Source organism: Lutra lutra, chromosome 4 (genome assembly GCF_902655055.1).
Source record: "Lutra lutra chromosome 4, mLutLut1.2, whole genome shotgun sequence".
NCBI classification, from domain to species: domain Eukaryota; kingdom Metazoa; phylum Chordata; class Mammalia; order Carnivora; family Mustelidae; genus Lutra; species Lutra lutra.
Genome location: NC_062281.1, coordinates 102125122 through 102197210, shown reverse-complemented (window position 1 = coordinate 102197210; position 72089 = coordinate 102125122). Strand labels below are relative to the sequence as shown.

The window sequence follows — 72089 nt, the reverse complement described above, 5'->3', positions numbered from 1 at the left end:
TGAGATATCAGTCACACATAAGATAATATTTATGACCCAGGAATCCCCCAAATCCACTGGATGAGGATTTTAAGAGATGTGAGAACATACACAAACCATCAATGACACCTCCACGCATTGCTCATACAAATGAACATACATGCAAACATCCACTGAGAGAAACAGACCACAGCAGAGGTTTACATTGAGCACTACTGTGCAGGTGTCTGGGAACAAAACAAACAGACCATTTGATAGACATAGAACACAGAATTATCAAATAATCAAAGAAGAGAAAATAGAGAGTATAACCACCGATATCCAGGAAGAAACCAAGGAAAATATCAACAAGGAAGCAAAGGGAATAGAAATCAATAAAGGAACAGGAAACAAAGAAATGAGAAAGTTAAGAGAAATGCATACAGAAATTAAGACATAAGAGGAGAGAAAATAAATATCTCATTTAAACCACCAAGAGAGGGCGCCTGGGTGGCCGAGTGGGTTAAACGTCTGTCTTTGGCTCAGGTCATGACTCCAGGGTCCTGGGATGGAGTCCTCTGCTTCTCCTCTACCCCTCCTCCCTGCTTGTGATCTCTCTCTCTCTCTTCCTCTCTCTCTCTCAAATAAATAAGATCTTAAAAATAAAATAAAATAAACCACCAAGAGAAGAACAGAATTACTGACAAAAGGAACAAAGGGGTCTTTACCAAAGCTTTTTTTTACCAAAATACTAGAGAACCCCAGGGTGGAACAGTACATCACCAGAATCAGGGATAATGTCATATCTACAATTAGCATTGAGAATAAGAAAAGATAATAATAGATACATTTTTAGTAGATACAGGATCTCAAATATCACTATTAAATAGAGAAAGACCCAGTAAAGAAAAAACTATAAACACTGGAGGATTGGGAGGAAAAATAAGGAATAGCCATAGAAACAGAAGCGCTAATATATGATGGAGAAGCCATAAAATACACCTTTGTGAATGTGCTGCCACTGGAAAACATTATAGGAATGAATCTGATTCCAAAGTTATATGAAGAAGGGATACCATTAAAAAGAGATGAAAAATAAGAAGCCATGCTTGGCACAAGTGAAAATAGATCCCATAGAGCTCTCAAGACCTCAAGAGGGGATCATTTACTGAACAACGCCCATTAAAAGGGAACATAAGGAAATAACAGATAAGATAATGGAATTATTAAAAGGCGGCATAATCATTCCAGGGATGTCATCCAGTTTTAATAGTCCCATAAGGCTAGTATTAAAACCTAATGGGGGGCACCTGGGTGGCTCAGATGGTTAAGGGTCTGCCTTTGCTCAGGTCATGGTCCTGGGGTCCTGGGATCGAGTCCTGCATCAGGTTCCCTGTTCAATGGGGAGCCTGCTTCTCCGTCTACCTCTCTCTCTCTCTCTCTCTCATGAATAAATAAATAAAATCTTAAAAAAAAACCCTAATGGACATTCTTCTATGAACATTGGAGTGCATGTGCCCCTTCTTTTCACTACATCTGTATCTTTGGGGTAAATACCTAGTAATGCAATAGCTAGGTCATAGGGTATCTCTATTTATAGCATCTTGAGGACCCTCCATACTGTTTTTCCAGAGTGGCTGTAAAAAATTGCATTCCCACCAACAATGTAAGAGGGTTCCCCTTTCTCCACATCCTCTCCAACATTTGTTGTCTCCTGCCTTGTTAATTTTTGCCATTCTAACTGGTATAAGGTGGTATCACAATGTGGTTTTGATTTGAAAATGATATTGAACATTTTTTCATGTGTCTGTTAGCCATTTTATGTCTTCATTGAAGTGTCTGTTCATGTCTTCTGCCCATTTTTTGACTTGATTATTTGTTTTTTGGGTGTTGAGTTGAGATACCCTTCAACAGATGAATGGATAAAGAAGATGTAGTCCAGGGGCGCCTGGGTGGCTCAGTGGGTTAAGCCGCTGCCTTCGGCTCAGGTCATGATCCCAGGTCCTGGGTTCGAGCCCCACATCGGGCTTTCTGCTCAGCAGGGAGCCTGCTTCCTCCTCTCTTTCTGCCTGCCTCTCTGCTTGCTTGTGATTTCTCTCTGTCAAATAAATAAATAAAATCTTTAAAAAAAAAAAAGAAGATGTAGTCCATATATACAATGGAATATTACTCACCAATCAGAAAGGATGAATACCCACCATTTTCATCGGCATGGACAGAACTGGAGGGGATTATGCTGAGTGAAATAAGTCAAGCAAAGAAAGACAATTATCATACAGTTTCACTTAAATGTGGAACATAAGGAATAGCATGAAGGACTTTAGGAGAAGGAAGGGAAAAATGAAGAGGGGGAAATCAGAGGGGGAGATGAGCCATGAGAGACTAAGGACTCCAGGAAACAAACCCAGCATTTCAGAGGGGTAAGGGTTAACCTGGTGATGGGTATTAAGGAGGGCACATATTGCAATGAGCCCTGGGTCTTATATGTGAACAATAAATCATGGAACGCTACATCAAAAACTAATGAAGTATTCATGGTGACTAACATAACATAATAAAAATTAAATTAAAATAAAATGAAATAAATAAAATAAAACCTAATGGACATATGCTACTCAAAGCGATCTAGACATTCAGTGCTATCTCTATCAAAATACCTAAAAACATGGAATTAACCACATCCATTAAATCAAAAAACATTAGTATGATTTTTGGAGGGGTGTTGAATTTTGTAAGTTCTTTATGTATTTTGGACACTAATCCTTTATCAGATAAGTCATTTGCAAATATCTTCTCCCATTCCATAGGCTGCCTTTTAGTTTTGTTCATTGTTTCCTTCACTGTGAGGAAGCTTTTAATCTTGATGAAGTCCCAATAGTTCATTTTTGCTTTTCTTTCCCTTAGTTCAGGAGACATATCTAGTAAGAGGTTGCTATGGCTAATGTCAAAGAGGTTACTGTTTGTGTTCTCCACTAGGATTGTAATGGATTCCTGTCTCACATTTAGGTCTGTCATCCATTTGGATTTATTTTTGTGTATGGTGTAAGGAAGTGCACCAGTTTCATTCTTCTGCGTGTTGTCCAATTTTCCTAACACCATTTGTTGAAGAGACTGTCTTTTTCCCATTGGTCATTCTTTCCTGCTTTGTTGAAGATTGGTTGAGCATAGAGTTGAGGGTCTATTTCTGGGATCTCTATTCTGTCCCACTGATCTATGTGTCTGTTTGTGTGCCAGTACCATACTGTCTTGATGATTACAGCTTTGTAATAGAGCTTGAAATCTGGAATTGTGATGCCGCCAGCTTTGGTTTTCTTTTTCATCATTCCTTCAGCTATCCTGTGTCTTTTCTGGTTTCATGGAAATTTTAGGATTATTTGTGCTAGCTCTGTGAAAAATGCTGATGGTATTTTGATAGGGATTGCACTAAATGTATAGATGGCTTTGGGTAAGTAAGCACATTTTAACAATATCTCTTCTTCTAATCCATGAACATGGACTGTCTTTCCATTTCTTTTCATTGTCTTCAATGTCTTTTGTCAGTGTTTTATAGTTTCTGGAGGACAGGTCTTTCACCTCTTTGGTTAGGTTTATTCCTAGGTATCTTAAGGTTTTTAGTGCCATTGTAAATAAGATTGATTCCTTAATTTCTCTTCCTGCCAGTTCATTATTGGTGTATAGAAATGCAACAGATTTCTGTACATTGATTTTGTATCCTGTGACTTTACTGAATTCATATATCAGTTCTAGCATTTTTTTGGTGGAGTCTTTTAGGTTTTCTACATAGGGCATCATGTCATCTGCAAATAGTGGAAGTTTTACTATTTTCTTGCTGATTTGGATGCCTTTTATTTCTTCTTATTGTCTGATTGCTGTGGCTAGGAACTATGTTCCAATACTATGTTAAATAACAGTGGTGAGAGTGGACATCCATGTCTTATATTCATCCATGACTAAATATTCCAATTGAAAATGGGCAGAAGATGGGCACCTGAGTGGCCCAGTGGGTTAAGCCTCTGCCTGTGGCTCAGGTCATGATCTCAGGGTCCTAGGATCAAGCCCTACATCAGGCTCCCTGGGCAGCAGGTGGCCTGCTTCCCCTTCCCCCTCTGCCTGCCTCTCTGCCTACTTGTGATCTCATTCTTTCTCTCTGTCAAATACATAAATAAAATCAAAGACTTGAATAGACATTTTTCCAAAGAAGGCATATGGGCGAGGCACCTGGGTGGCTCAGGTGGTTAAGTATCTGCCTTCAGCTCAGGTCATGATCCCAGGGTTCTGGCGTCAAACCCTGCATTGGGCTCTCTGCTTCGCGAGGAGGCTGCTTCTCCCTCTCCCACTGCCCGCAGTTCCCCCTTCTTGTGCTCTTTATCAAACACAGAAATAAAATCTTTAAAAAAAAGACATACAACCAACAGACACATGAAAAATGCTCAACATCACTCATCTTCAGGGAAATACAAATCAAAACTACAAAAAGACATCACCTCACACCTGTTAGAATGGCTAAAATCAACAACATAAGAAGCAAGAGGAGTTGATGAGGATGTGGGGAAAGGGGAACCCTTTTGCACTATTGATGGGGATGCAAACTGGTGCAGGATGGAAGTTCCTCAAAAAAGTTAAAGGTAGAGCTACCCTATGACCCAGCAATTGCTCTACTAGGTATTTACTCAAAGAATACAAAAATACTCATTTGAAGGGATACATGCACCCTGATGTTTATAAGCAGCATTATCTACAATAGCCAAATTATGGAAACCACCCAAGTGTCCATCAATTGATGAATGGATAAAGAAGATGCGGTGTGTGTATATAATGTGTATTATATATATATACACACATAGCTTATATATGTATTATATAATTTATATGTTATATATTATACATACCATATATAATATATAATTTATACATTATATTTATATATTACATATTATATACACACACCACTATACACACACACACACACACACACACACACACACACACACTGGAATACTACTCAGTCATAAAAAAGAACGAAACCTTGCTTTTTGCAAGTACATGGAGGGAGCAAAAGAATATTATGCTAAGCAAAATAAGCCAGTCAGAGAAAGACAAATACCATATGATTTCACTCATATGTGGAATTTAAGAACAAAACAAATGAGCAAAGGGGAAAAAAAGAGGAAGGGGGCAAACCAAGAAATAAACTTTTAACAAACTGATGGATACCAGAAGGGAGGTGGGTGGAAGGCTGGGTTAAATAGGTGATAGGTATTTAAGGGGTGCACTTGTGATGAGCACTGGGTATTTTATATAAGTGTTGAGTCACTACATTGTACACCTAAAGCTAATATTATACTATGTTACTAATGGGAATTTATACTAACGGGAATTCAAATAAAGCTTAAAAAAAGAAAATTCTTACTGGAAACAAAAAGGGATGGACATACCCTCTTCTAAAAAACAATTTTGAGAATATATAACCTATCCTTGAAAAGAAAAGAAAATTTTCAGAAATCAGAAAAAAATTTTAAAAATAAAAACATTAATTAGTACCATCCTACATAATCTCACCACACAAGCATATGTACCCAACACAGAGCCATTCACACTGCAGGATGTCCAAGATATCACATGCATTAACCTTATAATATACCTGCACAAATCCCTTGTCAACACAAAGTATGAATTTGGGGACCAACCAGGCTTAGAACAATAAGATATATATGATGAATACAAATATCCTGAAAATACTACTAGTATTAATGAATATGACAAAATATGAATATCCTGAAAGTACTATTAGTAGTAAGCCCCAATTATATCATTTTCCATACTTTAACCCACCCCTAGACAAGGTTCCATTGCCAACCAGATACCCAAAGGATCATAACAACATACCCACAACATTTCATATTATGACTATTATTTAACAAGTTTTCCAGACTTACCATTTTTTGGCAATTTTTGTTTTAGCAATGCAGGGCGCCAGGGTGGCTCAGTCATTAAGCGTCTGCCTTCGGCTCAGGTCATGAGCCAAGGGTCCTGGGATGGAGACCTGTATTGGGATCCCTGCTTGGTGGGGAGCCTGCTTCTCCCTCTCCCACTCCCCCTGCTTGTGTTCCCTCTCTCGCTGTGTCTTTCTCTGTCAAATAAATAAATAAAATCTTTTAAAAATGATACACAATGAAACAACACCACACATGGCACTTGGTACCCCAAGATTTCATCAACCTACTTAACGTCTGAAGAATTTTAGAGAAGAGGAAATGGAACATTTGCACCTACAGACTGAGATTCGAAATTAAAAATAGGACCAACGCTGCTTACACAGCCAGATAACGTCACACATCAAGCCAGACCTGATTTACATGAACCAAAAAACACACATTATTAGATGAAACCATTATGCCATAAATGGACACTGGCCTGCCTAAGGGGCTTTAAAGGTAATTTTACCACACATTTACACAGGGACAATGCTACAAGACCAGTGCTTTTTAAAACCTATTCATGAACGCTTTCAACTGAACCTTATAGCAGCACACATGATGGGACACTCTTATGCAGAATATTCAGAAAACCAGCACCTAAACTAACCATTTGGAACAATTCACCCTTTAAAACATTGGTTTACAGGACATGGACATTACCCTGAAGAATAAATTGCCCTAGAGCAGGAAAGATAACCTCAAAGTCAGTCTTTGAAACTTTTCGCATAACAAATCATAATGCAACAGAATCAAAACTCTTGAACAATACCATGACCAGACAACTCCAGCTTAATGAGATAGCTGAATTTAAGTTGTATTTCAATAGCCCAGGATACAGTATACAATGGAATGATGACACAAAGGTTATACGCGCATGCCACACAACACCTCAATCCTTGAAGACATCCTCACGGAATATATCATTATTGTTTCGCACCTTCATGGAATTGACATCTCTTCCAGAGATAACACTTTTGGATATGATCCAGGCTTATCAAAAGTTGAATGCAATATTACACTGTGGAATATTTCTAGAGATAATGTTTATGGCTTTAGGGATTACCTGTTATGAGGCCCCTACTGCAAGCTAACATCACAACGTACAAACTACTGGTTGATATAACTAATTGTTGGAAATCTGATCACCCTGTAGTTAAGGCCAAACGGTTCCCAAAACAGCCTATGACACCTATATAACCATACCCAAATGAGTTTCAGCACATGAGAGGTAAATGGGGTAATACAGTCTCTTCCTGTGATCATTCTCTAGATGATGTTTTCATAGCCTTGCACCTGAGTCCCACCACCTTAGATCCTTTCACACCTACCTAGCAACTAGACACAACTCAATTGCCAACACTATAAAGTTACTTAATATCCAAATCTAAAGCCAACCCATATAACATAACAAAGGAAGGGATCATACTGGCATGTACATTAGAACAATTAGATTCAATATATTTTTACTATCCTTTGGTGAACAAAACCTCAGTTATACAAAGAAGACCATGAGCATGGTGGGAAACATTAGGAATTGATTTTAATGCAGACCTACTGACACAGATTGATCCAGGTATGCAAAAATATGTCTTTTCATGGATCCAGTCATCAGATTCACAATGGGTAGAACTCACACGGTCGGCATAGCACCCTATCTATGAGACTATAACCAGAACTGATTCATCAATACCAATTTATGCAGCGAAAGTAATTACCTTTGACCAATGGGATGTATCACCCAATAGTTCAGGCCCATGTATTATTGAGAGGGTATATGGGAATACTACACATTGTATGAGAACCCTCCATTGGAAACCATAATGGACACAAGGCATTACCAACTCAACACCAAAAATTCTCAAACCAAGTATGTTTGAACCTGTATTACTTAACCCTATGAGAACAGGATACAAACCTATGCCACAGAGAGTTCAAATCACCTTCCAAAAGGAACAATTCAATTTGTTTCATATAGAACCTGAATGTAAGATTTATGCAACAGAGCTGGGAACAGCCACCCAGGAATTGCCCAATGTACTACCCATTGACAAGATTAAATTTAGAGCACCCGTACAATCCTGGTAGGAAGAGGCATCATCTCTAAATGATTTCTGGAATTCAAGAAATGGAAATACAGGCCATTAACAGGAGTTATTTACATTTCATTTACACTAAAAAAAAAAAAAAAAAAAAACAAAACAAAACATGTGAACCCCCTACTTAATGCAGTAGGCAATTTAGGTTCCAAAATTTCCCCAGCATGCAGAGAACTACATCCTATAGTCTCAACTGTGCATGGTTACTGTGCCTACCAACTGGACTTGAACTGTGACATGGACCTTAAGATCCAAGCTTTCCAACAGAATTTACTCAATCTTAGGTATTTCTACATAAGGGGGATGCCTGGGTGGCTCAGTAGGTTAAGCGTGTGCCTTTAGCTCAGGTCATGATCACAGGGTCCTGGGATTGAGCTCTGAATCGGGCTCCTTGCTCTGCAGAGAGCCTGCTTCTCCTTCTCCCTCTGCCTGCTGCTCCCCCTTGTTGTGCTCTCTCTCTCTCTCTCTCTCTCTCTGTGTCAAATAAATAAATAAAATCTTAAAAAAATTTCTACATAAAGGAACAATTTTAAAATTGCTGCTACAAACTAAATAACTCAATAAAAATAGCCACTACAAACTCAATAACCTACTGAGAGCACAGAATGATATCAGAAACATTGTTAACAGGCAAAATGTATTCTTTGGACTGGACAGTCTCTCTTACAGTGAGACACCCCCCCCCATTGGGTATTGACAATGTAAATGTCAATGGACATGGACAATGGACAATGTAAACTTTCATTGTTCAGACTTAAGAAGGGTCAAAGTCTACTAGCATATGACACATACACATATGACAACTATGTGGCAACACAGCTCTTTTAGCAACCCACACACTTTTATGGATTGATGGATATTTGCTACCCAAAGAGATGATATTTCAATGGTCTAATGACATTATGCCTGCCATGAATTAGAAATCAATGCTAATCTTTATCCTTCAATAAGAACATCCATGGAAAATTTATTCTTAGACATGGGACATTTTTAACTGGATGATTTATGTAAAGAACTTCTCAGAGGTCATGTGTTTTAATCACACTAGGATGAAGGATGCCCATTACCATGGACAGTGAGTACATCAAAATATTGTATGCTATTTATGTGATACTTCATAATGTTACCAAGATGGGTACTTTTATCTTAGAATATTCGTGTAAAGATTTTTCAACATCCTATCATACTTAAATAACAGAACTGCCTTGGGTAAAAACTGACATTATTGAAAAACTTTTAGATGAAAGCTTAGAAGGGCTCAAAGCAGCCCATGAAACCTTGACCCACAAGCTAACCCACTCTGAACCAGCTGCACAGGCTGCTCCTGTGGCCTTGGCACTCATTAATAACAACCTAGCTGCAGTAAACAGATACACAAAATCTACCTAAGAAATGTTCCTAGATGTTTCTAGAATTGCTAACAAAACCTTTTAAACATATGATTTGTTCTGGCTTATGGTCTGACTACAACCCTTTAAAATACTTAAAGATGGAATGAAATTATTTCTCTACTCACACTTGGGAATCCATTAAAGAAATCCTTGTATTGTTTTTAGCTATTATTTATATTCCATATCTTTTTTAAAAGATTTTATTTTTTTATTTGACAGAGAGAGAGAGAGATCACAAGTAGGCAGAGAGGTAAGCAGAGGCAGCCTGATGCAGGGCTCGATCCCAGGACCCTGAGATCATGACCTGAACCAAAGGCAGAGACTTACCCCACTGAGCCACCCAGGCACCCCTATTCCATATCTTATTAAACATGCTATTAGAATGTTATGTACATTCAGGCTTAAGAAGGGAAAATTACAAAAATTACTAAAGTTAACCACACCCTTGCCATTCTTTTACTTATGCACCAAGACCCTATATTGAAGATTCCATATGTATTTTTGGGCTTCTACCTACCTGTACTTAATGATACGATTTTCATTTGATTTGACTGCTTTCTTGATTATCTAATTTATGGTAATTAAGGTAATTAAATTCAGATTTAGATTAGCTTTTCTTTTTACTTGACTTCTTATTAAATGTGACTTTGGGTTTGAGTATTCTGATTTGACTTTATAATCTGATTTGATTGATATTTGATTTAATAATTAATTTTGCTTTAAAGTGATTTACCTTCATTTAATTCAATCTAGCTTGTTTTATTCAGTGTCACTTTCATTTTATGATGTCAGTTGACATTTCATATGATTTGAGATTGATTTGATTTTGTTTGATTAGAACCATGATTGGATGACTTAGATTTGCCTTCACCCAAGTTAGCCAAATAAAACCATGTGCTGACCTGGTTGAAGATATATTTGATTCCTGAAGACCCTGATAGATTAGTCATGTGGAATCACCAGGTGCAATGTAGAAAGCAAGATGGAGTCACCCCTGTCAAGCAGTGACTCATGTTAAGCAGTGACATAAGCAGCCAGGGATGTTGCAGCCAAGACCACTTAGCACCAAAACCAGCACCTCCTGACGGCATCCAGACCTGATAATCAGCGAAGCCAAGACAGCCTGGAAGAACTCAAAGTTGATAATCACCAGAACCGGAAGAGACCTGCAAAGCCCCAAGACTGATAAGACCCTGTTACAGTTATGTTAACCTTGTGTCATGACTGAATAAAGCTGACTCTGGAAAGACACAACTCGTGTGGGCACCTTCATAGCATGCTTGTGACAGGCCTGAAGAGCTCAAACACAAGAGGACGAAGCTGAAATCTAGGAGAAAACTTACCCTCGAACTCACGGGTGGGCAAGAAAGCAGGGAGCTCAGCTGGATCTGTGGGTACAGGCACCTGCTCGCTCACCAGCCTCAGAGTTGGGGGTCTCCTGGATCCCGCTTCAGATCACCAAGTAATTTTTTTTTTAAGATTTTATTTACTTATTTGACAGACAGAGATCACAAGTAGGCAGAGAGGCAGGCAGAGAGGAGAGAGGAGAAAGCAGGCTCCCTGCTGAGCAGAGAGCCCGATGCGGGGCTCAATTCCAGGACCCTGGGATCATGACCTGAGCTGAAGGCAGAGGTTTTAATCCACTGAGCCACCCAGGCGCCCCCCACCAAGTAATGTTAAGCTTAAATATAAAACTGTCAGTTATCTCGCCAACAAAAATGGGTTTGAAACTAGCCCAGAATTGCAAACCCCAACAAGTAAGATACAGCAAACCATACGCAAGTCCAAAGAACAAAAGAGAGGAAGGGTTTTTTATAGAGGAGAGCAGGAACTTGGGAACAAAAAAATCCATTGGGTTAAACTGGGAGTTAGAAGTGTAGTGACTTTTCATTGGCTGAGTTGTGGCAGTCTGTCATTGGGTGGGCTGGTGCCAGGCAAAGGAAGAGCCTTTTTTTTTTTTTTTTTTTTTTTTTTTACTCTGCCTGTATCGTAAAAAAGTATCCAAGCCCAAGTATCCAACTCTTCCTGTTGGGGCCGCAATTGACAAGTAGTGGTAGGGTGTGAGAGCTCCCCCTGCTGGCCTCCTGACTCCATTCTAGTAACAAACTATGGAAATGATCCCTGAAAGTATAGTCTTCTGACTCCATTCTAAACAAGGTTTTCTACTAATTCTCACAGCAGCCAGGGGATATATATGAGTTCTCTGTATTTTTCACTCCATTTTGCCAAGAACCTTAAACTACTCCAAAAATAAACGTAAAAATAATAATAGCTCTAGTCACAAGATATCAGTTATCCATCAAGAATTTGGAGAAAAAAAAAAAGAATTTGGAGCTCTTGGAGCTTTGGTTTCCTTCTCTGAAGTAGATTTTGTGTAGACAGAGGATTTTCTAAGCCCTCGCACTCTAGAGCTTCCCGGTGGGAACTGAAGCTTTGGGAAGAGGAGGCTAGGCAAAGGACCCACAACCCACAACGATATCTGCAGGGCTCCATGCATCTCCCGTGCTGTCCTAGGGGCAGGCTCAGCCAGAAACTGGGGCTTTGTCTCCCAATGCCACTTCCTTCTGCCAGGCCCTCTGCCAAGCTCTTGCCTACACTCATTCCCCTTCCTGCTGGCAAGCACTCTTAGTATTTAGAACATAGGGTGTAGTAGGGCATGTGTTTGTTTTTTGCTCTATGCAACTCTGAAATGCTGAGTTGACTTCAGAGTGGAAAAGCTAACATCAGAAATACATACACACTGAGATGCTGCCTGCCTCTGGCTCCTCGGATTATGCTCCCCAATGCTAAGGATACAAATAAGTCTTGTCTAAACCTTTCTCTTGAAGCATTTTGGGGGTTGTTGTTGTGGTTTTTTTGTTTGTTTGTTTGTTTGTTTGTTTGTTTTACTTAAGAGATTATGTGCACCATTCATGGAGGTTACTCCAAACCCTGTTGGGGAAACAGCACATAGGAGTCTGTGCTGGGTGTCTGAAAACACTCTCAGGCTTTGCTTTATGGAGGATTGTCCTCTTCTTGCTCCTTTTCTATAAACCTGGAAAGTATTGAGAGAGAACCTTGCGATATTCCTGGTGAAAGTAAACATTGTGAGCTTTCAATTATCCAAAAGGGGAGCAAATTTTAGAACATCAGATTAGCTCTGGGGGAAGCTGGATAGCTGAACGGGTGAGCAGGCTTTGGTGTCATGGGCAAGTTTTTACATTTGGGCTCTGCCACTTTCTAGCAGTGTGCTTTGGGCAAATTACCTGAACTCACTGATCCTAGCCTTTCTTCGGTAAGGGCGGAAATGCCGTACTTTTTTCATACTGCTGCTAAATAAGAACATGAATGCTAGATAAGAACTAGAAGGCGCCACCTTCCGCACCAGATGCTAACTAAATAACTATATTTTAGGAATTCGTTTTTTATATTCTAAAGTAATAGATGTTCAGAATGTTTAAGGTCCAAAGAGAATGTGTGGATTGCCTGGTCTATTTTCTTTCACAGACAGGGAAGTGAGCCCTTAGAGGATTAAGCGGACTTTCCCTGGGTAATTATAGAATAAAGACTAGAATCCAGCACTTCTGTTTCTGTGTCCAGGCCTCTCTCCCGTATACGACACCACCTGTCATCTCTGGTTGTTCTCCTTGCCCAGAGATGAGAAGGAGCTCCCCCTGGGTATGCCAGAATTGCCTGCAAGATTACCATTTTGCTATTCTTTTTTATTTTGTTGTGCTAAGCTAGTCACCATAAAATACATCATTAGTCTTTGATGCAGTGTTCCAAGATTCATTGTTTATGCACCATACCCAGTGTTCCATGCAATACATGCCCTCCTTAATACCCACCACCAGGCTCACCCATCCCCCCACCCCCTCCCCTCTAAAACCCTCAGTTTGTTTCTCAGAGTCCACAGTCTCTCATGCTTCATCTCTCCCCTTGATTTCCCTCAATTCATTTTTCCTTTCCTTTCCTAATGTCCTCCATGTTATTCCTTATGTTCCACAAGTAAGTGAAACCATATGATAATTGACTCTCTCTGCTTGACTTATTTCACTCAGCATAATCTCCTCCAGTCCCATCCATGTTGATACAAAAGTTGGGTATTCATCCTTTCTGATGGCTGAGTAATATTCCATTGTATATATGAACCACATCTTCTTTATCCATTCATGAGTTGAAGGGCATCTCAGCTCTTTCCACAGTTTGGCGATTGTGGCCATTGCTGCTACGAACATTGGGGTGCATATGGCCCTTCTTTTCACTACATCTGTATCTTTGGAGTAAATACCCAATAGTGAGATCGCAGGGTCATAGGGTAGCTCTATTTTTAATTTTTTGAGGAATCTCCGCACTGTTTTCTAAAGTGGCTGCACCAGCTTGCATTCTGGATGTGCAGAAAGGGGAACCCATTTTTCTATTCTTGGCTAGGAGAGAGTGTAGTGTATCATGGGGCACAGAGCTGGTAACATCCTGCATCCGCCCCAAGCCCCACATGGTACCCACTCCAAGTTCACAGCCTCCAATCTGGTAAGGAAGCCTCAGGGTATTTGTGGCAGTGCAATTGCTGTCAGCTGAGAAAAACATTTCCCCATTATCTGTTCTGCAGGAAGCCACAACTCCCAGCCTCCCAAATGGGGAAGAGGAGCTGTGGGGTGGAACTGGCTTCTTATTTCCACTGAGCCATGGCAATGAGACTTTCTCCAAGCTAGTGAGGCCTGCAGGACTGGAGGGGCCACAGCCCTGGGCCTACAACTAAAAACAAACCCCAACACTGGCAAGGGAACCAGGAGCCTGGCCCCCTGGATCAGGGCTTTTCTATCCATAGGGTTGGACCAAGAAGCCACGAAGCCACGAAAAGGGAGATAGGATGAGCCCCACCCCTGCATTATCTGAGCAGTTCTGCTTTCTTCTATCTTAGTTATGGCTGTTCCATTTTAAGCTTTATTTGAATGAAGAGAGTTTTGCTGCTAAATATGTATACTTACACATATATAACACACACACAACATTTTTTTTAAGCTAGACCTTTTCAATTTAGCTTCCCTTACTTTTCCTGGTGGAAAGATACACAAAATTGGGGAGTTCACAGTTGGATTAATTTATGCCCTGTAAGGCCAAGGACAGTTGGTATGCCCTGATGGAGAGGAGAATAAGGAGAGAGTATTTACAGAAAGCCACAGCTTCTGGGGTGACTAGCTTCTACAGATGATTTTGTGTCACAGTTACCTGCACAGTATTTTTTTTTAAGATTTTATCTATTTATTTGAGAGAGAGAGAGACAGCACATGAGAGAGAGGAGGTGCAGAGGAAGAGGTAGAAGCAAACTCCCAGCTTAGCAAGGAGCCTGATACAGGACTCGATCCCAGGACCCCGGGATCACGACCCAAGCTGAAGGCAGATAGTTAACTGACTGAGCCACCCAGGTGCCCCACCTGCACTGTATTTTTTAAGCCTCAAAATCTTTATAACTGACTTGTCATCTGTAAGTCGGGTCTCAAAGCGATATTTGCCAGTGACATTCCCAGGCTTATCGAGGATACCTGTTCTTGTGGGGCACAGGATACCCCAAGTTAGCATGGCCACACTTGGACATATTTGTACTTTGAGGCTTAGAAGTGAATTAGCCTGCAAAAGGAGCCTTTTGTCACTCTGAGGAGAAGCAAGGGGGATGCTACTTAATGAGCTATGAGCTCCTGATTCTTGTCCTAGGGCAGTGCAGTCCTTTGCTGATGGATGGGAGGGAAGGTAGATATACAATCAAGGCGGGATGGAGGGGTCAGGAGGGGAATTCATAGCTGCTTCAGACAACACAGAGAGTAACGATGTTTGCAGACAGAACTGTCACTCTGCTCTCTCTGAGCTCGGGCTCATTTCATCTGTGCTATAGTGTCATACGGTCTCGGTGGGTTCTCATGTATCCATCCCCACTTGAGTTCAAAGAAGATAGAACTCTAACAAGACAGCCATAACTTCCATGTGGAAACTGCAAGTCTTTGGCCCAAGGGGAACACTTCTTAGGCACTGGGTGTAGAGCTTACTTAACAAAAACAAAACCAAATCGAAAACCTAAGGGGAAACCAGGGAGGAACTGTAAGCTGGGGAACGACGTGATTCAATTATCATTTTTAAAAAGATTTCCTTGTCAGGGTTGAGTGAGAAAACACCCAGGCTGATCTTGCAGGAGCCTGGGATGCAGTGAACCAGGTGAGAGATAAGGATTAGTGTATGGCTCTGGAGTTGGACAGAAGTTGCCTGACTGGAGAAATAGTGAGGGAAAGATACAAATTCTAGGACTTGGTGGACGGTCATATGCCACGATGTGGGAAAGAGGCTAGCCCAAGAGGAAGCCTGACTTGGACAACAGGGCAATGAGTGGAGCCTTTCCCTGAGATGGTGAATACGGGAGAGGAGGAGGTTTCAGCAGGAGAATGCCTGGCTTCCCAAGCTGAATGTCGTGTAGGGGATTTCAAGCACGTACGTGGAGCTCAATGAGAACTTGGATCACACACATAGATCTGTGACTCTTGGGCACAAAGAGATAGTAATGGAAGCCACAGAGAATGGGAGCCTGGCAAGAAATCTTTTCTTAGACCCCCGACTGCAGGGACCCGTCATGGTGATAGCAGTCCTGAGGGAGGGGCACTGACTCCTCAGACTGATACCAGATGAAGAGAGGAGAATTGATGACAGCATTTCCTACAGTGCAGTGATGCTGAAAAACTGTTCCCTGAGAAAAACTGTACACACACACACACACACACACACAAACACACACACACTTGCTGTTCCATGATCTCATAAGTTTGGAGGAATCTGTGTACTTAGAGAACATTAAGGACTGACATGTTCTGCAGTCAGGATCCATTTCCCCTTGAACTCAGCATTCTCCACAAGCCAGCCCTGGTCAGAGGTGATTGCAGAATCTGGATGTGTCAGGGTAAAGGAAGACAAGAGAGAGCTTGCTTTCCCAGATGCGTGTTTCTAAGTCAGTCACTGGGGAGAATGTCCAGGTCTTCCTTTATCAGATTAAAAAAAAAAAAACTGTGGCTCAGTGGTAGGTTCTGCATTTCACTGCTGACTCGGGATATGTTGGGGTTATCACTTAGCCCTTAACGGTTTCGTTCTAAGAAAATCTGCATAGACAAAAGCAGAGAGAAAACTGGAAATAAGATTTTCAAAATCTACTGGTCATAGGGTTTCTAAAATAGCATTCTCTGTAGACTATGAATTTGAGTCCCAGCTGCTATAACTTTTTCTTAAAGGTTTTATTTATTTATTTTTAAAGAGAGAGCGGGGGAGAAAGAGAGTGCACAAGCCAGGGTGGGGGGCAGGTGCAGAGGGAGAGGGAGAAGAAGACTCTGCATTGAGCATGGAGCCCAATGTGGGGCTCAATCCCATGACTCTGAGATCATGACCCGAGCCAAAATCAAGAGTGGGTCACACAGCTCACTTAGCCACCCAACCCCCCCCCCAACGTCTATTTCTTAGCTGTATAATCTTGTGCTAAATAAATAACTTCTTTGAGCCTCTGTTTTCTCATCTATAAATGGGGAAATAACGGTAACTATCTAGCGGGATTATTATTAGATGTTGCCATTAATAAACTGAAGTTGAGATTTGCTCAGGTCCACAGAGCTAACAGACATAAAGCTGGGATCGAAACTCAGAAGTTTGGGTTCTAAATCTGGGGTTTCCTTTACTAACCAAATCATTTCTACCAGTGTCCCTTGGATTGTGCCTTGGGGTTTACCCTTGGCAATGTCCTTATGCAAGGCAAGTCCAGCTTCCAAGACACAGGTGTCTGAAAATGGCATCCCAATCCAATAGGAAACTAGAGATCTTCTGGAAGGCAGCTGGAGGGAGGGTGGGGAGAAGGCTGAGAGGCTTAAGAGACATTCCTGTCTCAGTCCTAGTAAACTTCCAAAAATAATTATTCTTGGGTTCTACTCCAGTTTCCATTTGCCAAACGGAGGGCCAGGCATACTTCTTCTAAAAAAAAAAAATACTTCATTTATTTATTTGAGAGAGAGACAGAGCATAAGCAGGGAAGAGGGAGAGGGAGAAGCAGACCCCCTTGCTGAGCAGGGAGCCCGGCGTGGGGCTCGATCCCAGAACCTTGGGATCATGACCTGAGCCAAAGGCAGATGCTTAACTGACGGAGCCACCCAGGTGACCCAGGCATACTTACTCTTGAACAATCCACACATTGAGTGTGGATTGAGTTGCCATCTTGATTGAGAAGCGCTGACTTTTTCTAGACAGAAATTAATGCCAAAATCATCCCAGAACCCGCCAGGGCTCACCGATGAGTGCCTTGACCAGCTTGGTCTTTGACTTTTCCAGTGTTTCATAGAAACAAGTTTACATATTTGGGTGGGTCATGAGAGTAGGTGTCTAAAAAGCCACAGGGGGAAGGATTACATCTCTAAGGCTAAAAAGAGCAGACTGAGCCTCACTTCCTCCTTCTCATCAACTGGGCTTCCTGTTGTCACAGTGTGAGCACATTTATTTTCCCTTCACTTCTCCTTTTATACAAATAGCCCCGGACATCCGTGTTACCAGCCTCGTTGTGACCACCTCAAGGATAATCACCGCTCCTGCCTAAAAGACTGAGGAAGAGTGAGTGCCTGCAAAAGGTAAGTTGGGTAACATTTTGATCTGGCTTGACAAGACCTGAACTGTATTATGTGGGATGGGCTGTCTTAGGATTGTCTGTACACCTCTTCAGTAAGTCCAAAATCTCCTGGAACTTCTATTTCACAAATATTTAGTGCAGGAAAGTCAAAATATTAAGATTTTGGCACCCCTCAAAAGACAAGCAGGCCATAGAGACTTTTCATTTAACTGAGTTCCCATTATCTGAAACCTCTTTGGGCCAGGACATTCTTGGGCTTAAATTGCTTCAGAACTTGAATTTCTGTGTGTAGTCATTTCTGATGCCTGGAGCCTTCTGTGGGACATGACACTGGGGAGATTTCATACATGCTCAGGTCTCTTAGAAGATAGATCTTGTGATTTTAGAGTGAGGAGAGAATCAACGGCCAGAGCCATTTAGAAAGGCAGCTGGGAGATGGCAGTTCTTCATTCAACCAATTTTCATACCTCTTAATGTGATTCTTCAGAGCCACTAAATAACTCAGAGTCAGGAACGCAGGGCATTCCCACTGCCTGTATCAAGAGATAAAAGCTGAACACCCAGAAGAGATGCTTAGATTGATTGTTTTCAAACAGCAGAAGAACATTGTGGTTCTCAGGGTTCTGCCAAATAAACTTGTCCTTGGTATACAAAACATAAATATTGATAAATATAATGTGACAGGCACCAACCAACAAAATTTGATATTGTAGTGATTTCTAATTCGTGCCCTATAACTACTGACTGGGATCTAATGGACTCGGAAGGTCAAAGTCAAGCTTTGGTTCTGGCTTTCTGTGACCACCCTAGTCATTACTAGAGGTCAGGAGACCATAGGAAACACTAAATCAGAGCTTTCTCCTTCTAAGACCTGCAGGAATCTCAACTGATTATGCCCTTGGGGGAGAGAAAAGCCCTCAAGGACCATTACTAACCGACCTAACAATGAGGGATGGCAACACCTCCAAGGGCTCTAGATTCCCAAAGCACCTCAGAGGCCATTGAGCTATGAATTTAAAAATAAAGATCAGATTTTCTATTTTATTTTTTCAAGATTTTTTGGTTAAATCTTCTTGTACAGCACAAATTTCAAGAACCATTCCATAAAGAAACATATTTAGAAGAAACAAAAGAACCTAAAAATTAGAGCATTATTTCAAGACCACACTTCAGAAGCTATTCACAATTTCTAAGATTTCCCACTCAGAAAAAATACAACTTCAAAACACACAGGGTAAGGTATTTCAAGGTGGAATGAAGCAAATGTTCTTGTGAAAACAATTATATTCATTATGAAGTATGAATGCTAAAAAATGAACTGCTAGATGGGTCTTAAGATTTAAATAAGTGTCACATAGGTTACATTTAGTAACACTTAACGGCAGCAATGATAATGAATTTTTCCAATGGCTCTTGAAATGTTCTCCATTTAACGCAGTCACAAATATTGGATATATAAAACCATAAATTCTGGTTGGCAAAAAGTCCCAAAACAATCTTTAAAGAATGGGACTTCCTAAATCTCTGTCTTTTCTGATACCAAGTATGCTTACATGGTTCTTCCATCTTGCGATTTCCTTATCTTCTCCTCTCTCTTTTCAAAAGATTTTATTTATTTATTTGAGAGAGAGAGAGAATGTGTATGCAAGTTGGGGGTGCGGTGGAGGAGCAGAGGAAGAGAATCTTAATCAGGCACTGAGCATGGAACAAGATGCAGGCCTCTATTCCACAACCCCGAGATCAAGACCTGAGCTGAAACCAAGAGTCAAACATTTGACCAACAGAGCCACTCAGATGCCCCTTAAGATTGGATTTTAAAGTAATCCTTAACACACAACACTGAGATCAAGAGTCGCATGCTCTACCAACCAGACTTTTTAACGAGTTTTTTAAATGATCATGCATTAAGTGACTCCTGGGGCCAAGCACTCTGCTTTGGAAGATTCTGGTGGGGAGACAAAAATAGCAAGGTCGAGATTTGTCTCCCTAAAATAGTTCTGCCCTTCAGGAACTCCTATGGAAGATAAAATATATCAATGCTTTGGAAAAGACTTGAGCAAAAGGAGTCTTAGTTGCTGGTTAAACAAAGAAGTTTTGCTTTCTCAATCTCCACCGGAATCTGCACTGTTTTGAAATTGCGGTTGGTTGGGAGCAGAGACTGAACTGAAGCTTGATTTCCTGTGTTGTTTTCTGTGTGAGCCAATTATGAGCACTTAGCTTTTAGGGGTGCCTGTGTGGCTCAGTGGGTTAAAGCCTCTGCCTTTGGCTCAGGTCATGATCCCAGGGTCCTGGGATGGAGCCCCGCATCTGGTTTTCTGCTTAGCAGGGAGCCTGCTTCCTCCTCTCTCTCCGCCTGCCTCTCTGCCTACCTGTGATCTCTGTCAAATAAATAAATAAAAATCTTAAAAAAAAAAGAGTACTTAACTTTTAAATGAAAGGATTGGGCGCCTTTATACCCACAGGAAATGATTCAAAGCCCATTTCTTTGCAGCTACTGTTGCTGAAGCCACTTCATCTTTGGTAATCAACCAGCACAGACAGACAAGGTCAAATCCATTGGTCTTTGGTTTCTGGTGTCCTCAGGTTGATCTCTGACCACCCAGAGGGGTTCAGACTCCAGATATGAAGCCTGTTCCCCTTTTCCTGTCCACCCCACAGCTTACAAACAGCTAGGCATTGTGCTAAGTCCCAGAACCCAGAGATAACTGACATGCTTAGCAATCTCAAAGACTTTGTAGATTCTGGTGTGGAGTACAGACTCAACACACCAATATAACACAAGGCGATCTTTTTGATAGTGGACAAAGAGTGTGCACAAAATGTGGGAGGAATGTAGGAGTGTGCCTTGGAGAGGAAGTGACTGCTTGGGTTCATTTTCAAAGAAATATGAGTTTGCTATGGAGACTGGGGGTAACAGCATTCCAGATGGGGCACAGCACATGCACACTCAAAGAGTGTGACCTGTCCCCACCCCAGATGAGCAGGAGCACAGGAAGTGGATATCTCTCTCTTCTACTTGGTTCTAGAACCTAGCACCTGGAAGTGAGAGGCAAGACCAAACAACCAGGGAGGTCCGAGGTCTGGGCCTGGCCTTGGCTATGCCTGAGACATCAGAATTGATGGGATGTGGCTTGAAATGAGAGTGAAGGGGCAGCTTTCTTACTCTTTAATCTCAATTTCCCCCAAGTTAGGGTGAAGTTTGGAGCTCTTCACGAGGTTCTGGCCCCCGTCCCTCAGCTTCTGTTCTGGAAAACGCTGTGCTGATTTAGTCACAGTGGTTTTGTTTGTGTTCCTACATTAGCAACCCCCACCCCATACTTCCTGTACCAAGCTAGCACCCAGTGTGTGCAGGCCACCCCAGGCCTGCAAACTGGGTGCATGCCCTCAGAAAGTTCTGGGGCCCAGCTGCTGCCGCAGGTTCAGAGCACCCAAGTAAAGGAACAGAGAAACAAGACCGCTACACAAAGCAGGCCTGTGGGGGTGAAGGCTGGGCCAGAGGCAAGGATTGTAGCTGGAGGGTGAGTGTGGGAAGGCTGTCTGGACACAGGCTTTGAGAGGAAGGAAGCCATTTCCAAAGCCATTGGGTGAGCACTCCCAGAGTGGAGGCCATGGATCTCTGGGTTGCGACACAGAGGCAAGTCCCCTCTTCATTCCCCAGGTCACCAGCACATGGGACCGGTCCTTCCCAAGCAGGAACATCAATACATCACAGCAATGGCCAAGAACTGTTGTTAAGGAAAAGTGCCATGAGGCTACATTTCTATAACCACTTAGAATAAGAGCCCTATTTTCCAAGGGTTAGAATGTTGTTACTTAAATGGAATTCGGGATTATATTAGGTTCAAATGAAGTGTTCAACTCAGTAAACATTAGCTATCCGTATAACATTCCAAACTGCTTATTTTTCAGGTAAGGCGAAACTTGTCCAAAGTCTTAAAACAAGTTAAATAATAATTCCAGATTCTCCATGGAATGTTCTTTCCTCCCCATTACACACTATACTTTCTTTTCTTATAAATCTCTTATTAAATAAGCATCATTAGACTGTGTTCTTTGTTTGAATAGATTTCCAGTGCATTTTAATGTAAGCAAGCATAAAAAATACAACCTAATCATAAATCCAATTGACCTGAAGTCAATATGCTAGCAAATGGAATATTTGAAATATGTTTAATTTGTCACGTTTTGTTTGATGTTTTATATTTCAGGAGAACTAGACTGACGAATGGGAGTGAGAAATTATTTTGATACCTCACATCTTTTCAGTTTGAACTCGTGGCTTGATACTCACTCCCTATTAGGAACAAATAGAGGCCTTAAAGAATTATCCTATGGTTTGTTCTTCTAAAAACAACTCTTGTGGAATCTCAGTATTTATGCTATCAGGGAATTATCATGTAATGACTTAAAGATCAGGAGTCCTTAGATCATTTACTCATATTCAACATTCTCTCTCAATTCAGACTTATAGAAAACTTACAAAACTAGTACCAAGAATTTCTGAATACTCCCCTTCACCTAGATTTCCCAAGTATTAATATTCTATCACATTTTATTTATCCTTCCTTGGCTTTCTCATTTGGGAGTAATTGCTGGCATGATATCCTTTCCCACAGAGTGCTTTGTTGTGTATTTTCTTTTTTTTAAGATTTTATTTATTTATTTGATAGTATGCAGAGCGAGAGACAGAGAGAGAGAGAGACAAAGTGAGAGAGAGGGAGAGAGAGAGAGCACGCAAGCACACAAGGTCGGGGAGGGACAGAGAGAGAGGGAGAAGCAGACTCCCCGCTGAGCAAGGAGCCAGCTTCAGGGTTCGATCCCAGGACCCTGAGAGCATGACCTTAGCTGGAGGCAGACCCTTAACTGACTGAACCACCCAGGAGTCCCTACTGTGTATTTTCTATGAACAAAAACATTCTCTTACACACTACTTTATAATAATGACAATCAGGATATTGACACTGATACAATACTGTTACCAATCTATAGATTTTATTCAGATTCCATCAGTTGCCCATTGGTATCCTTATAGTGACTGAAAATCTCTGATCATACCTTGCTTTTAACTGTCCTGTTTCTTTAGTCTCCTTCTACTGGGAATAGTTCCTTTGTCTTTCCTTGTGTTTCATGACATTGATATTCTTGAAATTTATAGACAAGCTATTTTCTAGAATGTCTCTTTATTTGGCTTGTCTCATGTTTCTTCATGACTAGATTCAGGTTGTTCAGACTTTTGATGGGAATACCACAGAAGTGGCTTTTTTTTCCTTAAGATTTTATTTATTTATTTGACAGAAATCACAAGTAGGCAGAGACATAGGCAGAGAGAGAAGAGGAAGCAGGCTCCCTACTAAGCAGAGAGCCCGATGCGGGGCTCGATCCCAGGACCCTGGGACCATGACCCAAGTGGAAGGCAGAGGCTTTAATCCACTGAGCCACCCAGGTGCCCCAGAAGTGGATTTTATTAGCCCACAGAGAACCTTGCTCACACTTGACATACTAGCCTAAAAGCACCATAGATGGGTCTCCAGGACAGGGATCCTCCACAGCAAAATTCTACATATTTGGGGAGTAAGGAAAGAGAACCTCTAGGAAATGAGCTTCCGAGAGCATCTGGATTTGTCTTTCCTCATTTTTTCTCTCCTCTTTGCTTCTTTCTTCTTTCTTTCCTACACAAATCACCCATTTGTCTCCCTGATAACAACATTGAAAAGGAAAGCTTTCACCAGATCACAATTTTGGGGAGGATTAAGATGACAAACATATTCCTTTGACAAAATGAGGACAGGATGAGAGGAAAACAATGCATAAATGTTAGTTTGGTTTGGTTTTATTTTAGTATCACCTTTCCCCCTGTGATTGCTTATTACTCCCTCAGAGAGACAAACTTGCATAACCCCCATTCCTCTCAGCCACTTCTCACAGAGGTTCACTCCGAAAGTTGGAAGGAGTCTTCCTGAGGCTCATCAAGCTGCAGGGCGTGAGTTGGGTTGGGAAGTGAGAGGCACAAAATGGGGCCTGCGGCGGTGGAAGGAAGGTGGTATGGGAGGCTGAGAGACCTTGCCTTATGCCCTGTGTTTGCTGTTCATTAGCTGGGTGAACTTGTGCCATTAAGTGGGTTGACTGAGCCTTGGATTTCCTGTTTGCAAAGTGGGGCTGTCGACACCTAAGTTACAGGGTTGATAAGAGGATTATAAATAAAACACATTTTGTGAAACATTCAGCATTTTGCAGGGCTCAGTGAACTCTATCATCTATTTAAATTTATTTTGTCCTTATTTGGGGGACCCTCATAGAGAACAGATTTTCTTCCCTATTTAGAAAAATCTTTTGTTAATCAAATTTCCACTGTTCTTCACTGATGAACCAAAAAGCTTCACAGGCACTGGGTAGAAGAGGATAGGAAGCCAAAAGTCACGTTATTGAGTACCTTGTTTTTCTGTGTAAGCTGGCAAATAGATCTATATATAGGGAGAAATGTCTGGAAAGGTGTTCACCAAAAATGTCAATGGTGGTTCTCTCTGGACATGAGATTTCAGAAGATTTTATGCTTTTGACTTTGTACTTTCTTTATTGTTTGAATTTTTTTTTTTTACAGAGGGGGCACAAATTTTTTTTTTTTTTAGGTATTTACCAAAAAATGAAACAAGCAAAAAGTTATTAAAGGCCTTCTGGCCCCTGCCGTATTTTATTTCTGAAAATCTAGCAGAAAGCCCAGGGTTACCCTTATGGTAAGGAATCTCTAAACTTGATCTTTTAGTCAGTGCTCACTGAACCAGGCACTCTGATGCTAAGCCATCTAGATGTTCTCTCTTTTAAACCCTTGAACCACATGTGAGCTGTATGTGGATATCACCATTTTTAAAAAGATGAGGAAATTGTGAAAGTAGGAGATTATACTAGTTGCCCAAGGCCACATTTCTGGCATGTAGCACTGCCAGAATTCAAAATTAGATCTGTCTGATTCTGCAACTAGTGTTTATCAAACTCTATTCTGTGGAACACTATGTTTTCTGAGCAGTTATAAGTAATCTTCAAAAGAAGAATAGGTTTGTAGTAACAATGTACATTAGCATATAATGAGTTTCTCCAAAGTCATTCATTAAAAGAACTGCTTATTGCTTTTTCTTTTATTTTTATTTAATCCTATTTATTTTACCATGGATTCCTTTTATTCCTTTTTTTAAAGTTTTTAGTTAAATTTTGGTTAGTTGGGGCGCCTGGGTGGCTCAGTGGGTTAAAGCCTCTGCCTTCAGCTCAGGTCATGATCCCAGGGTCCTGGGATCAAGCCCCGCATCGGGATCTCTGCTCGGCGGGAAGCCTGCTTCCTCTTCTCTCTCTCTGCCTGCCTCTCTGCCTACTTGTGATTTCTGTCTGTCAAATAAATAAATAAAATCTTTAAAAAAATTTTTTTTTGGTTAGTTACCATACAGCATAATTTTAGTTTCAGGTGCACAATATAGTGATTCCTTATGATTTTGTTTGCTTGTTTTCATTCGGGGAACATGTATTAACATCTCATAAATATAATAGTCTGCATAACACCAAAGCTGTCTTGCTGTGGCTCCAAGATTGATCGCATAAGACTGGATTGAATTGAAAGCTTCCTGAAGTTTCTTTCCCAACCTTAGCTACTTCTAAATTTGAATTAATTCAGGACTAGATATGATGGCCCTGCAAGGATGGGCCAAAAAAAAAAAAAAGGAGCAATTGAGCTAGAAATCCACAAGACAGTTTACTAGACAAAGATATGCTTGGAGGGAACTGAAAAGTGAACTTCATCCCTGGCCACAGTTAACTGGAGTTTGGTCAAAGGGGTTTCCTGGAAGCTGACGTCAGGGACTTTCTTCATAGAGCCATGAGTCATGGAGCAGATTTTGACTGCAAAGAGGTGTCAGTTCTTCCAGACAGTTGGGTTGGAAGGGGCAAGAGCCCAACAGCTGACACAGTCACAGTGAAGAAAGGAAGGGGAAATGGAGTGTCATTCTGTCTGGGTTAATAAGAAAACTAGTGCCATGCACGTGGTAAAAGTAGTGACAATCTTCACCAAATGGGTAGGTTTCTCTTTCAACCAGTGGGAGTCTGAGCAAATGGAAAATAAAGGAAGGAGAAAGAAGAGGTTCTTCTTCCTATCTGAGAGGGGAAAATTCAGTAGGGATACCCACAGGTCTGTGGGCGCTTCATTTGTTGGTTCTCTGTGGACCATTTGATTACAGGGACCTGAAGAGGTGATCTCGGGATCCCAGGATGTTGGGGCTGTGGTGACCCTAGGAGGCATCTGGCCCAAGCTTCTATGTAAGTCATCTGCCCACATCCAAAAGATTGGTCTATTGGTAGAATAATTTTCAAGCCCAAGGCTTCTGATGCTGTAGAGTCATGTTCATTCCACCATACCAGATTATTCAGAGTTAATTGAGAAAGGCTTATTGAACAGTCTTACTCTTTTTAGTGTAATCAGGGGACTGTGTTAGATCTCAAGGATTAAAAAAATGAATAAACTAGCTCCTACTCACAAGGAGTTCACATTCTAGAGAGGGAAGAGATAATTATAAAACAAAGAGCCTAGGGCAGTAACCAGGATGTGCAGGTATTATGGGCACACCTTGTGGGGAATGGGTTTGGGTGCAGAGAAACAGATATAATCAGAGAGGTTCCTGGAAGAGCGACACTGGGGTTGAATGTCAGGATGGATAGTGGCTAACCAAATTAAGGGTTCAGAGGGAGAGAAAACAGCAAATTTCAGCAAAGAACCCTGTGAGCACAGGTGAAAAAGGAGGCACTGAAATAGTCAATGTTGATTACTAGGTTTTAAGATAGCAGCACTATCAGCAATAGCCAAATTATGGAAAAAACCCAAGTATCCCTCAACTGATGAATGGATAAAGAAGGTGTGGTATATAGGTACAATGGAATATTATTCAGCCATCAAAAAGAATGAAATCTTTGGGATGAAGGACACTAAGGAGGGCATGTGATGTGATGAGCACTGGGTGTTATATGCAACTGATGAATAACTGAACTCTACATCAATGTCATTACTGGTTATTGGTCTATATTCAGCTTGTCAATTTCTTCTTGTTTCAGTCTTGGTAGTTTATAGGTTTATAGGAAGGCATCCATTTCTTCCAGGTTGCTTAATTTATTAACATATAGTTGTTGATAACAATTTCTGATAATTGCTTCTATTTCCTTGGTGTTAGTCATGACCTTTCTCCTTTCATTCATAATTTTATTAATTTGGGTCCTTTCTCTTTTCTTTTGGATAAGTCTGGCCAGAGGTTTATCAATCTTACTAATTCTTTCAAAGAACAAGCTTCTTGTTTCCTTGATCTGTTCTACTGTGTTTCTGGTTTCTAATTCATTGATCTCTGGTCTAATCTTAATTATTTCCCTTCTTGTGTGTGGGTTAGGCTTAATTTATTGTTTTTTTCTCCAGTTCTTTAAGGTGTAAAGTTAGTTGGTGAATTCAGAATTTTTCTATTTTTTTTTTTTTACTGAGTCTTGGATGGCCATGTATTTTCCTCTTAGGACCACCTTTGCAGTATCCCATAGGTTTTGGACCAATGTGTTTTCATTCTCTGTGGTGTCCATGAATTGTTTAAGTTCTTCTTTGATTTCCTGGTTGACCCAAACATTCTTTTTTAGAAGATTTTTTAAGTGATTTTTATTTATTTGACACAGAGATAGAGAGTACAAGTAGGCAGAGCAGCAGGCAAAGGGAGAGGGAGAAGTGGGCTCTCCACTGAGCAGGGAGCCTGATGTGGGGCTCAATCCCAGAACCCCAATCATGACCCGAACCAAAGGCAGCTGTCCGACTGACTGAACCACCCAGGCACCCCTGACCCAAACATTCTTAAGCAGGATGATCTTTAGCTTCCAAGTGTGTGAATTTCTTTCAAAATTTTTTTTAAGATTTTACCCATTTATTTGACAGACATCACAATTAGGCAGAGAGGCAGGCAGAGAGAGAGAGGTGGAAGCAGGCTCCCTGCTGAGCAGAGAGTCCAATGCAGGGCTCGATCCCAGGACCCTGAGATCATGACCTGAGCCAAAGGCGAGGTTCAACCCACTGAGCCACCCAGGTGCCCCCCAAATTTTTTCTTATGATCAAATTCCAGTTTCAAAGCATTGTGGTTTGAGAATACGCAGGGAATAATCTCAGTCTTTTGCTATAGGTTGAGACCTGATTTGTGATCCAGTATGTGGTCTATTCTGGAGGAAGTTCCATGTGCACTCGAGAAGAATGAGTATCCTGTTGCTTTAGGGTAGAATGTTCTGTATGTATCTATGAGGTCCATCTGGTCAACTGTGCCATTCAAAGCTCTTGTTGATTTTCTGCTTAGATGATCTGTCTGTTGCTGAGTGGAGTGCTGAGGTGTCCTACTATTAACATATTATTATCAATATGTCTCTTTATTTGGTTAACAGTTGGCTTATGTAGTTGGCTGCTCCCATGTTGGGGGCATAGATATTTACAGTTGTGAGATCCTCCTGTTGAATAGACCCTTTAAGAATGATATAATGTCCTTCTTATCTAATTACAGTCCCTAGCTTAAAATCTAATTTGTCTGATATGACAATTGCTACCCCAGCTTTCTTTTGAGGTGCATTGGTATGAAAAATTGTTCTCCATCCCTTCAGTTTCAGTCTGGATGTATCTTTAGGTTCAAAATTAGTCTCTTTAAGACAGCACATGGATGGGTCCTATCTTTTTATCCAATCTGCAACCCTGTGCCATTTCATGGGAGCATTTAGGCTGTTCGTGTTGAGAGTGATTATTGAAAGATATGATTTTATTGTCATCATGTTGCCTGTGAAGTCCTTGTTTTTGTAGATTGTCTCTGTAAATTTCTGTTCTATACCTCTCTTGGGGTCTTTCTCCTTCTATAGAACCCCCTTAATATTTCTTGCAGGGCCGGCTTACTGGTCACATATTCTTTTAGTTTCTGCTGGCCCTGGAAGCTCTTTATCTCTCTGCCTATTCTGAATGACAGCCTTGCCTGATAAAGTGTTCATCGCTGCGTGTTCTTCTTACCCTGAATATGTCTTGCCAGCCCTTTCTGGCTTGCCAGGTCTCTGTGGACAGGTCTGACATTATTCTGATGTTCCTCCCTCTGTATGTAAGGAATCTCTCCCCTCTAACTGCCCTTAAGGCGGTTTCCTTGGTTCTAAGACCTGTGAATTTTATTATTACATGCCTGGGGTCAGTCTGCTCTTCTTGATCTTGGGAGGTGTCCTCTCTGCCTCTAGGACATAAATGCTTGTTTCATTCCCCAGATAAGGGAAGTTCTCAGTTAGGGTTTGCTCAAATATATCTTCTAGTCCCCCCCCCCCCCCGCTCCATGCCCTCAGGGATCCCAATAATTCTGACACTGGAATGTTTCATGGCGTCATTTATTTCTCTAATTCTGTTTTCATGGATTTTAAGGTGTTTGTTCCAGGCCTCCTTCTGCTCCTTCCTCCCTATCAGTTCCTCTCTATTAGTGATCTACTAGATCACTAATTTTTCTTCTGCTTCATTTACCCTAGCTGTTAGAGTATCTAGTTTTGTTTTGTTTTGTTTTAGAGTATCTAGTTTTGACTGCATCTCGTTTGCAGCATTTTTAAGTTCGGCCTGATGAGCTCTCATTTCTGTCCTTAGAGAATCTATGTGGTTATTAATGGTTTTCTCCAGCCTAGCTATTGTCTTCATAACTGTTACTCTGTAGTCTATTTCTGACATCTTGCTTATATCCCTTGCATCTGTGGGAGAGGCCATTGTCTCTGGTTCTTTTCTTTGTTGGGAATTCCTTCTCCTAGTCATTCTGTTGTGGCATGTCAAACTCTCTCTTTTCTCAGATGACATGATACTTTATGTGGAAAACCCAAAAGACTCCAACCCTAAATTACCAGAACTCATACAGCAATTCAGTAATGTGACAGGATACAAAATCAATGTACAGAAATCAGTTGCTTTCCTATTCACTAACAATGTAACTGTAGAAAGATAAATTAGGGACTCGATTCCATTTACAATAGCACCAAAAACCATAAGGTTGGAATAAACCTAACCAAAGGGGTGAAGGACCTATATTCTAAGAAACTACAGAACACTCATGAAAGAAAATTGAAGACACAAAAAGATGGAAAACAATTCCATGCTCATGGATCAGAAGAATAAACATCGTTAAAATGTCTATGCTGCCCAGAACAATCTACACTTTCAATGCTATCCCAATCAAAATACCAATGGCATTTTTCAAAGTGCTGGAACAAACAATCCTAAAATTTGTATGGAACCAGAAAAGACACTGAATCACCAAGGAAATGTTGGGAAAACAAAAACAAAAACAAAAACAAAGCTGGGGACATCATGTTGCCTGGTTTCAAGTTATATTACAAAGCTGTGATCACCAAGACAGCATGGTATGGGCACAAAAACAGACACATTGATCAATGAAACAGAATAGATAGCCCAGATATGGATCCTCAACTCTATGGTCAACTAATCTTCAAAAAAAATCAGGAAAAAATATCCAATGAAAAAAAGACAGTCTCTTCAATAAATGGTCTGGGAAAATTGGAGAGCTGTATACAGAATGAAACTTGATCATTCTCTTACACCATACCTAAAGATAAACTCAAAATGGATGAAAGACCTCAATGTGAGACAGGAATCCATCAAAATCTAGAGGAGAACATAAGCAGTAACCTCTTCGACACTGGCCACAGCAGCTTCTTTCAAGACACGTCTCCAAAGGCAAAGGAAACAAAAGTGAAAATGAACTTTTGGGACTTTGTCAAGATAAAAAACTTCTGCACAGCAAAGGAAACAGTCAACAAAACTAAGAGGCTACCCACAGAATGGGAGAAGATTTTTGCAAATGACACTACAGATAAAGGGCTGGATCCAAGATCTATAAAGAACTTCTCAAATTTAACACCCAAAAAACAAATGAGCCAGCCAAGAAATGGGCAGAAGACATGAACAGACAGTTCTCCAAAGAAGACATACAAATGGCTAACAGACACATGAAAAATATTTTCAACATCATTAGCCATTAGGGAAATTCAAGTCAAAACCACATTGAGATACCACCTTACACCAGTTAGAATGGCAAAAATTAACAAGGCAGGAAACAATAAATGTCAGAGAGGATGTGGAGAAAGGCAAACACTCTTACACTCTTGGTGGGAATGCAAGTTGGTGCAGCCGCTTTGGAAAACAGCAGGGAAGTTCCTCAAAAAGTTAAACATAGAGCTACCTTATGACCCAGTAATTGCACTACAGAGTATTTACCCCAAAGATACAGATGTAATGAAAAGAAGGGCCACATGCACCCCAATGTTCATAGGAGAAATGTCCATAATAGCTGAACTGTGGAGAAGCCCGAGATGCCCTTCAACAGACAAATGGATAAAGAAGATGTGGTCCATATATATGATGGAATATTACTCACCCATCAGAAAGGATGAATACCCAACTTTTGCATCAACATGGACGGAGCTAGAGGATATTATGCTAAGTGAAATAAGTCAAGCAAAGAAAGTCAATTATCATATGGTTTCATTTATTCGTGGAACATAAGGAATAACATGGAGTACATTAGGAGAAGCAAAGGAAAAATGAAGGGGTGAATCAGAGGGAGAGATGAATCATGAGAGACTATGGACTCTGGAAAACAAAGTGAGGGTTTTAGAGAGGAGGAAATGTGTTAGCCTGGTGATGGGTATTAAGGAGGACATGTATTGCATGCAGCACTGGGTGTTATATGCAAACAATGAGTCATGGAACACTACATCAAAAACTAATGATGTACTGTATGGTTTCTAACATAACACTAAAAAAAACTTGAAACAAACAAAAATAGTAATTGCTCTTCTACCACCATAAGTAAACAAATGAATAATTTTTTTAAAAAAGTGTTGGCAAGAATGTGGAGAAAATGAAGCCTGGTGCACTGTTGGTAGAAATGTAAATAGGTAGAGCTCTTATGGAACCACAAAAAGTTCAAAATAGAGCTACCATATGAACCAGCAATCCCACTTCTGGATATATACTCAAGTGAACTGAAATCAGGATCCCAAAGAGACACCTGCATTCTCATTTTGCAGCATTATTCACAATAGCCAAGATACGAAGCCAATCTAAATGTTCATTAATGTATGAATGCATAAGGAAATGTGGTACATACTCACAATGGAATATTATTTATCCTTAAAAAAGAAGGAATTCTTGACACTTGTGACATCATAGATGGACCTGGAAGACATTATGCTAAGTGAAATAAGCACAACAGAGGAAGATAAATACTGTATGGTGTCACTTACATGTGGAATATAAGATAGTCAAACTCATGAAAGCATAGGGTCAAATGGTGGTTGCTACCAGTTTGGGAGAGAGGTGAATAGGGAGGTGATGGTCAAAGGGCACAAAGTCTTAGTTACCCAAAATAAGTAAGTTCTGGAAATATACTCTACAATATAGTGACTATAGCTAACAATACAGTATTGTAGATTCAAAATTTGCTAAGGGGGTAGATCTTATATTAAGTATTACTACCACAAAATATAAACATAATAATAATGGGATGGAAGGAAACTTCAAGAAATAATAGGTATGTCTATGGTTTGGATAGTGGTGATGGTTTCATGAGTGTACACTTATCCCAAACTCATTGAGTTGTATATGTTAGTATGTACAGCATTTTTACATGTCATGCATATCTAAAGTGCTTTTATAAATTAAAAAAATTTAAAAAATAAAATATAAGCCTGAGTATATTGCCATGAATTTGGAGAGATGGACAGGGGCAAATTAGGAAGGACTTTTTGATGTACACATACATACATAAAACCATCACTACATCAAGATAACAAACATTCATCACTTCCAAAAGATCAGTCATGGTCTGTTGTAACCTAACCCCTGCCTCCACCACTGCTTTCCTCTGCCTCAATCCCCAATCATTGATTTGCTTTCTGTTGCTATATATTAGTTTTCATTTCATCTCTAAAATTTTATATACCTGGAATCATACAGTATGTACTCTTTTCTTTGTCTAGCTTTGTTCATCCACCATACTTATTTTGAAATTCATCTATGCTGTGTTGTATATCAGCAGTTCACTTCTTTTTATTCCTGAGTAGTATACCATTTGATAGGTATATCACCGTCTGTTTTTCCATTTATCTGTTGATGGCCCTTTTAGCTGCTTCCAGCTTTTGGCTATTACAAATAAAACTGCAATGAACATTCCTGTACAAGTCTTTGTATGGTCATATGCTTTTTGTTCTCTTGATAAATACCTTGGAGTGGAATGGCTGAATCATGTAAGTATATGTTTGGCTTTTCACAAAACTGGCAAAATGTTTTTCAAAGTGGATATACCATTTTACACTCTCACTAAACACATCCTCATCAACCCCTGGTATGGTCATTTTTTTGTCTTTTTTTTTTTCTTCTAATTTTAGCCACTCTAGGAGGGAGACAGCAGTATCTCATTTTGGTTTTAATTTACATTTCCCTAATGATTAATGAAGTAGAGTTATTTTTCATGTACATATTTTCCATCTGTGTATCTTCTTTGGTGAACTATCTGTTCAGATCTTTTGTCCTTTTTATTCTTTTGTCCATTTTCAAATGGGATTATTTGTCTTCTGAATTTTGAGAGAATTCCCTCAAGGTCCATCTATGTTGTCACAAATGGTAGGATTTCCTTGTTTCTCATGGCTTAATAATACTCTTTTGTATATTTATACTACATTTTTAAAAGATTTTATTTATTTGTCAGAGAGAGAGAGAGTGCAGCAGGGGGAGCAGCAGGCAGAGGGAGAAGCAAGTTGCCCGCTGAGTGAGGAGCCCAATGCGGGACTCAGTCCCTGGATCCCAGTAACACAACCAGAGCCAAGGGCAGATGCCTAACCAACTGAGCCACCCAGGCACCCTATACCACATTTTTAAAAAATTGAAATGTCATGGGCATATGTTGTTTCCATGTCTTGGCTAGTGTAAATAATATTACAATAAACATGGGGGTGCAGATATCTCTTTGAGACCATAATTTCCTTTCCTTTGAATATAGGTCCAGAAGTGGAATTGCTGAGTTGTAGAATAATCCTATTTTTAATTTTTTGAGAAACCTCCATACTGTTTTCCATAGTGCCTGTAACCAATTTACAGTCCCACCAATGGTGCATGAGGGCTGTCTTTCTCCATATCCTCTCACCACTTGTTGTATCTTTTTGCTGATAACCTTCCTAACAGGTATGAGGTGATATCTCATTGCAGTTTTGGCTTGCATTTTCCATCTTGATGATTAGTAATGTTAAGCATCTTTTTTTATACCTGCTGGCCACTTGTATGACTTTTTTTTGGAAAAATGTCTATTTACTTCCCCTGCCCATTTGTAAATCATATATTTGTTTTCGCTTCTTGTTATTGAATTGCATGAGTTCTTTATATATTGTGGATATTAATCTCTTATCAGATATATGTTGCAAATATTTTCTCCCACTAAATAGGTTGCCTGTTCATTTTGTTGATGGTTTCCTTTGCTGTGCAGACCCACCTATTTATCTTTGCATTTGTTTCATTTGTTTTTGGTGTTATATCCAAGAAATTCTTGCCAAGGCCAATGTCAAGGTGCTTGCACTTTATGTTTTCTTCCAGGAGTTTTGTGGTTTCAAGTCTTACATTCAAGTCTACAATCCATTTTTTAATTTTTTATTTAAATTCAATTAAGTAACATACAGTGCATTAATTTCAGGTATAGAATTTAGTTATTCTTCAGTTGCATATACCTAGAGCTCATTACATCAAGTGCCCTCCTTAATGCTCATCCCCGAATTATCCTATCCCCCCACTCACTTCCCCTCCAGCAACCCTCAGTTTGTTTTCTAGAGTTCAGCATCTTTCATGGTTTGCCTCCCTCTCTGTTTTTATCCTATTTTATTTTTTTTCCCTTCACCTATACTCATCTGTTTTGTTTCTTAAATTCCATATATAGGTGAAATCGATCATATGGTATTTGTCTTTCTCCAACTGACTTATATCGCTTAGCATAATATTCTCTGGTTCCATCCACATCGTTGCAAATAGTAAGATTTCATTCTTTTTGATGGCTGAGTAATGTTCCATTGTATATCTCTCCCATATTTTCTTTATCCATTCATCTGTTAATGGACATTTAGGATCTTTCCGTATTTTGGCTACTGTGGATATTGCTGCTATAAACATGGGGGTACATGTGCCCCCTTCAAATCACTATTTTTGTATCAAGTCTATAATCCATTTTGATTTTATTTTTGTAACTGGTGTAAGATAGTGGTTTTATTTCATTCATTTGCTTATGCTTGGCCACTTTTCCTAACACCATTTATTGAAGAAACTGTCTTTTCCCCATCATATATTCTTGACTCCTTTGCTATAAATAAATTAACCATATATGCATGGATTTATTTCTGGGCATCCTATTCTGTTCTATTGGTTTATGTGTTTGTTCTTATGCTAATGTCATATTATTTTGATTAGTACAGCTTTGTAATATAATTTGAAATCAGGAAGTGTAATGTTTCTAGTTTTGTTTTTCTTCCTCAAGATACCTTTGGCTATTCAGGGTCTTCTATGATCCTACATAAATTTTAGGATAGTTTATTCTGTATCTGTGAAAAATGCCACTGAAATGTTTACATATATTGCATTTAATCTGTGGATCACTTTGGGTAGTACAGACACTTTAACAATATTCTTTCAATCCGAAGCATGGAATATCTTTCCATTTATTTGTGTCTTCTTACATTTCTTTCATCAATGTCTGGTTTTCAGTGTCTAGATCTTTTACCGCTTTTGTTAAACTTACTTCTAATCATTTTATTCTTTTTCATGCTATTTTTAAATGGGATTATTTTTTTCTTTTTCTGATAATTCATTACTGAATATTCTTTAACCCAATTGGCTATCTTGGGGCATACTTAGAGTACTTAGACCATTTCATTTACTTGCTATTAATATGGTTAGAATTGAGCATATTTTTTTCTCTTTGTCCCATCTTTCTATTTGTTTTCTGTTTTCCCCATATGTTCTTTGTTTTTGTCTTAGTCTGTACAGGTTGCTGCATAATATACTACAGACTGGATAATTTATAAACAACAGAAATATATTTCCCACAGTTCTGGAGGCTGGAAGTCTAAGATCACGGTGCTAATGTGGTCAGGTGAGACCACTCTTTTGGGTTGCATACTTTTTGTTGCGTCCTCACAGGATGGAAGGAGCTAGGAAGTTTTCTGGGGTCTCTTTTATAAGATCTCTAATCCCATTTAGGAGAGTTCCACCCTCATGACCTAACTGCGTCCCAAAACCTTATGTCCCTACACCATCATGGGCATTAGGATTTCAACCTGTAAATGTTGTGGGGACACAAACATTCAGACCGTAGCAGTTTCATTTTCCTCTTTTTTTTTTTTTTTCAGGCTTCTTTCAACTAATCCAGTATTTAAAAAAATTTTTTATCTCCTTTACTGGCCTATTTTTTTTAAGTTTCATTTATCCTTTGGTGACTTATTAATTCCCCATTTTGCTATTTTAGAGGCCACCTTATGGTTTATACTGTACATCTTAAATTCATCACAGTCTATCTTCAACTAACATTACCACACCGCATAATGGAACTTTATAGTATACTTCCATTTCTCCCTTCCCAGAGAGTTCCTTTAAGACAAAATAATCATGGGTTCATTTACTGAGTACAGTGGTATATCAGTCTCTGTTGTAAGATCATTTCATTTTCACATCCACCCTAGGAGGTGTAAGTATTACCCCTCATTTTACATAGGAATAAATTGTGACTAGAAATGTTAAGTAAATTTCTGAATCTCATGGAGCTCTTTAGTGGCATATGTGAGAGTTGAATTCAAGTTTGACCTCAAAGCCTATGTAGTAAGTCATCATATTAACTTCCCAAGTATATTCAAACACACTTATAATATAATCAATTTTACTTTAACTTGGCTGAAATATTGATGAAGAATTAAGAATAATACTGAGGGTCAAGGCAAGAAGGAGAAAGGGAAAGAGAAGGACAAAATAAAAGAAAAGGAAATAATATGAGATAAATATATTTGTCTTTTCAACAGAGATTATTTTATTGTGGAATACAAATAGCTCATTAGGCTTATTAATAGCCTAGATGACCTATCCCTCAAGACCAACTGATTTCTGGATAGCCTGATACTATTAAGAGAGTACAGGCAATAGATTGTGTAAGCAATCTATATACTAGAAAAGGCTTAGTTCTAATGGGAAAAAAAACCCCAATAAAATAGCATTCTGCTTTATATAGCAGGCTTATGTGTGGTTTTAAAATATGAGTTACTCTATAAAGCCAAATTGTGTCTGAGAGAAAATTCAAAATTGTGTATTCAGATCTCTAGAATTGAGGGTGAGGGTTTGCACATTAATACCTTGCTGAGAAAATGAAATCATATATATATTTTTAAAATCAAGCTCTCATTGCTATCTCTTCATTTCTCCATTGGATATTTGATAGCTAGTTTTATCTCTACTATAAGATTCACATCTCCTGGAAGATAGCTACTGCTTAGTTACAGTTATATCTCCCATAGTATCTAGAATAAAAAACATCATAAATGTTTCTTCAGTAGAAGAATGAATCATACATATGTATGTTCCCCCACTTTCATGTGGAGAGTTTTATAAACCAAATGTAGTATATATATACATCTCAGGGCATTTAAGGAACTGGTTGATCAAGTCACTGACCTCCACAGCTGATTAATTCCTGGCCCCTAGCCTGCTTTCTTGAGTAAATGCCCAAGCACTCTTCTCTGAGCATTGGCCTAGTTTGTATTACTGTGACTCACTCCTCCAAAAGCAACTCTATTGCTTTCCTCTACAGTGCTTAATTCAGTGATAAGTATTCTTGGCTTGCGAATTGGAGCAAAAGTGAGTGTCCAAGATAAACCAATTGGTACCTTAGTTCAGAGACGGGGAAAACAGGGAGTTTGGGGAAACTTCCCCGAGGATACTCACAGCTCAAACCCAAGGTCATGCTGGAGATCTTGAACTCTGAACATTTATGCTGTCTGCTCACCGGTACCACCTTACAGAGCCAGGTAACTTATTTCCCCTTTTTTTCCTTTCACTTTTTAGGGTAAGAATATCCCAGCATGGGCATGAGTGGCTTGAAATTGCTGAAGTACGTTCTGTTTTTCTTCAACCTGCTCTTTTGGGTAAGTGTGCCTCTTCTGAGCACGAGGAGCTCATCTCCTCCCAGCTCCATTCTATTTCTCTCTCCTCTACTGAAGATCCTGGTATGGAGAGCAACCCATGCATGTCTGAATGGCATACCCAGCTTAAAACAAGGGAGTAATAATTTCCCCTCTTCCCCTCTTCCCATTGTATAAGCCTGTAAAATTGAAAAGTACCAGTGCAGTTATCTTTTTTTAATTATGTTCAGTTAGCCACCATATAGTACATAATTAGTTTTTGGTGTAATGTTCAATGATTCAATAGTTGCATATAACACCCAGTGCTCATCAGAACTCATGCTCTCCTTAATACCCATCACCCAGCTTCCCCATCTCCCCATACCTCTGCCCTCTGAAACCTTCAGGTTGTTTCCCAGAGCCCATAGTCTCAGGGTTCATCTTCCTCTCTGATTCCCCCCACCACTTCAGTTTTCCTTCCCTTCCCCTATGGTCTTCCATGCTATTCCTTATGTTCCACATAGGAGTGAAACCATATGATAATTGTCTTTGCTTGACTTTTTTCGCTTAACATAATCCTCTCCAGTTCCATCCATGTCAATGCAAATGGTGGGTATTCATCCTTTCTGATAGCTGAATAATATTCCATTGTGTATATGTACCATATCTTTATCCAGTGCAGATCTTTTGGCATGCTCTTCCTATCTCTGGGGACTTTAGGCTATTACTGCTCACTGCTGACATCTATGGGTGAGAAACCTGAGAGTCTCTATTCTGTGAATAAATAACTTTCCTGCTCCCCTCCCTCCCTTAATCCCTTGGATGAATAACTGATTGAAAGGGACGTCACCTTTTCTGAGGTTTCACCACACCAAATTTAGCAATTGAGTTTCAAATATAGGATGTTTGCACTCATGTGTCTATGAGAAGATTCTTAAAAGTTTGGCTTCTCTGGTTTTCTGCCTAGCAAGATAAAGTTCTCAACCAGGCATCCCCTTTACATCGTTGTGGTTTCCAAAGGGAAGACCATGTATAAGATGTGGGAACAAGGAGTAGGAGAGCTGAAGCATGAAGATACTATATTACTCACAGTGAGCTTTCCCTGGTATCTGATATGGGTAAGATGAAGCATGAGTGGGACATCACAGGAGGAAAGTAGGATCACTTCTTTTCTAGGTGCAGGAGAAAGCTGGGTAAAGAGGTTGTTCATGAGAGTCTTGATAGAGCCAATGGAAAGATATGATTTTTTTTTTGATTCTTTGGTGAGAAAGTTAAAAAAAATTTTTTATTATGTTCATTAGCCAACATATAGTACATCATAAGTTTTTGATGTAATGTTCAACAAGTCGTTAGTTCTATAGAAGACCCAGTGCTCATAACAACATGTGCCCTCCTTAATACCCATCGCGTGGTTACCCCACCCGCCACCCTAATCTCAAGTGAAAATGTGAGCAAATATTCAAGAATGTTGTGGGATTCTTTCTTTCAGTTCTGTGGCTGCTGCATTTTGGGCTTTGGGATCTATTTCCTGATCCACAACAATTTCAGCCTGTTCCCCTCCCTCACACTGGGCAATGCATTTGTCATCGTGGGCTCCATTATCATGGTGGTTGCCTTCCTGGGCTGCATGGGCTCCATCAAGGAGAACAAGTGCCTGCTTATGTCAGTGAGTATCTTGCAGCAGATGTGGTACCCTAAGTAGAGAGACATGAAACCTTAAGTCCCAGGCAAGATGTTCCTTGGTAGCTAACCTATGGGCACAGGGAAATCATAGGAACATAGGATTGGCACTTTAAGCTGGCCAAATCTGTCTAGAGCAATAGTATTTTGTTTCTGACTGGGGTCCCAGGGATATGTGGAAGAGGACATCGCTATCTTCCTTGGGATTCATTGTACTGTGTTAATAATGACGCTTGCCATAATTTCCCTTTATGACATTTTTATTTCTTCATGTCTGGTTGAAATCAAGTGTTATCCATCTGCCTAAATGCTTTCACATCAGTATGTATTTTTAGGATCTGAGTCAGAGTCACTAACTAATGGAAAATCTAGTCTCTAGATTCTTCTGAGTACTGTGGCCCTCCTAAAATGACAGAAGACCCTTCTCTATCTCAGATCTGCACAGGATACATGATGGTGTGATGATCCAACTTAAGTGAGGCCCTGGGTGGTAGCCATTGTGATCTAACATGAGAGATTCTAGAGCTTTTCTGTTGTTCACTGTCAGTTAAGACTCCTGAAGAGCACATATAGGCTTAGGTTTTACCTGTAAGCTCTATGAAAGAAGAGCTCCTTGTATCTCTAAGTGGACCCAGAACAGTGCTTGATATAACAGTACTACTCCATCCTTAGTAAGAGTTCCGTCACCTTGGTTCTTCCTTAGGTTATTTGGTTAATTTTCTTTCCCTTATGGGTCAACTCTTAAATTGGAACCAAGACATAGAATAAAAAGTTCCTGTTCTCAGTTCCCAGATTAATGGCAAAAGATGGGAGCTGATAGACATAGGGAAAAGATTAAACAGGTTTAAGTAGTCAAAATTAATGTTGGGATAAAAAGGTGAAGCAGGATAAGTGACAATGTGTTTTCTGCTGTGTGTGATTAGCATAGAGGGAGTAAGCATCTATAGCTAGAGATAACCAAGTATTAGGACTTGATAAGAATACCTCTTCTCCACATCTGTAGAGGGCTCCTCTCAACTTCCACCATCACCTAATCCCAACCCTAAACTAGCTCTGATCTTGCAAAAGGGACCAGGCCCCAAACTAAAGACATATAGTTTAGTTTACTGCTCTTTTGCTCAACTGTTTCAAAAATCTGATGCCAAAATTGCTTCACTGATTCAACAAATAATATTGCATACTCATTATGTGCATGGAGCTTTATAGGCACATGCGAAGAGAAGAATAAAGTTAGAAGACAGCTGATCTGCCCTCTAAAGACTTGGAGTCTAGTTGCACAAGAATGACACATATCCCTCACAAAATAAAAGGCCTTATGAAGGCCTGAGCAAGCAGAAATAGGAACTTCTGTACCCGTGTGGAGACACGTCTGGATCCTCCCAGGGTGCAGTGGGAGTGAGGGAAAAACTAGGATCAGTGCTATGAGCATGTCTCTACTTTGCCTCAGTTCTTTTTCCTGCTGCTGATTATCCTCCTTGCTGAGGTGACCATGGCCATCCTGCTCTTCGTGTATGATCAGAAGGTAAGCTATAAAGAACAAATTGTTGTATTTCTGATGGGGGAGAAGAAGTCCTGTAATAGAGATAGAGGCAAAGTGGAAGGATGGAAGAAAGAAATTACCTGTAAATGCGGGGGCGGAATTTCATGAAAGATTGCAATTGAATCATGCTTTGAAGGATGAATAGGAAGAAAAGTAAAAACAAGTTTATCCTCCACCTACTTCCTTCCCTCTGTGTGTCTGGCAGTAGAAAATGTCTGTCTCCATGCCTAAGAGAGCCCATGCTTTGATTGTCTTCCTCTGAAAAACCAGAGTTCTGGAAAGATAAGAGGCTACTATGAACTTCTTCCTGCAGTGCTATTTCAGTCTCAGCACTTTTCCCTGTATATAAACTCCCGCTCCTCACTTCCTTAGCTCTGAGGAGATCATTTGGAAGGGAGGAGCAAATGGAACCACCAGCCATTATTAGAAATTTTTTGTTCCTTGAGCTCACCTGCTTTTTATAATGTCTTCTCTGCTGGAATATGCCCCACCCAGTTGAATAATTATGTGTCTACGAGCCTGACTGAGAGCATCCAGCAATACCACACGAACAACAGCACCAGAGCAACATGGGATTCCATCCAGTCATTTGTGAGTACAGATGGAATCCTCCTCAGCTTAGCCCAGACTTAATTTTCCAACCTCAGTGCCTAGAGGCTAAAGGAACTACCTTTCTTGAAAGGTCCAGAATCTAAGGTCTGCAGCCCCTACGTCCAAAATAATGTTTAGTAGTCACAAACACAAATCTGTCTGATTGGTACAAAGTTCTCTACATTCTCTTATCCTTCACATTCTCAGGTAGGCTCACTGTCTAAGCCCTACTAAGATCTAAGGAAGACCCAAACATGTCAGACTGAATCCCCTGTGTACTTAATTTTTCATCTGTAAAATGTGAATAAGTTAAACATGCCCTTTCTACTTGAAGGAGATTTATGTGAATGAAATGGTATAATGGATCTGAAAATATTTTGTTCAAAGGAGCCATAGTAGTTAAGCTAATTCTGTATTTTCCACTATAGTCAGATCTGAAGGGCCCACCTTTTCTCCAAGTTACAGTTTTCCTTCTGTTAACTTTCTAACCATCATGTTTTTTGGGGGTTTGGCTTTTAGCTGCAATGTTGTGGTGTAAATGGCACAAGTGATTGGGGCGGTCACCCACCAGCATCTTGTCCCTCAAATCCACAAGTTCAGGTAATTTTTTGGCAACTTTTCTGTTATTAGCCTCTTTGGTTAAACTTTCAATTAGCTTAGAAACCCTAGTCATACAGGACTTAGTCCTCCCAACCAGAAACAAGGAACCTTGGATAAAATAGAGGCCACGGAGAAATCCCAGGTTACTAGACAAATTGGGCAAAAGTTGTTCAGACAACTAGACAAAAGAAAAGAAAGGAAAAAGCTCATTAGACTAGAGATGCCATCACAAATCTTGCTACCCTAAACTATTACATTAGAGGGGAAAAGTTTATGTGATAGTGGCAGAGGATTATATCTACATTTTTCTTGAGCAAGAAGTAGGTATTTTGGTTGAAAATGAAAATTATAAAGTTGAGGTAGAAAACCTCCCCCTTTTCCTGTTTCTCTGCTTTTCTTCCTTGGAAACGGCAACATCCAGCCTCTGGGTAAAATGAATCATTAGTAAAAGAGTCTGGAGTTGGGGGAGAGAGAGTTGGTAGAACTATTGAAACAACCTGCCCGCTTATTTTTTTTTTTTCATTGTGTTATGTTAGACCTCCAGACTAGGGCGAGAGAAGAAGCCAAGATTATATTCCAAGATTAAGTTCCTAAATTCCTGTTACCTAGTGTTATCCACCTTAGGGTTGTTTGTAAATCTCCAGAAATTTTTAGATCTATGAAGAAAGATTGAGATACTCACCAACTAGCCCTGGCCTGGAGCTTGGTAGGGCCATGATAGATTCAGGTTTCAGCAGAAGCTGAAATGCAACCAACCCTAGAATTGCATAGGCTATCTCCCCATTTATTTGTCCCAAGTCAGCAGGGGATGTTTAAAGAACATAAGGACATCTTGGGGCGCCTGGGTGGCTCAGTGGGTTAAGCCGCTGCCTTCGGCTCAGGTCATGATCCCGGAGTCCTGGGATCGAGCCCCACATCGGGCTCTCTGCTCAGCAGGGAGCCTGCTTCCTCCTCTCTCTCTGCCTGACTCTCTGCCTGCTTGTGATCTCTCTCTGTCAAAAAAATAAATAAAATCTTTAAAAAAAAAAAAAAGAACATAAGGACATCTATTACTGAAATGCCTCTCAGGAGCCAGTTTAACTCTGTATGTAGAAATCTAGGACTTCAGTGTTAGGTGCTACTATGATGATAACAAGACCAGAAAAGTCTGTAGTTTAATATTCCCTGCTTTATGCCTGTTTCTTCATACACAGAAAGAAAATAAAAATGGCCTAAGTCTTTTGGCATAAGGCAAAATATGAACTATCTTCTGAAATTAGGTTCCTTATCAAGTCGAATAATGGACTGGTATCCTTTGTATTTGCAATTTTTTCTAGGGTTGCTATGCACAAGCAAAACTGTGGTTTCACTCCAACTTCCTGCACATTGGAATCATCACTATCTGTGTATGTGTGATTCAGGTAAGAAATTAATCATGGGACTATTGTGAAGATTAAATTAGGTAAGTCAAGTAAAGTTTTAGAACAGTACCAGATACATAGTACATGCTCAGTAAATGTGAGTTTCCCCAGTCAGGTAGCAAATGATGTCATTACCGATTTAAGGCATACAGAAAATATGCTGCAAGATCTATGTGGTCAATTTATCACTAAGAGATATGAGTGCTTCATAGTCAAATTAAAAATCATCAGGCAGACCTCTACTTTGGTCATTCACTGAGCTGGTGTGGAAAAGCTTGTGATAGAATAGCTTTGTATGCGAAGCAGGAGCTGATGATAAAAATTGTAATCATAATTTCTCTGCTTAGCATGGTAAGTCAGGGGTGAATTGGGGATAGTTTTGTGTTCTTTTTTATTATGTGACATTTCTACTAATTTTATACCCAAGTATTTTGGGTATGTCACAGAAGAGCTAAGATGTAATCAAAAGCTCAGAGGGAAATAATTTTTCTCTGCTTGGAAACTAAGGAATCTCAGGGCATGGGGAGAGATGACTCATTGCACAAAGTGTTGACTTGTGCAGTACTTGACTATCTATACAAGTGACTTCTTAAGGAGACGAAGATGTCCCAACACTCTATCCTCTATTGTTCTGACACCATCACCCCCACTACCATTTTAAAGCAAAAGGAGAGAATAGAGAAGGAATTGGGGAATAATGGCATGAAGGGTGGTTCCAGTGTGATGGGCACTCTTTTTCTCTGGGGCTAATCCCGGGGGTATGGGAGAGATGGCTCCTCCTATGAAGTCTTCACATTTTCTCAACTCTTTTTTCAGGTGTTGGGGATGTCCTTTGCGCTGACCTTGAACTGCCAGATTGATAAAACCAGCCAGGCCCTAGGGCTGTGACATGATACTGCCTTGTGCTGGAGAGGCTTATTTCATCTTTGGAAACCCAAAATCAGTTATTAGCATGAAGCCTTAAATGGTCACCTCTTGGCCTGGTGTCTTTGTCCCCTTCTCATCTTTTCCCTGTTTTGGTCCCTGTATCATAAAACCAGAAAAGAAGGTATTAGCCAGACATTTCCCATCTCAGGCACCAGAACAATGATTTACCCACTCATGGGGCAGCTATGTCCCTCAAGATGGTGACACTAATACCTGAGCATATTTTGGACATGAGAAGCCAAGAGAACCTGCACTAATGGCTCAAGATCAAAGGATGGGTTTGGTGCCGCACCCGCACCAGCGACTGTGCAGCATGGCAAGCAAATCGCTTCAATGGCTGCTAGTCCAGGGGTACGTGCCTGAAGTGGCTAAGCCCTCTGGTATTGGGTCGCAGAAGCTCCCAAGAAGCTGTGTTCCACTCCTGGGGACCTGCTGGGCCGCATTTAGCACCTGGGTGTTTCTTATCACCATTGCTTTAGGCTTATTGTTTCTTGGCAATCGCTCTCAAATAACAGAACTGTTACAAATAAAGACTCTGATCTAGGTCAAGCTTTAATCATTATGCTTAAGAATTCTTCGGGGTCTTTTGGGGAAATTTTAGACGCCTTACAAAAGTTAGAACTGGAAAGACTTACAAGAAATAGGAATAAAAGATCCACACAAAGTGAGACTAAAAGTAAACACGATAAGGATGAAGATTATTATACACATTTAGGATTAAAAGTACGTCGGGGAAATCACACATTGCAAGTAAAGATTGAGGGAAAATGGTGGACGCCTGGCACGTATACAGGTCCTTATAAATTGCAACCCACTGATGCACCACTTCCTTACACAGGAATATATGATTCAAGCCTCACGCGGTGGGTTACTCATAAGGGAAGGAAAGTAAAATATAGTTCCCTAAATAGATGGACAAAGGTACAATTAATCAATATCCGTTAGGTCGGTTCGCCCCGCTGAAGGGACTAAATAGGCAATAGGAAACTAGTCAAAACCACATGTCCAGCAAGTATAACCTCAGGCTGAATAGCTATTGTTTAGGCTAACTTCAGGCTAATACGTAACCAAATGTTAGGCTATTCTGAGTAAGAAACATCATATTTGATCCTGTGCCAATGTTCCATGTACAATGCATATAAAAATTGATATTCACCGCAATAAATCGCAGCAGCTGATACATGCCTTGAGTGTGCCTCTCTGTCTGCCATGCCGAATCCACCCCATACCTGCTTATCCAAGGATCCCCCCGCAGACTCACCGCTGACAGTCCGCGGCAGTTTGGGACTTGAATTTTTGCATCTGCTTGTTGTCAAATAAGGCTCCAGCCTCTAAATCATGCCCAGTCCACTCTCCAAAGCCAAACAAAAGAGAAACTGAAGGGAGCTCTGGGGCCAGACTCTTTGGATCATTGTCACAATGCTCTGTTTCCTTTTGGCTGGGCCTGGGCTTTCACTATAGGAATGACAGAGTACTCTTTCTCCAAAGAGAAACTTTGCAACTTCCTTATTAAAGGACCTTATTGATTCTTTCTGTCTCTCCAGAAGTAACTGCCCAGTGATTCATATCCTGACTTCAGCCAGTCTCTTAGCCTTTGAGTTACATAACTATGGAAGAACTTAGCAGGACCGGTATCTCTAGTGGTTTAGCTAATAATCACATTCGTAAGAGTTCTGGTATTTTTCTATCAAATAAGGTTTTGTTAATGTACTATTTTATCTCTTCAATAAATAAAACAGCTTATGATCTCAATCATTACATTCTCATTCCTATATCTCAAATGTTTTCTGTGACTCAGACTGATTGCCCTGCCTGCAAGGTGGATATATTAGTTATCCATTGTTGCATAACAAGTTATTCCAAAACTTAGGGACTGAGAACATGTACTTATTATCTTACATTTTTTGTGAGTGATGAATCTGGGAGCAGCTTAGCTGAGTGATTCTGGTTCATAGTCTCTCACATGACTACAATCAACCAATCAATCAATCAGCCCTGTCAACCAGGACTACATTCATCTGAAGGGTCAACTGGAAAATGATATACTTTCAAGATCTTTCTCTTGGTAGGCCTCAGTTCTTTGCCACATGCCACCTTCCACAGGGTTGTCTTATGACATCACAGTTGATTTCCCCCATTACAAAACATCCAAGAGAGAAAATGAAATACAGCACCCCAAACAAGCCACAATCCTTTTACAATCTAACTCAGAAGTGCCATCACATCAATCCTGCCATATTATATTCCTTAGAAGGGAGTCAAAAATTTCAGCCCACACTCAGGGTCAGGAGGTTACCAGAGAGCAGAAATCATTGGGGGACATTTTAGAGGTTGCCAGCCACATGTCTTTTGGACAGGAAAAGCTTAATTGGATTCTATAAGCTAAATTAAATTGTCTAATAACCATATGTAATAAGGCATAAAATCAGAACATATCTAAATACAGAACAAATGTAGAGAAGGCAGAGAAAAGGACAGAAGAATTGGGTTTTGTTCTTGAAGTTTTATATGGGATCTTTCACCTCCATTTAAGGAAAATTGGTCATTTTAGTGGTAGTTCTAGGGAAACCTTCAATACTATGTTTCTCTTGGGATAAAATTCAAATTCCTTATTATGTCTACCAGGACCTATATGATATGTCCCACCCTTAGCCCTCCAGTTCTTGCTGTTTTATTCCAACTTTAATTCTATTGAAGTTTATTTAGTTGCTCTGAGCTTTACTTTTACAGACTTATTTTTCCCATTCATCCAATTATCACTCTGGATAATTCCTCTGCCCTAAGGAAGGTTTCCCTGGTATTAAGTTTAGCATCTATTGAGGTCTTTACAAGTATGAGATAGTGTGCTAAGAGCTTTCCACACATCTCCCCATTTAAATCTTGACAAAATGTCTTTTGTGAATACCTCCATAATGCACACATAGAAACTTCACGGGTCTTATTACATTTTATTTTAATTGCTATTCATTTGTCTCTATTAATTATTGGCCTAAGTTGGAAACAATGAGAAAAGAAAAATAAAGATTGTGCCATAACCACAATACAGCTCAAAAATTTTTCAAAGATTTTATTTATTTATTTGACAGAGAGAGATCGCAGGTAGGCAGAGAGAGAGAGAGGAGGATGCAGGCTCCCCACAGAGCAGAGAGCCAGATGCAGGGTTCGATCCCAGGACCCTGGAATCATAACCTGAGCCGAAGGCAGAGGCTTTAACCCACTGAGCCACAGGTGCCCCTACAGCTCAAATTTTAAAACCCATATAACTACATGATAAAAAACATCTAGGCCAATCATTTTGAAAAGAAGCTGTACTTGCTATAAACATTTTTTCTAAAATAATAGGAACCATCCAAATTGACTCAAATAGAAAAAGGAGATTTCTGTTTCTGATAAGATAGACTAAACTTCCACTATAGACAACTAAAGTGCTAGATAAAAGCTTTAAAACAATTTATTATGAGTACTGTTGAGTTGGAATGAAAGTAAGGAATACTAGAGCCAGAAACTTTGTGATGATGGGAACCAGAGGGGTAAGAGAAATTTGAGGACATTTGTCAAACTAGGTGAACTTGGATTTCAGTTTTCATGGCACATAGGGTACATGGCAAATTTCAGGGTCTAAGATGGAGAGTCTAAGTAGAGACCTTTCCTCTTTTATGTCAGAGGCACCAAAGTGCTATACCTTAGTATAAGAGTAAACTTGAAATACCACTCATTTTCACAAAAGATTGCATGAAAATCTGTCTGCAACTTGGCAATATAACAAAGGAAAGCAACATCCCTAAAAAGTTGCATCCATAATCTGGCCATTGCATTGACTCAAAGTGAAAACTTAAAGTGTCTGATTCATCTGCAAAATCTCAAACTAAAATGTAGTTTAAAGTAGTACAAACTAGAAGTTACCCCAGACTCTGCACACACTTTCTGAATGAGCCCACGTTAATATCAGGTCTGTTGTGATAAGCACTGGGTATTGTATGTAAGTGATGAATCATTAAATCCTACACCTGGGATGCCTGGGTGGCTCAGTTGGTTAGGCAGCTGCCTTCAGCTCAGGTCATGATCCCGATGTCCTGGGATAGAGTCCTGCATCGGGCTCCTTGCTCGGCGGGGAGCCTGCTTCTCCCTCTGCCTCTGCCTGCCACTCTGCCTGCCTGTGTGCTCTCTCTCTCTCTCTCTCTGACAAATAAATAAATTTTTTTAAAAAGATTAAATTCTATACCTGAAACTAATATTACACTGTATGTTAACTAACTGGAATTTAAATTAAAACTTGGAAAAATTAATAATAATAATAATAGTAATAATAATACCTGGTCTCCATGAATCTTAAAAAGCAAATTTTTAGATAAATTGAACTACTCACAATTAAAATTCACTAAAAATATGAGAAAACAAGGAACTATGAGTCTAGGGAAACAACAAACAATAGCAATGGACCCATAAAACTTCAGATATTATACTTACTTAAAACAAATATATAGCCATTTTTTAATATTTAAGAAAATAAAGAACAGCTTTAAAATATGTGCAGAGAATAACTGAAAGAAAGAGTAATCATTTTGAAAGAGGAAAATATAGTGGTTGAAATTTTTTAAATTTAAATGAACAAATAAGTGAAACCATATGATAATTGACTCTCTCTGCTTTTGGAAGGGGAGGTGAAAAATGAGAGACTATGGACTCTGAAAAACAATCTGAAGGGTTTGAAGAGGTGGTGGGGGTGGGAGGTTGGGGGAACCAGGTGGTAGGTATTAGAGAGGGCACGGATTGCATGGAGCACTGGGTGTGGTACAAAAACAATGAATACTGTTATGCTGAAAATAAATTTTAAAAAATGATTTAAAAAATTTAAATGAACAATTTGAAAGCAAATTTGATACAAGTAAAGCAAAATTAATAAATGAGAAGATTTATATGAATAAATTAATTAGAATGTAGCTATAGTGGGTTGAACTTAGTCCCAAAAAGGCTATGTCCAAATTCTAATCCCTAGTATTAGTAAATAAAATTTTATTTAGAAATGGGGTCCTTGTGGATGTGATTAAATTAGTGATATTGAGATGAGATCATCCTATATTTAGGGTGAGCCCTAAATCCAATGTTTTATGTTCTCATAAGAGAAAAGAGAGGGATATATTTTTTTAAAGATTTTATTTATTTATTTGACAGACAGAGATCACAAGTAGGCAAAGAGGCAGGCAGAGAGAGAGGGGGAAGAAGGGTCCCTGCAGAGCAGAGAGCCCATGCAGGGCTCAATCCCAGGACTCTGGGACCATGACCTGAGCTGAAGGCAGAAGCTTTAACCCACTGAGCCACCCAGGCGCCCCTGATATTTTTAACTCAGATACAGAGAAGATCCATAGGGCAAGGCCATGTGAAGACAGAGGCAGAGATTGGAATAATGTGTCTAAAGCCAGGAAACACAGGATTGCCAAGAACTACCAGAAGGTAGGAGAATAACATGGGACAAATTCTTCCTCAGGGCATCCAGAAGGAACCAACACCCAGAGACACGTTGATTTTGGACTTCTAGCCTTCAAAATCATGAGAGAATGATTCTCTTTTGTTTGAAGCCACCAAATTGTGGTGCTTTATTCCAACAGCTCTAGGATAGTAATACAGTAGCACATAGAAGGAGTGAAAAACATGAATGCAAGATTAAGAAATGATGAAGACAGTGTTATAGTCTAACATAAGTATAACTGGAGTTCTGGAAAGAAGATATACAAAGCATAGTAGACACAATACTTGAAGTTATAATTGTTGAGAATATTCCAGAACTGATGAAAGATGTAATCCACAAATAAAAAGTCAAATGAACTACTTCCATGAAGGAAAAAAAAGAAAATCACACCTAGACTTAACATGGTGAATGAGTTGAACGGGGGTGTAGATTTAACAGCAATAGAAGTTGTAGTTCTAGTAATAGGCAAACAGAATGGAATATTAGAGCATCAACATTATCTATGTTAAGAAACTATGAATTACTATCACAAATACTTGTCTTTTGATTCTTTGTCAGGACACACCATTATAGGAGGGAGGAGTCATGTGGACGATCTTTATATTGAACCCCACCCTCCGTCAGAACAAACCAGAGCTTGATGCCCTGTAGTTACTTTAAACTCTGATAACTACAGAATGGAATGCTGTGGTTTTGAACCAATTAGGAAAGGAAAATGAATAGTAAAAGCAAAAGGAAACCTCCTCATGTTGTTGTGATAACAGAGCAAAACTCCCATGTCTTTGCACACCAGCTAAACAAGGTCTAGATGGACTAGTGACCCTCAGAACTTAAACTGGCTTGAAGTCATCCCAACTAAACATACTGTAGAGAACTGAGAGAAGCAAGCTCAAAATCTCTCTGTAATATTGAACAAGGTCCTGGAACTCTCTAAGCAACAGAAATTGACAACAAGCCTAATAGCTGTTCCAGACAAGGCTTTTCAGACATGTGTTTTAGATCAACTATCAACTATGCTTACCATGATATAAAAGTAAATCATAAACTTTAAAGTTTCTACCAGGAATAAGAAACCATAAAAGAAAAAAATCACAAACTTTAAAAAGAACCAAATAACGTTTAGAGAAGAAAAAAAGCAAAAATTGAAGTTAAAAACTAATTCAGTAAAAGATTGAATACAAACAAAAGGCAGAATTTGCGACTTAGAAGACAGACCTCTTCGACCTCAGCCACAGCAACATCTTCCTAGGAACATCACCAAAGGCAAGGGAAGCAAGGACAAAAATGAACTATTGGGATTTCATCAAGATCAAAAGCTTTTGCGCAGCAAAGGAAACAGTTAACAAAACCAAAAGACAACTGACAGAATGGGAGAAGATATTTGCAAACGACATATCAGATAAAGGGCTAGTGTCCAAAATCTATAAAGAACTTAGCAAACTCAACACCCAAAGAACAAATAATCCAATCAAGAAATGGGCAGAAGACATGAACAGACATTTCTGCAAAGAAGACATCCAGATGGCCAACAGACACATGAAAAAGTGCTCCACATCACTCGGCATCAGGGAAATACAAATCAAAACCACAATGAGATATCACCTCACACCAGTCAGAATGGCTAAAATTAACAAGTCAGGAAATGACAGATGCTGACGAGGATGCGGAGAAAGGAGAACCCTCCTACACTGTTGGTGGGAATGCAAGCTGGTGCAACCACTCTGGAAAACAGCATGGAGGTTCCTCAAAATGTTGAAAATAGAACTACCCTATGACCCAGCAATTGCACTGCTGGGTATTTACCCTAAAGATACAAACGTAGTGATCCGAAGGGGCACGTGCACCCGAATGTTTATAGCAGCAATGTCTACAATAGCCAAACTATGGAAAGAACCTAGATGTCCATCAACAGATGAATGGATAAAGAAGATGTGGTATATATACACAATGGAATACTATGCAGCAATCAAAAGAAATGAAATCTTGCCATTTGCGATGATGTGGATGGAACTAGAGTGTATCATGCTTAGTGAAATAAGTCAATCAGAGAAAGACAACTATCATATGATCTCCCTGATATGAGGAAGTGGAGATGCAACATGGGGGTTAAGGGGGTAGAAGAAGAATGAATGAAACAAGATGGGACTGGGAGGGAGACAAACCATAAGTGACTCTTAATCTCACAAAACAAACTGAGGGTTGCTGCGGGGAGGGGGCTTGGGCGAGGGGGGTGGGGTTATGGACATTGGGGAGGGTATGTGCTATGGTGAGTGCTGTGAAGTGTGTAAACCTGGCGATTCATAGACCTGTACCCCTGGGGATAAAAATACATTATATGTTTATAAAAAATTTTTTAAAAAATCAATGAAAGTTAACACATTACAAGATTTAAGAGAAAAACAATAGGAAAGAAATTACTCTTATAAAGTCAAGGTAGTGGATGCCTGTGTGTGAAGGGAGCCAGTTGTGAATGTGAAGGAATACACAGGGACTCCTGGGATGGCAGTAGTCTTCCATTCTTGATCTTGTAACTGGTAAGCACTAATCAAGAGAAAGGTGGTCAAACTTGGTTAAAAACACCTTAAGGCAAATAGCATTTATAGAAATGAAGACATTTTATAATGATAAAACTTGCAACACGTGAATATAAACTTTAAATTTGTATAATCCTGCTGTGATTGTGTTCAAAACTGTCTAAGCTAAACTACACATCCTACAATTTCTGGTCCTGTGTGTTTCTGGTTAGAGTGGGCCACAAGAGACATTTTATTTTAAAGATTTTATTTATTTATTTGAGAGAGAGAGAGAGAGTGAGAGAGAGAATGAGAGGGGAGAAGGTCAAAGGGATAAGCAGACTCCCCATGGAGCTGGGAGCCCAATGTGGGACTCAATCCCAGGACTCTGGGATCATGAACTGAACCTAAGTCAGCTGCTTAACCAACTGAGCCACCCAGGCAGCCCCCACAAGAGACATTTCTGCATGAAGTTTGGAAGATGGTAGGGAAGCAGCAGTTATAGTTTTTTTTTTATTTTTTAAAATTTAAGTTCAATTAGCCAACATATAGTACATCATTAATTTTTTTCCACTTTATTTTTTTAAATTTATTTCTTTTCAGTTGATATCCAGGATCTATAAAGAACTTCTCAAATTCAACACACACAAAACAGATAATCATGTCCAAAAATGGGCAGAAGACATGAACAGACACTTCTCCAATGAAGACATACAAATGGCTATCAGACACATGAAAAAATGTTCATCATCACTAGCCATCAGGGAGATTCAAATTAAAACCACATTGAGATACCACCTTACACCAGTTAGAATGGTGAAAATTAGCAAGACCGGAAACAACGTGTGTTGGAGAGGATGTGGAGAAAGAGGAACCCTCTTGCACTGTTGGTGGGAATGCAAGATGGTGCAGCCATTTTGGAGAACAGTGTGGAGATTCCTTAAGAAATTAAAAATAGAGCTTCCCTATGACCCTGCAATTGCACTACTGGGTATTTACCCCAAAGATACAGATGTAGTGAAAAGAAGGGCCATCTATACCCCAATGTTCATAGCAGCAATGGCCATGGTCGCCAAACTGTGGAAAGAACCAAGATGCCCTTCAACAGATGAATGGATAAGGAAGATGTGGTCCATATACACTATGGAGTATTATGCCTCCATCAGAAAGGATGAATACCCAACTTTTGTAGCAACATGGACGGGACTGGAGGAGATTATGCTGAGTGAAGTAAGTCAAGCAGAGAGAGTCAATTATCATATGGTTTCATTTATTTGTGGAGCATAACAAATAACATGGAGGACATGGGAAGATGGAGAGGAGAAGGGAGTTGAGGGAAATTGGAGGGGGAGATGAACCATGAGAGACCATGGACTCTGAAAAACAATCTGAGGGTTTTGAAGGGGCAGGGAGTGGGAGGTTGGGGGAGCCAGGTGGTGGGTGTTATGGAGGGCACATGTTGCATGGAGCACTGGGTGTGGTGCATCATTAAGTTTTGATGTAGTGTTACGCGATTCATTAGTTGCATCTAACACCCAGTGCTCATCATATCACATGCCCTCCTTAATGCCCATCACCCAGTTTCCCCATCCCTCCCCCTTCCTTTTTTTTTTTTAAAGATTTTATTTATTCATTTGACAGACAGAGATCACAAGTAGGCAGAGAGGCAGGCAGAGAGAGAGAGAGAGGAGGAAGCAGGCTCCCTGCTGAGCAGAGAGCCCAATGCGGGGCTCGATCCCAGGACGCTGAGATCATGACCTGAGCTGAAGGCAGAGGCCTTAAACCACTGAGCCACCCAGGTGCCCCCCTCCTCCTTCCTTTTACACAACCTTCAGTTTGTTTCCTGGAGCCAAGAGTCTCATGATTTGTCTCCCTCTCTGATTTTGTCCCATTCAGTTTTCCCTCCCATCCCCTATAATCCTTAGCGCTTTCTTATATTCAACCTAAATACTCATACTGTTTTTCCACTTAGAAGTTGTGAGCAGAGTCAACAGATATACAGATCTGCTGGCTCACCTTGTTGGTGGTATGGACAGAATCCAGTCTAATAGCTCTCACCTTCGCCTGGATCCCCCTTCAGCTTCTCAAACTCTTGAGTCGGGTACATGCTAAGCTTTGGGACAAAGGGCATTAGTTTCTCCTGCAGGACACTACAGTATTATGCCTGGAGTCCTGAGAACTGACATACATTCCTGTCTGTCCATGTAAGTTCCAGCTCACTTCCAGGTTTGTTCCTGCTTTCTACCACTTTAGTTCCATCATTCCTTTCCAAATGCCTCCCCTGCAGACTTCAATCTCTAACATCAGATGAGCAGAAAACATCCTTTCAGAGATTATTTAACCAGATTGTGTAAAGTCAAATCCCTGTAACAAACTGATTCATAAATACACATTTTAAGTGGGCATGGAACACGGAACAATTTGTGAAAATTGACCATAAGGTAATTTGTGTCACTATCTCTGTCTTCAACTCTTTTATTTAAAGATATTTTTCCAGTTTTATTGAGATATAATTGACATATGATATTATATAAGTTTGAGGTATACAAAGAAGTCATTTGATATATGTATATATTGTGAAATTATTACCACATAAAATATTATTGAAAGTCTGTGATATGCTAAGAGCTTGGGTGCTTGAGATATATGCATGCAACAAAAATCTCTGCCTTCAAATTGTTTAAATTTTTCTGGAAAGGGGTAAACATTAGAAATAAATGCAGTGTACAATTAAATTCTGTAGTATGTTATGAAGTGACATGTACTGTGAAAAAAATTAGATTGCCTAAGGAGCAATGTTATACACAACTAATGAATCATTGAACACATCAAAAATAATGATGTACTCTATGTTGGCTAGCTGATTTCAATAAAAAAATAAAATAAAATACTATGATACTTAAACTTGACAAGAACAATATAAGAGAGAAAAATTAGAGCACAATCTTATTCATGAACATAGATGCAAAAATTCTAAATAAAATACTGGCAGCATTAATAACAGCAACATATAAAAAAGATATTTTGTGTTCAAATAATTTTATCTCAGGAATTAAATAAATGCATGTCACTTAAAAATCCATGAATGTAATTTATGTCATATTAAAGGAGAAAATATATAATTATTTCAATATTTAAAAAATACATCTGACAAAATTCAAAATATACTCCTAATAAAAATTAGGCAATGAAATTGTCTAAATTGCCACTGGTAAGATTCCTACTGACACCTTTTTTCCCCTAGCTTTATAGGAGAATAGTTTAAAAATATAATTGTATATATCTGAGGTATAAAATATGATGATTTGATATACATATACATTGTGGAATGGTTACCAAGATCAAAATACTTGACACATTCATCAATTCACATTAAAAAAAAAAACACCTAAGAGTATCCAGCACATAGTGGATGATCAGTAAGTATAGGCTGAAAAAGTGAATGCAGATATATTCATTGATTTTTCAACCATTTAAAAAATTAAGGTATAACATACATGCAGTAAGATTCACCCTTTTAGGTGTGCAGTTCTGTGAGATTTAACAAGTGTTTACAGTCATGTAACCACCACAACTTCCCCACAATTTCCCCACACCCCTTTGTAGTCAGACCCTTCTATCCTCCTCAGTCCACTCACAACCACACATCTGATTTCTGTCCTTCTAGGTTTGCTTTTGTAAGAATGTCATAAATGGAATCACACAGTAGGCAGCCTTTACAGTCTGGCTTATTTCATTTAGCATAACACTTTTGAAGTTCTGTATTAATGCATTATATAAGTAGCTTGTTGTATACCATTGTGTATTGTACCAAAGTTTGCTTATCCATTCCCCACTTGAAAGGTATTTGGTCTATTTCCAGATTTCATTACATGTGAATTTTAACTTCTTTTCATTTGTTTAAAAGCCTATTGGCATCTGGGACTATAGGAAGTAAACATGTTCAAACCTTTAGCTCATCTTAGCTTACACATTTGTATAATCTGTGTTGGTACTGATAGAGATATTTTATTTAAGACAAAGTGTAATAGATTCCTGATAACAAAATAAGAGGTATAATGCAAAGCATAATCATAGATACTGAATCCTGTTTGACCATCATCATGGACCTGCTTTGGAATCCTGGTGGGCATGTGTCTTTTCTTTGACCAGCTTGAATCCTGACTATTCTGCCCTCATACTGGGGAAAACCTACCATATTATGAGACAAGTCCCATTTTCTGAAGTTTCTTTTTTTTTTTTGCGGGGGGGGGGAGGAGAGTATCATTTTATTTTTTTAGTTTTTAAACTTAAATTCGATTAGCTAACTTATAGTATATCATTAGTTTTAGATGTGGCGTTCAGTAATTTATCAGTTGTTATATGTAAATGACCATATGTTTAATCAAATTAATCCCAATGTATATAATGTATTACAAATAATCTAAATTACTCTCCCAATACCTTAAACTTGATTTGCAGCCAAAAACAATGCATGAAAAACTTTAGTGGTGGCAGGAAATGGTGGCAAGCAGTGTCTTTAATCCATAACTGACAAATACTGAAGTCTGGTGTGAAGACATATTGCAGCCAATGGATTTGACACTTGCCAAGCACCAATTTAGAAAATCACTTTTAGATGATAACGGGCTGTGTGAAACTCACATTTTGGTGCACAGAAGCCTGGAGTTTCTGTGGAAAGACTGGAAAAGGAAAATAGTGAGGGATATTGGCACTCTCAAGTAGTGAGGTGGAGAAAGCAGAACATTGGACTATGAGGTCTGTAGATGTGACTACTCCTCCTCCTGATGTGATCAAGGATACTTTACTTTTCTGGGCTCGATTTATTTATCCATAAAATGAATGAAGAGGAAAAGCAGGAAAAGCACTGACTGTACAATGTAGAGCTTTTCTGCCAATCACCTGTGTGACATTGGACAAGTTGGCCTCCTGAGTTTTACTGTCTTATTATATGAAATGAGAGGTTTAACAATTGCACAACAATATTAATACTACTGAACTATACACTTAAAATGGTTAAAATGGTCAATTTTATCTTATGCATATATTTTGCTGCAATAAAAAAAATCTTTCAATTAAAAAAAAAAACCCCACCAAACACCAAAGAACAAAATACACACTTAAAAACTTCTTTTTTTTTAATTTTATTTATTTATTTGACAGAGAGAAATCACAAGTAGGCAGAGAGGCAGGCAGAGAGAGAGGAGGAAGCAGGCTCCCCGCTGAGCAGAGAGCCCGATGTGGGGCTCGGACCCAGGACCTGGGATCATGACCTGAGCCGAAGGCAGCGGCTTAACCCACGGAGCCACCCAGGCGGCCCGAACACTTAAAAACTTCTAACAAAACAGGGCGCCTGGGTGGCTCAGTGGGTTAAAGCCTCTGCCTTCGGCTCAGGTCATGGTCCCAGGGTCCTGGGATCGAGGCCCGCATCGGGCTCTCTGCTCGACGGGGAGCCTGCTTCCTCCTCTCTCTCTCTGACTGCCTCTCTGCCTACTTGTGATCTCTCTGTCAAATAAATAAATAAAATCTTTAAAAAAAAAAAAACTTCTAACAAAACTATAACAGAAAGGTACTTTCTTAAACTTCTATGGCAAAAGTAGAGTATAAGAATTGGAAAAAACAAAACTGGGCATAAGAAGTAGGGTCCACAGTTGGGCCCTCATTCAGGTTTACACCTGAGTGAATCACAGCTTAGGTCCAAGATGTGTAGAGTTATTTTGGGGTATTCCTGAGTCATGGTATCTACAAGGACCAGGAAAAAGTAAGTAATAAAGCAATTCTAGTGGAAGGAACTTCTACCTGAAACCTTAAGGATATCTCAAATTTAATTTTACAAGGTTAATTACCAACTATTAGCCAAAGATAGAAATAGACACAATAAACATGGCAACATGAGTGAGAACCAGCAAAAGCAAACAAAGCAGGGAGGAGAAAGATGGCAGAGGAGTGGGAGACCTAAATTTCGGCGGGTCCCAGGGATAACTGGGATAACTATCCCAGCTAGATAGTTATCAACTATTCTGAACACCTATAAACTCAACAGGAGATTGAAGAGAAGAAGAGCAGCAATTCTATGAACAGAAAAGTGACCACTTTCTGGAAGGTAGGATGTGCGGAGAAGTGAATCTGAGGGGATAGATATACAGGAAGAGAGTCTGTGGGGGGAGGGGCTGGCCCCTGGTAAGCAGCAGAGCACAGAATCACAACTTCTAGAAGTCTGCTCCACTGAGGAGCATAGTGGCTCCAGAGGCTAACAGGGGCAGGGGGCGGTGTGGGGGTGTGGTGGAACCCTCACAGGTACAATGTGGTCTCAGGACCCTCAGGGTCACAGAAAGACCAGGGGCATTGGTGTCAGAGCTCCCAAGTATTAGAGCGGGGAAGCTGGCTGCAGAGATGGAGCCAAGGAGTGAGCCCCCAGGGCGGGTTACCTTAGACCATGATCCGAGGCACAGGTGGACCACTACTCTTCAGGCAGGGACTGCACAAGCAGCAGATCTGGGGGGGCTCACCTTCCTTCTCTGGGAGGAGTGGCAGAGGAACACGCTGCAGGAATCTGCTGGGTTTGGAGACTCCAAAAGGGTCCAAATGTCAGAGATAGAAAGGCTTGGTCACAGGCTGGGTGAGCATGGAGTGTGGCCAGAGACCAGGGAGACAGGCATAGTTGCCTGCTTTTCTCTGAGATTGCACTGAGGAGTGGGGACTGAGCTCTTGGCTCCTACCAGCTGGAGATTGGGAGGCCGCCATCTTCATTCTCCTCCTCCAAAGCTCTACAGAAAGTGCTGAGGGACCAAAAGCTCCTGAGAGCAAATGCGAGCAGATTACTTGGCCTGGCCCCTAGCAAGGGCAGTGCAATTCCACCTCTGGCAAAGACATTTAAGAATCATGGCAACAGGCCCCTCCCCCAGAAGATTAGCAGGAACATCCAGCCAAGACCACGTTTACCAATCAATGAGAACTGCAGAACTCCAGAATTAGGGGAATGTAACACACAGAATTCATGGCTTCCCCCACCCTCAGATTCTTTCATCTTTCAAAGTTAAATTTTTTAAATTTTATTTTTTTCTTATTCTATTTTAAAAATTTTTCCTATTTTAACCTTTATTTTTAAATTTAATTTAATTTATTTTAATTTTATTTTATTATTTCAGTGTTCCAAGATTCATTGTTTATGCACCACACCCAGTGCTCCATGCAATATATGCCCTCCTTAACACCCACAACCAGGCTCACCCACTCCCCCACCCACCACCCCTCCAAAACCCTCAGTTTGTTTCTCAGAGCCCACAGTCTCTCATGCTTCATCTTCCCCTCTGATTTCCCCCAATTCACTTTTCCTTTCCTTCTCCTAATGTCCTCCATGTTATTCCTTATGCTCCACAAGTAAGTGAAACCATATGATGATTGACTTTCTCTGCTTGACTTATTTCACTCAGTATAATCTATCTCCTCCAGTCCCTTCCATGTTGATACAAAATTTGGGTATTCATCCTTTCTGATGGCCGCATAATATTCCATTGTATTTATGGACCATATCTTCTTTATCCATTCATCTGTTGAAGGGCATCTTGGCTCTTTCCACAGTTTGGTGGTTGTGGCCATTGCTGCTATGAACACTGGGGTACATATGGCCCTTCTTTTCACTACATCTGTATTTTAACCTTTTTAAACTATTTTATCAATGCCTTTTTAAAAAAATCTTTTTTAATTTTCATTTTTATAGTCATATTCTATCCCTTCATTATTTTAACCTTATTTTTTTGTATACATATGGGTTTTTCTTTCTTTAAAATTTTGGGATATAGTTTCTTCTAACGGATCAAAATATACCCTAATCTAGCACATAGCTTTGTTCTAGTCTCCAGCCTAATCATTCTTTTCTCTTTTTTTCATTCTTTTTTCAATCAACTTATCAATTCTTTTTTTAGAATGTCATATTCCATCCCTTCATTGTGTTTACTCTTATTTTTGTATATATATAAGCTTTTCTTTCTTTAAAATTTTGGGAGGCAGTCTCTTCTAACAGACCAAAATACACCCAAAATAAAGTGTGTAGCTCTGTTCTATTCACCAATGTAATGTATGTATATATATATTTTTGTTGTTGTTGTTGTTTACTTTTTTCCCCCTCCTTTATTCTCCCTCCAGTTTTGGGTCTCTTCTGATGTGTTTAGTGTATATTTTTCTGGGGTCGTTGCTACCTTTTTAGTATTTTGTTCTCATTCATCTATTCTTATCTGGATAAAATGATAAGGCAGAAAAACTCACCTGGGGGGGGGCAAGAGGCAGTACCAATGGCTAGGGATCTAATCAATACAGACATTAGTAAGATGTCAGAACTAGAGTTCAGAATGATGATTACCAAGGTGTTAGCGGGGCTTGAAAAAAGCATGGAAGATACTAGAGAATCCCTTTCTGGAGAAATAAACAAGTTGAAATAAAAAATCTATTAATTAAAGATGGCACATATAGCATGGAGCACTGGGTGTGAAGCATAAACAATGAATCTTGGAACACTGAAAAATAAAATTAATTTAAAAAAATAAATAAAAACAGAATGTCAACTTTACAAAACAAACAAATAAATAAATAAAGACCTACATGTGAGATTGGGAACAATAAAGCTCCTTAAAAAAAAAAAACATAGGCAGTAATCTCTTGTACATTGGCCTTAGCAACATTTTTCTAGATATGCCTCCTCAGGTAAGGAAAACAAAAGCAAAAATAAAGTATTAGGACTTCATCCAAATAAAAGGCTTTTTCACAGCAAAGGAAACCATTGATAAAACCAAAGGCAACTACTGAATGGAGAAGATATTTGCAAATTATATATCTGGTAATGGGTTAATATCCAAAACATATAATTTATACAATTCAACACCAAAAAACCCCAAATAATCTGATTAAAAATGAGCAGAACCGAATAGCCATTTTTCAAAAGAAGGCATACAAATGCCAACAGACACATGAAAAGATGCTCAATATCACCCAACATCAGAGAACTTTAAGTCAAAACCACAATAAGATATTACCTTACACCTGTCAGAATAGCTAGAATCAAAAAGATAAGAAATAACAATGTTGATGAGGATGTGGAGTAAAAGGAACACTGGTGCACCATTGGTGGAAGTGTAAATTGGTGCAGCCACTGCAGGAAATGGTATGGAGGTCCTCTTAAAAAATTAAAAATAAAAATGTTATATGAACTAATAATTTTATTGTTACGTATTTACCCAAAGAAAACTAAAACTAATTTGAAAAGATATATGCACCCTTATGTTTATTGCAGCATTATTTACAGTAGCCAAGATATGGATGCAACCCAAGTGTATATCAATAGATGAATGGATAAAGAAGATGTGGTCTATATATATATAATGGACCATAAGATAGAATGAAGTCTTTCTGATTACGATGACATGGAAAGAGCTAGAGAGTATTATGCTAGACAAGATAAGTGAGTGGGAGAAAGACAAATACCATATGCTTTCACTCATATGTGGAATTTAAGAAACAAAACAAATGAGCAAAAAGGAAAAAGGAGAGAGAGAAAAAAACAGTCTCAACTATAGAGAAAAAAGTGATAGTTATCAGAATGGAGGTGGTCAGGGAGATAGGTTAAATAGGTGATGGGGATTAAGTACAAGTACACTTGTGCTGAGCATAAGGTGTTGTATGGAAGTGTTGAATCACTATATTGCACCCATGAAACTAATATTACACTGTATGTTAACTGGAATTTAAATAAAACATAAAAGATGAATGAATAAAGACATCGATACACACACACACACACACACGTAATGAAATATTATTCAGCCATAAGAAGAATGAGATTATTGTCATTTGCAACAACATGGATGAACCTAGAGGTATACACTAAGTGAAATAAGTTAGAGAAAAAAATGCCATAAGATTTCACTTATACTAGGAGTCTAAAAAAAACAACAGAACAATCAAAAAAGTCCATAAATACAAAGAACAACCTCGTGTTTGCTGGGGAGGAGGGAGGATGGTCAAGATGGATGAAGGAGACTGGGAGTTACAGGCTTCCAGTTATGGAATAAATAAGTTATGAGGGGCGCCTGGGTGGCTCAGTGGGTTAAAGCCTCTGCCTTCGGCTCAGATCACAACCCCAGGGTCCTGGGATCAAGCACTGCGTCGGCTCTCTCCTCCGCAGGGAGCCTGCTTCCCCCCACTCTGCCTGCCTTTCTGCCTACTTGTGATCTCTGTCTGTCAAATAAATAAATAAAATATTTAAAAAATAAGTTATGAGGTTGAAAGATATAGCATATTGAATATAGTCAGTGGCATTAATAGCATTGTATGATGACAGATGATACCTATATTTGTGGTGAGCATAGCATAACATATAAAGTTGAATCACTATGCTGCCCACTTGAAGCTACTGTAACATTGTGTGTCAACTATATCTCAATGAATAAAAAAAAGACATCGTTATATTAGGGTAATGGAGACAACACAGTAGTGGCATAGGGATGAATAGGCCAATGGAACAGAGACAAAATACAGAAACATTCATGCATATATGGAAACTTTATATATAACAGATATGGTACTAGAGAACACAGAGAAAGGATGGATGTCTTAGTATGGTGCTGTGACATTTGAGTATCAATCTGAAAATAAATAAATAAATAAAGATCAAGATCACTTCATAATAAGGTGAAATATACACCTAACTGTGAAAGGAAAAACCATGAAGTTTTTAGAAGATAGCATAGAAAAATTTCTTCATGATCTTGGAGGAGATAAGGACTTTCCAAAAATATGACTCAGCAAGTGCAAAAGGAAAAGACTGATTATTTTTATTACTTCCTACCTATCCAAAAAATCCCCAAATACTGAATACACAAACCACAGAGGAAGAGAAAATATTTGCCTCACATATAGTGAACAAAAATCTCATATTCAGAATATATAAAGAATACCTATAAATGATAAGAAAAATACAATCTATAGAAAATCTATAAAATCGGGGCACCTGGGTGGCTCAGTGGGTTAAGTCTCTGCCTTCTGCCTCTGCCTACTTGTGATCTCTCTCTCTGTCAAATAAATAAATAAAATCCTTAAAAAAAAGAAAATCTATATAGTCAATAAAATCTATCTATAGAAAATAGGCAAAAGACTGGAAATGGCACTTCACAAAAAAGAAAATTCAAATGACCACTAAACATATGATAAATTACTCAAACTCATTAGGAATCAAGGAAAAAATATATCACTATATATAGATAGATGATAAAGATAGAACTATATATATATATAGAGAGAGAGAGAGAGAGAGAGATTATATTTATTTATTTGACAGAGATCACAAGTAGGAAGAGAAGCAGGCAGAGAGAGAGGAGGAAGCAGGCTTCCCACTGAGCAGAGAGCCTGATGCAGGGCTCGATACCAGGACCCTGGGATCATGACCTGAGTGGAAGGCAGAGGCTTTAACTCACTGAGCCACCCAGGTGCCCCTAGATTTAGATATAGATATAAAGATATATCACTTTGAATGAACAAACAAATGAACTAACTAGTTCCTGTGTTGGACAGAATGTGGAATATTGGGAACTCTTATAAACTGTTGATGGGTATATAAATATATACTCATATAATTCAACCCCTTTACAACAACATGACATTTTTTATGATGTAGTAATTCCATTATTAGATAAGTCCTACCAAAATACACACTTACATGCACAAGGACAAAAATACAAAATTTGTTTTATAGAAGCATTGTCTGTAACAGCCAAACACTGGGGAAAGCCCTATGTCTATCAACCAAAGAATGGTTAAGTTTTGGTATATACATACAATGAAATATCACATGGCAATGAAAATGAACGAACTAATGATTGAATCTTTAAAATATAATATTGAGTGCATTGAGCACTTTTAGAGTGTTATATTTCACACTAAAATTTTTAATTACCATTTTTAATATATAAAAAATATCAAGTATTTAGTAATAAATCTTCAAAAAGTTGTGCAACACCTTCTTAGAAATATTTTAAAACTCAATTGGAAGGCATTACAGAAGACCCTAATAAAGGAAAAATGTACCATGCTTGTAGATTATATCTATCAACATTGTATATATGTCAATTATCTTCAGATTATTCTACTGATTACATTCAACCCCAATACCTGCCCAATATATTGCATTATGGAATTTGGTAAGATAATTCTAAAATATATATTAAATTGAAAAAAATCAAGAATTAAAAGATCCTTTTGATAAAGAGGGGTAAAATAGAGTACTTGCTAAGATTTATATTAAAGCTTGGGGCACCTGGGTGGCTTAGTGGGTTAAAGCCTCTGCCTTCAGCTCAGGTCATGATCTTAGGGTCCTGGGATCGAGCCCCGCATCGGGCTCTCTGCTCAGTGGAGAGCCTGCTTCCTCCTCTCTCTCTCTGCCTGCCTCTCTGCCTACATGTGATCTCTGTCTGTCAAATAAATAAATAAAATATTTAAAAAAAAGATTTATATTAAAGCTTTTGTAATCAAAACACATTACTGAGGGGCGCCTGGGTGGCTCAGTGGGTTAAAGCCTCTGCCTTGGGCTCAGGTCATGATCCCAGGGTCCTGGGATCGAGCCCCGTATCGGGCTCTCTGCTTGGCGGGGAGCCTGCTTCCTCCTCTCTGCTTGCCTCTCTGCCTACTTGTGATTTCTCTCTGTCAAATAAATAAATAAAATCTTAAAAAAAAAAAAACACATTACTGAGACATAGATATACCAATGGAACCTAAGAGAAAGACAAGGAAAATAAGTCCACACACATATAGGCACCTGCTATATAAAGTTGTTATTCAATGTCATTCAAAAAAATTATGACTTTTCAATTAAAAATGCTGGTGCGATTTGTTAAACATATGGAAAAAATGAAATTGCACTTCTTATTCACACTATTCACAAAAATCAACATGAGGTAAAGACCGTTCTTTGAAAGCAAAATTCTAAAATGCTTAGGAGAAATTATTGGTGAATTTCTTTATAAATTCAAGAGTAGTGTATCAGTCAGAGTTCAGAGAAGCAGAACTACTACAATGTGGTGTGTGTGTAAAAAGATTCCAGGAGTCTGATCTTCTTGCCTCTTTGTGAGAAGATACTCTCTTCCCATTGATCTTGGAACTTGAATTCCACAGGGCAGAAAGTCAGGAAGAAAAGATGTAGTGTGAGGGAGAGTAAGAACAAACTGGAACACACAGACACAAGCTGAAGGCCACCAGAACAGACCGAAATCTGTGTCAGTCATTTTGTCTCTGCTCTTGATGGTACACGTGTCCTCCAAAAGACAGGGATTTTTTCACAAGCTAAACACAGTCACCTGGAGTAAGAGAAGCTGAAGAAAGATCTAGGGGAAGATAAAGTAGTTTAGGACCTGGCCACTATCTCATGCCAAGATGAGCCTATAGATCAGAGACAATGTGTGAGGGCTATAAGATGACTGTTGCTTCACTTTTGCCCCCCAATTCTCCCACAAGAATCTCTTTGTAACCCTAACTGGAAATGTACACCAAATCGAATTCTGGGAAATGTAGTACAGCCTAGCCAAACTGACATACTACGAAGCTACCAAAGGTAGGAATATTTTTCTAAAAGACGACACAATGAGCAGTTGTAATAGTATGTATTTAAGTAGTTTTATTCAAGAAGAAAAGATGAAAAGTATATCTTTTGGGCTCTCGAGTATGAGATATATTTTTGCTCATATCATACATCATTCAAAACTTAGATTATGCAGAGGTGTCTGGGTGGCATCTATTCTGAGTGAGATAGAAAGCCACTAGAGGATTTTGAACCTGGAGGAAATGTTCTGATTTACATTTTAAAAGATTTTCTTTTGTTTTTACACTTTTGTTTTGACCAAATTTTAGACTTACAGAAAAAATGCAAAAATAGTACAAAAAGTTCCCTTATATCCCTTATCTCACCCTACAACAATAATAGGCAATTAATATTGGTGATTATTATTAGCTAAACTACAGGCCTTATTACATTTCACATATTTTTTTCCACTTATATCATCTTTCTGTTCCACAATCCTAACCTGGGTCCCATATTGCATGTAGTTGTTTTGTTTTTTTTTTTTTCCCTCCTTAGTTTCTTCCACGTGCAACAGTTCTTCACTCTTTTCCTTGTCTTTTGATCTTGACACTTTGGAAGAATAATAATCAGTAACTTTGTAGAATGCCCCACAAATAGAATTTATCTGATAATTTCTCATGCTTGGAAAGTATATTAGTCTGCTAAGGTTACCATAGCAAAATAACACAGACTAGGTGACTTAAGCAACAAAAATATCATTTCTCAGAGTTCTAGAAGTTCAAGATCAAGGTTCCACTCAATTCAGTTTCTGGTGAGAGCCCTTTTCCTGGCTTGCAGATGGCATCATTCTTACAGTCGTCACATAACCTTTCCCCAGTTTCAGCATGCTGGCTTAGTGCATTTGTGTTGGATGAGGGTGTGGAGAGAGGAGGAGTGCACTCTGAAGTCTCCACTTATAAAGGACTCTAATCCTATTGGATTAGGGCCCTACCCTTACCATCTCATGTAATCTTAATTACTTCCTTAGAGCCCCTATCTCCAAATACAGCCAGAATGGGGGGTTAGGGCTTCAAAGTATGAGTTTTAGAGGGAAACAAACATTCATAACAGAAAGGTTTTATATTTTTGGAGAGACTACCACACACATGACTTTATGCATCATATAATGGATTTGTGATATTGGTATGTCTTATTACTGGTGATACTTACCTTGATCATTTGCATGGGTTGGTGTCTGCTAGGTTTCTCCACTAAAGACTATCTCTACATTTACAGTTAATAAACATCTTTGGGAAGATACTTTGAGACTGCAAATCCTGTTTCTTCCCCAACTTTTGCCTAATCATTCTAGCATCCATTGGTGAATCTTGTTTGCAAGTTATTAGGGCAATTGCAATGATGAATTCTGTATTCCCTCTTTCTGTCTACATCTAGTAATTGGAATTCAGTTGTAAGGAAGAGTTGTTCCTTTGCCCTCGTTTACATATTTGATTTATATATATATGGTATAGATTCACTGGGCATATTTTGTTCTAGGGATTAAAGTCAAATACCATTGTTCAAGGTATTCCAGTTTGGCCATTGGGAACTCCTTCAAACTGGCTCCTGTTTTCAAATTCTTCCCCAGCATCTGGGGGGCATTTCCTTACCTTCTGACATCACAGGATGTTCTAGGCTCATTTTGTATCTTTCTTGCCTGTCCTGGAATCAACTTCTGCAAGGAGTCCTGGTTCTTTATGTTGAAGAATGTGTTTAGAAACCAAGATTTGGTGTTAGGTGTGCTCAAGGTTCTGGAGTGTTACTGCTTCTAGGCCATCCCAATGAACAAAGTTAGGAAGTATATGAGTGTTATGTATGTATGTATAACTCACACATACATCCATATGTATATTTATCTGCCTGAATATATATTTAAAAACCTGAGTTTATACTAATGGCTCTTATTCTAATCCAATACCACAGGGTTTATTTTAGCCTTCCTCCTTTCCTTGTAATATCTCCCAACAGTGAGAAAGTGGTCTCTCATTATCTACAATATATATGTACATATTTGTTCAGTTCTAGTATACAAGTAAAGGTAGTGTCAGTATCGCAAACTCATACTCCTATGTGAAACACTTTTACCAAGTAGATTACAGCATTTAAGCCTTTGGCTTTTCCAGTGCCTGGTGAAGATACTGCTTCCTAAGTCACTTAGGTTAGCTTTCTTTCCCATCCCTTTAAGTGTGTTCATGCTATTCTTTTGTAAAATACCCTTTCATTTATTAGTATTTGCATTCCCTTTTAGGTTCCCTATTTTCTTTTTGGTTTTAATCATTTGTTTATTTGGGGTTATGTAAAGGGTATGCAAAAACCCTTCTATGATTCTAAGAGTAAGAGCTATATACAAAAAGATATTATCAGAGACACGTTATTGTACTTCATCCTTGTTAACCCATTCCCCTTCTCTTCTTTCTCTTCCCCTTATTTAGTTTTTGGTTTATCTTTAATTTCTTTTGTACAAATGAACAGATGTCTATTATTTTCTTCTCTTTTTTTCTTATATGAGAGGTGGTTGCTATACATATTCTTTGGTACTTTTTTTTTCATTTTACAGCATGTCTTAGAAAACACTCCGTATCAGTTATATTCTTCATTTTTTTCCTTACAGCTACTTAGTACTCCATGGTGTGGACATACTATGATTTTTTTCAACCCTTTCCTATGAATGGGCATTTGGGCTCCCTCCTATACTTGGGAATTAAAAAAAACAATGCTGTAATCAAAAACTTGTGCATATGTATTTTCATACTGTTGGAGGCATATCTTCAAGGTGAATTCTTAGAATTGCTGGCTGCATTGGCCGAAAACAATACATAGGAAAATTTTGTTTGACATTGCCAAATTTCTCTTCAGAATTGTGCAATCTGCAGTCCCATCAGCAATGTATGAACATGTCTATTTCCTCACAGCATTACCAACAGAATGTGTTGCCATTTTCTTAAAATTTTTCCAATCTCACCAATGAGAAATGGTTTGAATGGCTTTAATTTGCATTTGTCCAATTTTGAGTGAATGTGAGAGTTTTTTTATATGTTTCAGTTTGTTTTAAAATCTTTTATGGTGAGTTGTCTGTTTATGTATTTTTCCCATTTTTCTATCGGGTTTTTAGTCCCCTCCCCCTCCTTACTGTAATATACCTTCAGCAAAATCACTCAGCTATCGTCCTAAGTACAGGTTGTAGGAGGATACTTTTGGAAACAGGGAGATGGTTATTTCAATAATCCAGATGAATTAAAGGAAGGTAGTCGCAGTAGAGGTGGTGAGCAATGGTCACACTGCAGGTATCACGGGAATGTAAATCAGAAAATTTTCCTAACAGACACGCTGTAGGTTATGAGCAAAAGAGAGATCAAGGTGGTTTCTTGTTTCTGCTTGAAAGAATGAAATAGATTTGTCATTAATTTAGAGAAAATCTTGGTTGAGGCAAATTTGGGGTGTGGGTGATAATCACAAGCTGGGTCTGAATCATGTCAAACTTGAGGTGCCAATCAAATTTCTAAGTGGTAATGTCAAGAAGATGATTGGATATATAGCGCTAAAGTTCAAAGGGAATAGTAGTATGCAGAAGCACTGATGTGTAAGAACTAGATGAGGTCAACACAAGTACAGCTGTAAAATAAAAGACATACACACACTGAGCCATTTAAGAAATCATGGAGAAGGTAAGGAACCAGCCAAAGAGACAGAAGGAGCAGCCAATAAGGAAGTAGGAAAACAAGAATATGGTGCTTTGGATGCCGAGTGAAAAACACATTTCACTGACAGACTGGTAAAAATTGTCAAATGCTGCCAACAGGTCAAGTAAGATAGAGACTAAGAATTGACATTAGATACAGCAAATATTTAACGTTGTTGGAGACCTTAAAAGAAGTTTTAGTGGCATGGTAAAGATAAAATACTAATTTGAGTGAATTTCAGAATGAGAAAATAAGATTTTGAGACCATCAGCATAAACAAACTTTGGGGATTTTACAGTAAAGGATTCAAGCATTTCATTTCAGCATAATGGTATATGATATCAGAAGAAATGTAGGTGCTTGGTGATTTCATGATCAACAAAACCTTAATTAAGAAGCAGAAAAATCAAAGGAGAAAGTAGGCTAAAACAGGTAAGAAAATGAAATGGAAGATGAATGCAATGTATCAGGGTGATTTTAGTAGAATTTATTTTATTTAACAAACACTGATATATTGTTTACTATGTGTCAGACACTGTTCAAGGATTTGTAAATACAATTCATTTAACATTCACTTCTTCTAATCCTCAAAATTCGTGACTGTCCTTTTCCCAACCTTTAAATGTACTGAGACACAAGCCCACAAATTTATCCTCTGTTTATACAATCTCCATAAGTGATGTTATTCAGACCTAGGACTTCAAATATCTATTTACTAACAGCCTTTAATTATGTATCTCCAACCTACAGAAGCTGGAAAAAGAACAATAAATGAAGTCTAAAGCCAGAAGAAATATAGAGCAGAAATAAATGATACAGAAAAAAACAAACAAAATACCACAAAAACAAAAACAATAGAACACATCGGTGAAAACCAGGAGATGGTTCTTTAAAAAAAATTAAGTGAAATTGATAAGCCTCTAGCCAGATTTATCAAAAAGAAGAGAAAGGACCCAAATAAAAATCACAAGTGATGAAGAGAAATAACTAACATGACAGAAATACAAGAAATTATGAGAATATTATGAAAAACTATATGTCAATAAATTGGACAACCTGGAAGAAATGGGTAAATTCCAATAAACATATAAACTATGAAAACTGAAATGGGAATAGAAAACATCAACAGACCTATAACCAGCAAAGAAACTGAATCAGTAATCAAAAATCTCCCAAAACGCACAAGTCTAGGGCCAGATGGCTTCAAAGGAGATCTCTACCAAACATTTAAGGAAGAGTTACTACCTATTCTTCTCAAACTATTTCAAAAAATAAGAAAGGAAAAATTCAAAATTCATTCTATGAGGCCAACATTACCCTGAAACCAAAACCAGATAAATACACAACAACAACAACAACAACAATGACAAAGAGTATAGGACAATATCCTTGATGAACATGGATATAAAAATTCTCTATAAAAATACTAGATAACAGAATCCAACAGTACATTAAAAGAATCATTCTCTGTGATAAAGTGGGATTTATTCCTGGTTTGCAAGGATGGTTCAATATTCACAAATCAATCAATGTGATACACCACATTAATAAAAGAAAGGATAGAAATGTATGATCATTTCAGTAGATGTAGAAAAGCATTTCATAAAGTACAACATTCACACATAATAAAAGCCCTCAATAAAGCAGATTTAGAGAGAACATACCTCAACATAATAAAGGCCATATACAAAAAACCCACAGCTAATACCATCCTCAACAGGGAAAAACTGAGCTTTTCCTCTATGGTCAGGAACAAGACAGAGATGTCCACTCTAACCACTGTTATTTAATGCAGTACTGGAAGTCCTAGCCACAGCAATCAGACAAGAAGAAGAAATGAAAGGCT

General features: G+C 39.1%; 1 protein-coding gene across 2 annotated transcripts; it reads left to right on the top strand.

Annotated features, from left to right (window-relative positions):
- The first annotated feature begins 17811 nt into the window (after nucleotides 1–17811).
- Nucleotides 17812–45266, top strand: CD53 (CD53 molecule). 2 transcript variants are annotated; one of them, XM_047727356.1, is made up of 8 exons: nucleotides 17812–18041; nucleotides 38190–38269; nucleotides 39735–39911; nucleotides 41373–41447; nucleotides 41961–42056; nucleotides 42576–42656; nucleotides 43973–44056; nucleotides 44873–45266. In XM_047727356.1, the coding sequence occupies exons 2-8, from the start codon at nucleotides 38207–38209 to the stop codon at nucleotides 44942–44944; spliced, it is 648 nt and encodes a 215-aa protein (XP_047583312.1). In that variant the 5' UTR covers nucleotides 17812–18041; nucleotides 38190–38206; the 3' UTR covers nucleotides 44945–45266. The 2 variants fall into 2 exon arrangements, with proteins under 2 accessions (XP_047583312.1, XP_047583313.1); XM_047727357.1 differs by lacking the exon at nucleotides 17812–18041 and adding an exon at nucleotides 36120–36234.
- Nucleotides 45267–72089: the final 26823 nt, after the last annotated feature.

Bases quoted from the DNA above. Each gene is read 5' to 3' on its own strand.
- CD53 (XM_047727356.1), top strand. From the start codon at position 38,207: ATGGGCATGAGTGGCTTGAAATTGCTGAAGTACGTTCTGTTTTTCTTC. The intron at 42,057-42,575 runs GTGAGTACAGAT...TTTGGCTTTTAG, and splicing joins GGGATTCCATCCAGTCATTT to CTGCAATGTTGTGGTGTAAA. The intron at 44,057-44,872 runs GTAAGAAATTAA...CTCTTTTTTCAG, and splicing joins TCTGTGTATGTGTGATTCAG to GTGTTGGGGATGTCCTTTGC.